This window comes from Callithrix jacchus, chromosome 1, assembly GCF_049354715.1.
Source record: "Callithrix jacchus isolate 240 chromosome 1, calJac240_pri, whole genome shotgun sequence".
Classification (NCBI taxonomy): Eukaryota; Metazoa; Chordata; class Mammalia; order Primates; family Cebidae; genus Callithrix; species Callithrix jacchus.
In genome coordinates this window covers 188731554-188802455 of record NC_133502.1, presented here as the reverse complement: position 1 = coordinate 188802455, position 70902 = coordinate 188731554, and the positions used below count along the sequence as shown (strand labels likewise).

The 70902-nt window shown below is 49.9% G+C and overlaps 1 protein-coding gene and 1 pseudogene across 29 annotated transcripts; one reads left to right on the top strand and one right to left on the bottom strand.

The window, feature by feature from the left end:
- Window positions 1-16085: 16085 nt before the first annotated feature.
- Window positions 16086-58316, bottom strand: TTLL1 (TTL family tubulin polyglutamylase complex subunit L1). 29 transcript variants are annotated; one of them, XM_078333659.1, is made up of 16 exons: window positions 58180-58316; window positions 56223-56304; window positions 50856-50937; window positions 50591-50739; window positions 48154-48348; window positions 47613-47660; window positions 47375-47491; window positions 42965-43173; window positions 41644-41824; window positions 37476-37610; window positions 37099-37207; window positions 31304-31447; window positions 28836-29099; window positions 28184-28270; window positions 23253-23416; window positions 16086-16346 (listed from the first exon to the last, which is right to left on the bottom strand). In XM_078333659.1, exons 7-16 carry the CDS (start codon window positions 47485-47487, stop codon window positions 16217-16219), a joined length of 1536 nt encoding a protein of 511 aa, XP_078189785.1. In that variant the 5' UTR covers window positions 47488-47491; window positions 47613-47660; window positions 48154-48348; window positions 50591-50739; window positions 50856-50937; window positions 56223-56304; window positions 58180-58316; the 3' UTR covers window positions 16086-16216. The 29 variants fall into 29 exon arrangements, with proteins under 29 accessions (XP_078189785.1, XP_078189780.1, XP_054094876.1 ...); XM_078333654.1 differs by lacking the exon at window positions 48154-48348; XM_054238901.2 differs by lacking the exons at window positions 28836-29099; window positions 48154-48348.
- Window positions 58317-58402: 86 nt separating this feature from the next.
- Window positions 58403-69738, top strand: LOC144577304 (small ribosomal subunit protein eS25 pseudogene; annotated as a pseudogene).
- The last annotated feature ends 1164 nt before the right edge of the window (window positions 69739-70902 follow it).

The window sequence follows — 70902 nt, the reverse complement described above, 5'->3', positions numbered from 1 at the left end:
GCGCAGTCACATGTGGAAAGCACGCCGTGTGCATGGGCATCACGGCACCCAGTAAGTGCCGGCTCCACCAATGCTGGTTCCTGGCCCGGGCTGCCACAGCCCTAACCCAGAGCCGCCTCCAGGTCTGTGAAAGAGGAGAGCAAGCCACTTAGGTGCATGGCAGGCCCCAGCTCCCTCTCTCACCCACACTCCCTGCACCAAGGGGAGCAGAGCCAAGGGGTTCTGCCTCCCAGGAGTGGACGTGTTTCTGGGGAGCTGGTCTTTCTGCTCCAGCTAGCTCCCATCCCACCGGCATTATCACCTGCAGAAGAATGAGGCCCCATCTCCCCAAGCTGCAGGGCGGCACCTGCCGCCTGCATTCCGCTCCCACAGCCCTCTGCCTCTCCCAGGCTCCATTCCCACCCCCACCTGTCTCCCTGTCCCACTTCTTCCTCTGCTGAGCCTCCAACCAGGTCTGAGACCCATGGGAAACCACACTCCAATCCAGGCAGCCCCTTTGGAGGCAGGGGGTGGGTGAGGCCAACTCTGTGTCAAGTTCTCTTCTCTCTGGATCTCAGCCACAGATGGCAGGCCCAAGCTGGCGTGGCTGACTGGTGGTTCTGAGTTGTCTGGCACAGCACATGGCAGATGCTTGAAGTGGGAAGGAAGAAATTTTCCCTTTCCCCTGCAGGTGCATGAAGGATGGAGAGCAGACCATAGTGGGCAGTCAGAAGGTGACCAGGCCTGGGGGATGGCTTCACCTCACAGCTCAGTATGGGGCAAGGAGTGGGCAGGAGGGAGACAGGGCAGGGGGCAGCTGTGTTGAGCATTTGGGGCCACAGAACATCCAAGCCAGAAGACCCCCAAAAGTGAGTCCTAACCTCTTCTAGGTCAAGGAAGCTGAGGCCCAGGGAAGTCAGGCAAGTGGCCCAAGGTCGCCCAGCCATTGGGAATCAGAGACCCCTCTCAAATCAAACTCAGGCCTTCTGGCTCCTGCTCCAGGATTTTTTTTTTTTTTTCCTTTTTGAGACAGAATCTCTCTCTGTTGCCCAGGCTGGAGTTCAGTGGTGTGATCTCGGCTCGCTGCAACCTCCACCTCCTGGGTTCAAGCAATTCTCTTGCCTCAGCCTCCCGAGTAGCTAGAATTACAGGTGCCTGCCACCACACCTGGCTAATTTTTTATATTTTTGGTAGAGGCAGGATTCACCATGCTGGCCAGGCTGGTCTCAAACTCCTGACCTTAGGTCATCTGCCTGCCTTGGCCTCCCAAAGTGCTGGGATTACAGGTGTGAGCCACCGCACCTTGTTCTGCTCCAGTATTCTTTACCAGCCCCATCTCTCCCTCTATTTAATTCAGTAGGTACAAGATTCAAGCTATTATGCTGGGCATGAATGAAAAATACACAATCCCCATTTTCAAGCAACTTGTGCTAGATGGGGGGCCAGAGGAAAGGTTGTGAGCAGTGTTCCAGAGGGACTGGAGCCTCACAGGACAGGCCCTGGGTGGCTTCTGGGAGGGGGAGTCTGAGCAGATCCTGAAGATAAGCAGGACTTAAAAGGGCACAGTGGAAGGAAAGGTGCTGGGGACAGCGGGAGCCAAGGGCTGGAGCACACACATATTCCTCAAGGCCATGAGAAAACAACCTCTTAAACAAGTTTAAGACCAAGGTCAGGAGGCCAAAAGGGCTTGAATCAAGTGCCCTGGGCACTGTCCTGGCAGCCATCCTCTAGGCATTGGGGTCCTGGCAGCCTCTGGGTGGCACGGGGTATGGAAGCAGGTCCAGGCCCCCTCCTGACGCTCCTCTGGCAGGCTTTGAATGCACCCTTCCTGTTGTGACAATTCTATTCTCTGTGCAACTGGTTCCAGCCCGTGGCTTAGGTTTCAGATTGCAGCACGTGCACTCATTAAGGCTGATGGCAGTATCATGTGGGCACCAGGAAGAGCCTGCCTGCTTGCCAAGCCCAGCCTGGGTTAATTACAGGTCACAGCATTCTTGCTGTGTGCTCAGACAATGGGCACCCAGGCTAGAACCAGGCCTGAGACACAGCCACCTGCCACTCATTTGCATGGCTGGTGGGTCAGTCGATTGCCCATGGGGGCAGACCCTGTGCTGGACACCCAAGGAGGGTCCCACTGACTGCCACCCAACTAATTCCCTCCACGGTGGCCGGCCACATGCTCAGTGCTTTACACATGGCACCTCGGGTGATTTCCTCACAATCGCCCCACTTTGCAGTTAGGGAAACTGAGACTTAAAAAGGTAAAAGTCATGTAGCCTTCGTGTGGCTGCCAAGCCACACTCTTCTCACACCCCTGAGCACTGGCTGGATGTTGGCAGCGTGTTTCCAGGATTTGCTCTGTGATGCCCCCTCTGTCTCTGCAGGAGCTTCGGCTCCTGCAGCTCCCACCACCTGCCAGCATGCCCACTCTGGCAGACGGTGTGCCTTCCTGGAGATCCCTAAACCCAGCACCCCTTCCTGAGGAGCAAGGGCATCCATGACCTGCTCTCTTTGTCAAACTGCAGTTAGATGCTTTGCACTTTTTTTTTTCCTTGAGATGGAGTCTCCCTCTATTGCCCAGGCTGCAGTACAGTGGCACAATCTCAGCTCCCTGCAACCTCCACCTTCCTGGTTCAAGTGATTCTCCTGCCTCAGCCTCCCAAAGAGTTGGGATTACAGGCGTACACCATGGCACCCGGCTAATTTTTGTATTTTTAGTGGAGGGAGGGGTTTCACCATGTTGGCCAAGCTGGTCTCGAACTCCTGACCTCAGATGATCCGCCCACCTCGGCCTCCCAAAGTACTGGGATTACAGGCATGAGCCACCTCGGCTGGCAAACTTGATCTTTTTTTTTTTTTTGAGATGGAGTCTTGCCCTGTCATCCAGGCTGGAGTGCAGTGGCATCATCTTGACTCACTGCAACCTCCGCCTCCTGGGTTCAAGCCATTCTCCTGCCTCAGTCTCCCGAGTAGCTGGGATTATAGGCACATGCCACCATGCCCAGCTAACTTGTATTTTTAGTAGAGATGGGGTTTCACCATGTTGGCCAGGCTGGTCTTGATCTCCTGACCTCGTGATCCGCCTACCTCAGCCTCCCAAAGTGCTGGGATTACAGGTGTGAGCTGTCGCGCCCGGCTGAGATCATCCCATTTTTACCCCTTCCTACTGCCCTGATGCCTCAACATCCCCACACATAGTCTGAGGGCACCCCACCCTGGCAGCCAGGCAGCACGTTGGATTAAGCCTGGTGCCTGCCTCAGGTTCCCTTGCAGCCTTCCCTGAGGGTCACCCAGTCACTTTGAAACACACCAGTGAGATCTGCTCATGTCTCTGGCTAGTGCCCTCTGCCCTGACCCCTAGGAAAGGAACTTGACTGAGGATCCTCAGGTCCTCGAACTCTCAGCCCCGCACCTGCTAGGTGGGTCCGCTTCCTGTGAGCTCCTCCTATCCAGCCCCTACATGGGGGCCGGCGTCCCTCTCTGGGGCGGGAGAGTGTAACTGAGCCCTTCACTTACACCTTTCTGAGTGTGATTTCCGCAGCTATGCTGGAAAGATCCCTAAAAGCCGAAGGGGTTTCCCACCTCCAGCACTCCTTCCATCCATGGAACCAGCACCTCCTGCCCCATTCCTTCTGCGCTCTGCTCCTCACTCAGCCCCCAGGAACACATGCACATCATAAATTCCCCTGGTCACCTCACAGCCCCTGAAATCCTTTGTATTTCCCCTAAATCGTCCCTTCTGGAGACTAAATGTCTTTGATTTCCCAATCATCCCTCGCCCGCCTGCCACTCTCCCTCCATTTCTGCTGCTCTGACATTGTCCAGAAATGCTTCAACAAATGACCAGTGTTGCCTGGGCATGGAGGACAGAACTTGGCCCCTGCCCTCCAGTTCCTCCTTATCTCAGCCTGGGGGTGGATAGCAAAGACCCAGGCAATAGGAGCGACACCGCGGGAGGGCAAGGACCCTCCCAAATGAGTAGGCGGCTGGGTTCCCACAGTCCTTCAGCCATCAGGTATCAGTGCCACAGAGTGTCAGGCTCTGGCCGGGGGCATGTGGAGCTGGCGGCTGTGCCAGGGAGAAAGTACAAAGGCAGGCCGGGCGCGGTGGCTCAAGCCTGTAATCCCAGCACTTTGGGAGGCCGAGGCGGGTGGATCACGAGGTCAAGAGATCGAGACCATCCTGGTCAACATGGTGAAACCCCGTCTCTACTAAAAATACAAAAAAAATTAGCTGGGCATGGTGACATGTGCCTGTAGTCCCAGCTACTCGGGAGGCTGAGGCAGGAGAATTGCCTGAGCCCAGGAGGCGGAGGTTGCGGTGAGCCAAGATTGTGCCATTGCACTCCAGCCTGGGTAACAAGAGCGAAACTCCGTCTCAAAAAAAAAAAAAAAAGAAAGTACAAAGGCACATGCCTGACTGGGATCGTCTCAGGGAGACAAGTGCTTTGGAGAAAACAGAAGAGGGTGGTACTAAAGTGGGTACACAGACCCTCAGGAGAGCCTCTCTGGGGATGGGCATAGTAGCTCATGCCTATAATCCCAGCACTTTGGGAGGCTGAGGGCAGGTGGATCACCTGAGTCAGGAGTTTGAGACCAGCCTGACCAACATGGTGAAACCCTGTCTCTACTAAAAATACAAATATTAGCTGGGCGTGGTGGCGCACCCATGTAATTCCAGCTACTCAGGAGGCTGAGGCAGAAGAATTGCTTGAACCCTGGAGGCAGAGGTTGCAGTGAGCCAAGATCATGCCACTGCACTTCAGCCTGGGCGACAGATAGACTCAGTCTTAAAAAATAAAAAATAAGGAGAGCCCTCTGGGAAGTTGGCAGATAGGACAGGCTGCTCCAAGTAATTAAATAAGCGAGGCCTGCAGAGATGGGGGAAGAGAATTCCAGTAGAGGGGCCTGCTGTGCAAAGGCCCTGAGGCAGGGAGGTGCATGGCACTTGAAGATTGCTGTGTCTCCAGCAAAACCAGCAAGGGCAGAAGGGAGGAGGTGGAGGGGGAGGCCAGCCAGGTGAGGAGCCTGAGTTTATTCTGTGTTTCAGGGGAGGCCCTTGGAGGGCATCAAGGCTCTGATAGGATCTGATTTACCCTTTAAAATGCAAGAGAGGCTGGGTGTGGTGACATGCCTGTAATACCAGCACTTTGGGAGGCTGAGATGGGAAGATCATGGAGCCCAGGAGTTCCAGACCAGCCTGGCCAACAACACAGGACCCCCATCTCTAATATTTTTTTTTAAATAATAAAAATAAAATAAAATGTAAGGCTGGGCGCGGTGGCTCATGCCTGTAATCCCAGCACTTTGGGAGGCCAAGGCGGGTGGATCACAAGGTCAAGAGATCGAGACCATCCTGGTCAACATGGTGAAACCCCGTCTCTACTAAAAATACAAAAAATTAGCTGGGCATGGTGGCACATGCCTGTAATCCCAGCTACTTGGGAGGCTGAGGCAGAATTGCCTGAACCCAGGAGGCGAAGGTTGCGGTGAGCCGAGATCACGCCATTGCACTCCAGCCTGGGTAACAAGAGTGAAACTCCGTCTCAAAAATAAAATAAAATAAAATAAAATAAAATAAAATAAAATAAAATAAAATGTAAGAGAAAAGAGAGACCAGTGGAGACTAGAGTCACCAGGAAAGGCTTTTATGGAAGAAGCAATGATGTCTTCTACCACACAATTAGAGCGGAGTCATGATTTCCTATGAGCAGAACAAAAATCACCCCTTTAAAAATTCGGCTGAGCTTGGTGGCTCCTGCCTGTAATCCTATGTGAGGCTGAGATGGGCAGATCATGTGAGCCCCAGAGTTTGAGACCAGCCAGGGCAACACGGCCAAACCCTCTCTCTACAAAAAATACAAAACAATTAGCCGGGCATCGTGGCACATGCCTGTAGTTCTAGCTACTCAGGAGGCTGAGGTGGGAGGATCCCCTGAGCCTGGGAGTTTGAGGCTGCAGTGAGCTGTGATTTTGCCACTGCACTCCAGCCTAGGCGACAGTGAGACCCTGTCTCAAGAAAAATAAAAAAAATATCGCTGGGCGCGGTGGCTCACGGCTGTAATCCCAGCACTTTGGGAGGCCGAGGCGGGTGGATCACGAGATCAACAGATTGAGACCATCCTGGTCAACATGGTGAAACCCCGTCTCTACTAAAAATACAAAAAATTAGCTGGGCATGGTGGCGCGTGCCTGTAATCCCAGCTACTCAGGAAGCAGAGGCAGGAGAATTGCCTGAACCCAGGAGGCGGAGGTTGCGGTGAGCGGAGATCGCGCCATTGCACTCCAGCCTGGGTAACGAGAGGGAAACTCTGTCTCAAAAAAAAGAGATTGAGACCATCCTGGTCAACATGGTGAAACCCCGTCTCTACTAAAAATCAAAAAAAAAAAAAAATCAAAATGGTTTCTCCCGGGAAGGTATACAAATGGTCAATAAGCACATGAAAAGGCACTCAACATCATTAGCTGTCAGAAAAAATGCAAATCAAAACCATGATGAGATACTACTTCAGGGGAGCAGTGGCTCACACTTGTAATTCCAGCACTTTGGGAGGCCAAGGCAGGCTAATTGCTTCAGGCCAGGAGTTCAAGACCAGCCTGGGCAACATAGTGAAACCTCCATCTCTACAAAAAAATAAATAATTAGCAGCTGGGTGTGTTGGCTCATGCCTGTAATCCCAGCACTTTGAGAGGCAGAGACGGGTGGATCATGAGGTCAGGAGTTCAAGACCAGCCTGGCCAACATAGTGACAGGTGTGGTGGCGCGTGCCTGTAGTCCCAGCTACTGGGGAGGCTGAAGCTGGACAATCGCTTGAACCCAGGAGGCAGAGGTTGCAGTGAGCCAAGACCATATCATTGCACTCCAACCTGGATAACAGAGTGAGACCCTGTCTCAAAAAAAAGAGCTATCACTGGGCATGGTGACCCACAGCTGCAATTCCAGCTACTTGGGAGGCTGAGGCAGGAGAATTACTTGAACCCGGGAGGCGGAGGTTGCAGTGAGCCGAGATTGCGGCATTGCACTTCAGCCTGGGCAACAAGAGCAAAATGTCATCTCAAAAAAAAAAAAGAGTTATCACTTCAAGCTCATGAGGATGGTGACCATCAGAAAGAATGATGGTGGTCAGGCATGGTGGCTAATGCTTGTAATCTCAGCACTTTGGGAGGCCGAGGCAAGTGAATCACCTGAGGTCAGGAGTTTGAGACCGGCCTGACCAATATGGTGAAATCCTATCTCTACTAAAATTATAAAAATTAGCTGGGTGTGGTGACAGGTGCCTGTAATCCCAGCAACTTGGGAGGCTGAGGGAGGAGAATCACTTGAACCAGGAGGCAGAGGTTGCAGTGAGCCGAGATCATGCCACTGCACTCCAGCCTGGGCAACAGAATGAGACTCCATCTCAAAAAAAAAAAAAAAAGTTAAACATAAATTTACCTGTGGCCATCGCTTGAATGACCATTCTTCCACTGGTTCGCCACACTGTAACCTGAGGGCACTTTTTCTAGGTTCAGACTGTTTTGGTTCTAGGCATCAGAAGCCAACTTTAGCTGGCTCAGGTTGACACCGTGGCAACAGGGGTGCTGACAAAGGAAACACTCGGCATTTCATTTGACTGAAGACTGGAGGGTCAGGACTAGGAAAAGGAAAGAGCTGGGCAGCCCGAGGACCTCATCCTCAGAAGCTCATGGTCCTTCCTTGCGGAACTCACGTCAAAGAGATACCACCTCAACAACACAGCCGCTACGTCCTGGTGAAGTAGTTCTCATGGGGCCAGCTTGAGTGAGAGGCCGGTCCCGCCCAGGTCGGCACAGACGCATCCACAGGCCCACTCTGATCATCAGGGCCCCCCCTTTTTTTAAGATGGAGTCTCACCCTGTCAACCAGGCTGGAGTGCAGTGGCGCCATCTTGGCTCACTGCACTCTCCCCAGGTCCAAGTGATTCCCCTGCTTCCACCTCCTGAGTAGCTGGGATTACAGGCGTGCCCCACCACACCCAGCTAATTTTTGTGTTTTTAGTCGAGACGGGGTTTCACCATGTTGGCCAGGATGGCCTTGATCTTCTGACCTTGTGATCCGTCCGCCTTGGCCTCCCAAAGTGTTGGGATTACAGGCGTGAGCCACCATGCCCGGCCCATCAAAGGGCTGTTTTGGAAGAATCACCTGTACCCAGCACCAGCCTTCTAGAGCCTTGACGATCTTGCAGCTCCCTTGATCCTTTCAGACACGACCCTGAGAGCCTGGCCTCCTCTGACCTGCTGCCCCGCACACCTCAACTATGCTCAGCAATGCCCAGGACCTTCGCTGGTCCCTCCTGGGGGTCCCATGGCACCTGCCCTCCCTGGTCACAGCTGTTCCCACCCTCCTTTGGGCCTATTCCCTTCTTACCTCTCTCTGTGGGAGCCTGAACTCTGTGAAGCAGGGACCTGGCTGGCTGGCTGGCTGGCTGGCCCCAGCGTCCAGAGCTGGTAAGATAGCAGATGTTTTCCGCACCAGAAATTTAAAAAGAAAAAAGTCCGGCCGGGCAAGGTAGCTCATGCCTGTAATCCTAGCACTTTGAGAGGCTGAGGAAGGCAGATCACTTGAGGTTAGGAGTTTGACCAGCCTGGCCAACAGGGCAAAACCCCGTCTCTACTAAAAATACAAAATTTATCCAGACATTGTGGCACATGCCTGTAATCCCAGCTACTCAGGAGGCCGAGGCAGGAGAATCGCTGGAACCCAGGAGGTGGAGGTTGCATTGAGCCGAGATTGGGCCATTGCACTCCAGCCTGGGTGACAGAGCAAGAGTCTGTCTCAAAAAAAAGAAAAAAAAAAAAAAAAGAAAAGAAAAGAAAAAGAAAGTTCTGATTTCATTTTAATTAGTACAAGATGCAGGAAGGGAAGCTGCCCATGACTTTCTCGATATTCAGCCATTACCTCGAGGCAATATTGTTTCATAACCATGAGTAGCATGGCCTCTCTGAACACCTCCTTGAAAGCACGTTTGTTACTGCAGCCTGGCAGTTTATCCTTTTATTTGTTTGTTTTTAAAGACAGTCTTCCTCTGTTGCCCAGGCTGGAGTGCAGGGGTGAAATCTCAGCTCACTGCAGCCTCTGCCTCCCAGGTTCCAGCGATTCTCCTGCCTCAACCTCCCAAGTAGCTGGGATTACAGCCATGATCTTGGTTCACGGCAACCTCTGCCTCCAGGGTTCAAGCAATTCTCCTGCCTCACCCTCTGGAGTAGCTGGAACTACATAGGTGCACCACCATGCCCGGCTAATTTTTGTATTTTTGGTAGAGACCAGTTTTCATCATGTTGGTTGGACTGGTCTCGAACTCCTGACCTCAGGCAATCCGCCCGCCTTGGCCTCCCAAAGTGTTGGGATTACAGGTGTGAGCCACAATGCCTGGCCTGCAGTTTACTGCCTTCTACGTTCAGGGCTCAAGCCCTGTTTAACACACGCTCCCTACTGGGCCACTAAGAACTGCTCTTGTCTCTGCCGGTGGGCAGGTTCCCCGTGAACAGCTCCCCTCCTCACGTCTGCAGGGCCCTGCCTGAGTTCACATTCTCAACTCCTCAGTCACCTGCACAGCGGGGCTCCCTCCAGCCTCTCCCCAGCTCCTTCTTCCTCCAATCTGCCCCAGAGGCACATCTCTAAGACCAATGTCATCACTCAAAAACTTTTTGCTGGAGGCCGAACTCGATGGCTCATGCCTGTAATCCCAGCACTTTGGGAGGCGGAGCTGGGCAGATCACTTGAGGTCTAGAGTTCAAGACCAGTCTGGCCAACATGGTGAAACCCCATCTCTACTAAAAATACAAAACTAGCCAGACATGGTGGCTCATGTCTGTAATCCCAGCTACTTGGGAGGCTGAGGCAGGGGAATCGCTTGATCCCAGGAGGCAGAGGTTGCAGTGAGCCAATATTGCGCCATTGGACTCCAGCCTGGGCAGCAAGAGCAAAACTCCATCCAAAAAAAAAAGAGAGAAAGAAAGAAGGAAAAGAAGAGAAAAGGAAAGAAAGGCCAGGTGAGTAAAACTTGGGGGTAAGAAAAAAGTAGGCCAAGTGGCAGGCAGGGTGGGCTCCCAGACTTATTCCTGGTGACAGCACCATCGGCTGGGCAGGAGCATTGATTGCATTTGTCGCTAGAGGAGCACTCCGAATGCTCCTCAGGACAAAAGCAGGAGGATGCTATTGTTCACAGGGTATGAGATCTAATACGGCTCAGGCGGGGACAAATCATCTTCCACAATGTGAGACTTCCACCAGTCAAAGGTGCGTGTGCTCCTGCTGGCTCACAAAGGGTCCCGACGTGGCTTAGGGCCCCATGATGGGATTCCAGGCGTGAGCCACCATGTCTGGCTGGTTTTCTTTCTTTTCTTTCTTTTTTTTTTTTGAGACAGAGTTTCGCTGTTGTTACCCAGACTGGAGTGCAATGGCATGATCTCGGCTCACCGCAACCTCCACCTTCTGGGTTCAAGCAATTCTCCTGCCTCAGCCTCCCGAGTAGCTGGGACTACAGGTGCGCGCCACCATGCCCAGCTAATTTTTGTATTTTTTTAATAGAGATGGGGTTTCACCTTGTTGACCAGGATGGTCTCGATCTCTTGACCTCGTGATCCACCTGCCTCGGCCTCCCAAAGTGCTGGGATTATAGGCGTGAGCCACCGTGCCCGGCCTATTTTTTTTTTTTTTCTTAATCAATGAGAGCTTGTTATGTTGCTCAGGTTGGCCTTGAACTCATAGCCTTGCCTCCTCAAGCGCCAGGACAACTGGCCAGAGCCACTGTGGCTCCTGGTTTTCTATTTTTAGTAGAGATGGGCTTTCACCATGTTGGCCAGGCTGCTCTTGAACTCCAGATCTCCAAGTTCACATTAGGCAACACATGAACAGCCTGCGGGTGCCTGGTCACTGAGCAGCCCCAGGCGCTGTGCCGATCCCCGTGGGCAGGCCCTGCAGCCGACCTTGGCCTCCCCCCACCATAGGGGCCTCGGGGCTGCAGTGCTGCTGGGAATGGCTACTGGAGGGTGGAGAGTGCTGGCCCCTGGGGGGACTCAGGAGTTGTGTGACTTTGGCGCTGGTGGATGCGGTGTGTGGCAGTGTGAGTGGAGCCAATAGGCCAGTGGGCAGGCAGGCTTGGTAGCACCCCTGGACCCTCCTAAGAACAGGAGACTTCATGGAACACCCTGAGGAACCGCTGTGTGGAGGGGAAATGGCCCCCTGTGAGGAAATTTTCAGCAGCAGGTGAAGCCCAACCAAATGCAGTCCAGGCGGATTCGGACTCCACAGGAGCCCCGATGGGAGGTGGAGAAGGAGAATCGGGACAGTGAGGAAGCTGTCCTCCTCTGGCCCTCTGGCCTTAATAATACCTGGGGAGCAGCCCTCATGTGCCAAGGAGGTGGAGGATGGCGGTTTGTCAGTTTTTGAGATGGAGTCTTGCTCCATCTTGGACAAGATGGAGTCTTGTCCAGGCTGGAGTGCAGTGGCGCAATCTCGGCTCACAGCAACCTCCATCTCTCGGGTTCAAGTGATTCTCCTGCCTCAGCCTCCCAAGTAGGTGGGATTACAGGCACGCACCACCACTCACAGCTAATTTTTGTATATATATATATTTTTGAGACAGAGTCTCACTCTGGCACCCAGGCTAGAGTGCGGTGGTACAATCTTGGCTCACTGCAACCTCTGCCTCCCAGGTTCAAGTGATTCTTCTGCCTCAGCCTCCCGAGTAGCTGGGACAACGGATGCATGGCACCATGCCCAGCTAATTTTTGTATTTTTAGTGGAGACGGGATTTCACCATGCTAGCCAGGATAATCTTGATCTCCTGACATCAGGATCTGCCTGTCTGGGCCTCTCAAAGTGCTGGGATTACAGGCGTGAGCTACTGCGTGAGCTACTGCACCTGGCCAATTTTTGTATTTTTAGTAAAAACAAGGTTTCACCATGTTGGCCAGGTTGGTCTCAAACTCCTGATCTCAGGTGATCCACTCACCTGGGCCTCCCAAAGTGCGGGGCTGCAGGTGTGAGCCACCACACCCAGCCGAGCATGGTTTCATATTGGGAAAAACCAAGCATTTCAAACTTTGTGAAAATGACCACAGTGTACAACCCTCTGGCCTGGGACCCACCCCATCAAGTGGGTGGGGCTGACGAGAAAACAGAAACAGATCCTGGACAGCTCCCAGCAGGGCTCCCGGCTGGGGTCCAGCCCAGGGCTGAGCAGAGCTGATCTCGGCCTGACAGCCTCCCTACGGCTGCCAGCACCGCACCCTTCCCAGCCATGTCCTGGAAGTGCTCAGAGGAAACATCTGCTCAGAACATGATATCACTAATGAGACAGTCACTAGATGACATAAATCCACTTAGCAGAGCCTCACCCTCACCTAGCAACTGGGTCACCAGCAAACTAACCACTTGGTGTGACTCCATTAGGACTATGTGGCCCCGGACCTCAGAGGCCAATGTACCCAACGAGGGACTTCACCCTTCTCCTAGGGAGAGGCAAAAACAAAACAGTGTAACTGAGAACCGGGTTGTAAAAACCCATGTGAGAGCCAAGAACGGTGAACAGAGTATCTTTTACGTTAGGGTGCAGGAGCTGAGGTGGGGCCACCAGCCGTGCAGAGGACACCGTCTCCTTGGGTAGGAGGGCTCACCATAGCCAGAGCCAGAGCCAGAGCCAGTGAGGCGGGTGGGCAGGGTCCATATGCAGTGGCACCGGTTGTTACTGAAGCAAATAGAACCACCTTTTTTTTCTTTTTTTTTTTTTTGAGACGAAGTCTCGCTCTACAGCCCAGGCTGGAGTGCAGTGATACAGTCTTGGCTCACTGCAACCTCTGCCTCCCAGGTTTAAGCGATTCTCCTGCCTCAGCCTCCCAAGTAGCTGGGATTTTAGGTACGGGCCACCATGCACAGCTCATTTTTTAATTTTTAGTAGAGAAGGGGTTTACCATCTTGGCCAGGCTGGACTTGAACTCCTGACCTTGTGATCAGCCTGCCTTCTCCTCCCAAAGTGCTGGGATTATAGGCATGAGCCACTGTGCCTGGCCTTTTTTCTTTTTTTGAGACTGAGTTTAACTTTTTTTTTTTTTTTTTTTTGAGACAGAGTCTTGCTCTGTTGCCAGGTACCAGGCTGGAGTGCAGTGGCGCAGTCTCAGCTCACTGCCACCTCCGCCTCCTGCGTTCAAGCAATTCTCCTGCCTCAGCCTCCCGAGTAGCTGGGACTACAGGTGTGCGTCACCATGCCCAGCGAATTTTTTTGTATTTTTAGTAGAGACAGGGTTTCACTATGTTGGCCAGGATAGTCTCGATCTCTTGACCTCGTGATCCGCCCATCTCGGCTTCCCAAAGTGCTGGGATTACAGGCATGAGCCACCGCACCCAGCCGAGACTGAGTTTCACTTTTATTGCCCAGGCTGGAGTGCAATGGTGTGATCTTGGCTCACTGCAACCTCCATCCCCTGGGTTCAAGCGATTCTCCTGCGTCAGCCTCCTGAGTAGCTGAGATTACAGGCACCCACTGCCATACCCGGCTAATTTTTTGTATTTTTAGAGAGATGGGGTTTCACTGTGTTGGCCAGGCTGGTTTTGAACTCCTTACCTCAGGTGATCCAACGCCTTGGCCTCCCAGAGTGCTAGGACTACAGGTGTGAGCCAACACACTCGGCTACATAACTCCCTTTTTTTTCTTTTTTTCATACATCCTCAGAAAAACTCCCCATTTTATACAGTGGGAAACAAAGGTGCAACGAGCCTGGGGACAAGCTTGGGGAACAGCGAATAAATAGCAGAGCCAGACTGAAAGGCCAGGTCTGACTCAGAGGCTCCATCCCACACCCGCCAACAACAGCAAACACATTAAAACTAAACACCATGTTTGGGCACGGTGGCTCACGCCTGTAATCCAGCAGTTTGGGAGGCCAAGGCAGGCGGATCACCTAAGGTTGGGAGTTGGAGACCAGCCTGGCCAACATGGTGAAACCCTGTCACTGCTGAAAATACAAAAATTAGCCAGGCATGATGACGCACATCTGTAATTCCACCTACTTGGGAGGCTGAGGCAGGAGAATTGCTTGAACCTGGGAGGCAGAGGTTGCAGTGAACTGAGATCACGCCACTGCACTCCAGCCTGGGTGACAGAGCAAGACTCCCAACTAAAAAAAAAAAAAAACACACAAAAAACCCCACCTAAACAGCAGGGAACACACACAACACACATACCAATCAGATCATGCAGAAGGAACAGCTGAGAAGTCCCCCAGTTGCAGCCTATTTGAAGTCTTGCCAAGTACCATTTGGACTATGTTTTTGTCACTTTCTATTCTACCCATGTGTTGAAAAGCCCTCTTCTTCCCTGATTGGCAGTGAAACATCATTAACTATACGTGCACATATACACAAACACGACACAGCACGTACACTTGACTCGTGTCCACCTGTGGGTACTGAGAGACCTTGGGCAAGGGTCAGGGTCAGACCTTTATCTGCAGGACATACCCTTGGTGCCACTTGGGAGGACAAACTGCTGTCATTAACATCACACACAAAAAAAGGTAGCAAGCTTTAAAGGTAAACTCAAGACAGCCAGTGAAGCTTCAGCAAATACGGGTTAATACGAACTTTTACCATTAATAAAAGGCCCTTTCTGGCTGTGTGCGGTGGCCCACACCTGTAATTCTAGCACTTTGGGAGGCCAAGGCAGGAGGATCACCTGAAGTCAGGAGCTCAAGACCAGCCTGGCCAACATGGTAAAACCCTGTCTCTACTAAAAATACAAAAATTAGCCAGGCATGGTAGCATGAGTCTGTAATCCCAGCAACTCTGGAAGCTGAGGTAGGAGAATCGCCTGAACCTGGGAGGTGGAGGTTGCAGTGAGGCGAGATCGTGCCACTGCACTCCAGCCTGGGTGACGAGAGTGAAACTCCATCTCAAAAAAAAAAAAAAGACCCGTCCTAAGAACAGCACTGTAACTTGTGAGCTATTACTCAGATGCATCTGTCCATCGTGTTCTCTCCATAACTCCTGTAAGCCACTCGGCCATGGGGAGACTGGATGGGAACACCGCTCTCACACAGCCTGTACTGCAGCCACGGCCCCTCCCACACTTCCTGGCTGCCTGCAGTGCTTCCCTTCAGCAAACCCAGCTGCTGACATCATAAAAGGCAGGATCGGTCTGTGCTCGTGTGTTTCAATTTACAACAGACTCATCCACAAAACTGAAGTGACAAAAACAGGTCTTTCTGAGGCCGAACATGGTGGCTCACGCCTGTAATCCCAAAACTTTGGGAGGCTTAGGCAGGAGGATTTAGTCTCTACTGAAAATACAACAATTAGCCAGGTGTGGGGGCACACTCCTGTAATCACAGCTACTTGGGTGCCTGAGGCCGGAGAATTGCTGGAACCCGGGAGGCGGAGGTTGCAGTGAGCCGAGGTTGTGCCACTGCACACAGCACTCCAACCAGGGCAATGGAGTGAGATTCTGTCTAAAAAAAAAAAAAAAAAAAAAATCACAGTCAAGTAAAAAGAAATGGAACTAAGAGATCTGTCAGTTAAACATATTCCTTTCTTATGGCAGGGCTAGTCTATAAGATTTTTTTTTAATTTTTTTTTTTTTTAATTTAGTGTAAAGTTTTTTTGAAATTTTCTTTTTTTTTAGATGGAATCTCCCGCTGTCACCTGGGCTGGAGTGCAGTGCTGCGATCTCAACTCACTGCAACCTCTGCCTCCCAGGTTCAAGCGATTCTCCTGCCTAAACCTCCCAGGTAGCTGGGATTATAGGCGCCCACCACCATGCCTGGCTAAGTTTTTGTATTTTTAGTAGAGACGTGGTTTCACTATGTTGACTAGGCTGGTCTCAAACGCCTGACCTTGTGATCCACCCGCCTCAGCCTCCCAAAGTGCTGGGATTAAAGGTGTGAGCCAACTGTGCCTGGCCCCTAGTTTTTTAAATGTTTAAACCTTGTGACACATTAAATTACACGCTGAAGCTGTTACTTTCTGCCAAAAAAAAAAAGGGTGAGTTTTTTATATGGTAATTCTGCTTAGGTTAAAAATTTAAAAAAAAGGCAAGTTTTATACATCTGCATGAATTGGTTCCTTCAGCACTAGTGAAAACAGACTCCATAACCTTCCAAAGTGCTTTCATTTATTTACAAGGCTTAGGAAAAGAAAAAACTTCTAGAAAAGGAAAATTTCAAAACAGGGCTTCCGCAGGGACCCAGTTGAGTGAGTTGTTTTGATAAGGTCTGGGTTGGAGTCACTTCCAGGTGGTGAGGACGGTTCTACCTGAGTCTCTCGATCGGCCTGCTCTGGGCCCCTGAGACTGGCCCTGACGACTTCTCAGCTCCCGGTCGGCCCCGTCACCCTGGGCCAGTTCTTCATCGTACCTGGAGAGAGAAACAGCCAGGATCACAGCAGGCTCTCTTTTGAAGGCAACAGGCAGGGCCACCAGGTTGCTGTGTGGCAAATATGACACCACCCAGAGAAGCAGCCTGAGGGGGCCCCCAGCTCCTGCCAGCTCCCCGCCCACCTCTCATCTGGCTCCCGCCCACCTCACCTGGCTCCCGCCCACCCGCCTGCCAGGTGACTTTCTCGGCAGGCAAATACTCCCCCAGGGCCTCCATACCTATGTGTACAGCCTTGTTAAGTTGTTATTGTGGACCCTGCTCTCTTTCCTGGAAACTGACATCTTAAATGGGTCCCATGTCAAATTTGGCAAGGGCCCCAAAGGCAACATGAATGAGGTGACATGGAGCCAGCCTAGAGTAGTGAGGTGAGAGCCCAGGCTTCACACAAGCAAGGCACCTCAGGCTGGGGGAACTAACTCCACTCCAAATGGGAGCGGGTGTGAGTGCCTGCCAGTGGAGGCCAGGGCAGAGAGGCCCCACAGTGCGCACTCAGCTAGAGACTCTTGCCAGTGTGACCCACGCCACCTTTCCACATTTTTTTTTTTTGAGACCAAGTTTACTCTAGCACCCAGACTGCAGTATAATGGCGTAATCCTGGCTCACCACAACCTCCACCTCCCGGGTTCAAGCGAGTATCCTGCCTCACCCTCCTGAGTAGCTGGGATTACAGGCACACGCTACCACACCCAGCAGATTTTTATATTTTTAGTAGAGATGGGGTTTTACCATGTTGGCCAGGCTGGCCTCGAACTCCTAACCTCAAGTGATCAGCCCGCCTCGGCCTCCCAAAGTGCTGGGATTACAGGTGTGAGCCACTGCCCCTGGTCCCTATTTTCTTTAACTGCCTGTTTCCCAATTAAAGTTCATGCATCCTTAGGGCACACACACTAAGGAGACAACAGTGCAGTAAACAGCCTGAACTTTCACGTCTGGAAGAGCTGGATGGCAGCTGCAGCTCCCCAGATGGGGTGGTCACAGCATCTGGGGGAGTCCTGGGTCCTTCCCACAGTGGCGGGGCCCTTCTCTCACGGGGTCCTGGAGCAGGGTAACTGCTGCCTGCACCTATTGCAGGCTGTGGCAGGGAGCAGGCTTCCAGGAATGGGGCCGCCCACTGCACAGTGACGCACATTAACCTCCCAACTCAGGCGGCAGCATCGGGACTTGCTTCCCATGGGAGAAGCTGGGGGTTCCAGAGGTTTGCTCAGAGCCTAAGGTCCCATGGCTGGTCCGTGGCAGAGGTAAGATTAAGCCCTAGGACTTGTGATTCCTAATTCGGAGCTTTTTGTCCCGCAGAGCCGAGGAGTGCGGAAAGCATCTCTGTCCCAGTTACAGCGTCATCAGTGTGCTGCGCTGGCCATCCTGACTAGGATCCTCAGCTGTATGCAGGTATTTGTGTCAAATACAAAAGGTACCCAGATGCTGAGTGCTAATCTTGCAGACTTCTGGAAAAGGGTGGATTTCTGTGATAAGCTTATTACCAAAAACTAGAGTCTGCAGGTTGAATGCAGTGCAGGTTAAAAACTGCTGAGGTTAAAGAATGTATTTTCAGGCCAGGGCGAGGTGGTTCACGCCTATAATCCCAGCACTTTGGGAGGCTGAGGTGGGTGGATCACGAGGTCAAGAGATCGAGACCATCCTGGTCAACAAGGTGAAACCCTGTCTCTACTAAAAACACAAAAATTGGCTGGGCATGGTGGCACATGCCTGTAATCCCAGCTACTCGGGAGGCTGAGGCAGGAGAATTGCTTGAACCCAGGAGGTGGAGGTTGCGGTGAGCCGAGATCGTGCCATTGCACTCCAGTCTGGGTAACAACAGAGAAACTCCGTCTCAAAAAAAAAAAAAAAAAGTATTTTTTGCATTGCGCTTCTGGTGGCAAGGAGGGAAGAAAGCATTTTATGACCCTTCTTTTTCTTTCCTTTTTTTTGAGATGGAGTCTCTGTTGCCCAGGCTGCAGTGCAGTGGCTTGATCTCGGCTCACTGGAACCTCTAACTCCCAGGTTGAAGAGATTCTCCTGCCTCAGCCTCCGGAGTAGCTGGGATTACAGGCGTCCACCACCATGCCCAGCTAATTTTTGTATTTCTAGTAGAGACGGGGTTTTGCCATGTTGGCCAGGCTGGTCTCAAACTCCTGGCCTCTGATTATCCACCCACCTTGGCCTCCCAAAGTGCTGGGATTACAGGTGTGAGCCACTGCACCTGGCCCCTTTTTTTTTTTGAGATGAAATCTTGCTCTGTCTTGCTCTGTCACCCAGACTAACGTGCAGTGGCATGATCCTGGCTCACTGCAACCTTCACCTCCCAGATTCAAGCAATTCTCCTGCCTCAGCCTCCAGAGCGGCTGCAATTACAGATACCCACCACTGCACCTGGCTAATTTTTGTATTTTTAGTCGAGACAGGGTTTCACCATTTTGGCCAGGCTGGTCTCAAACTCTTGACCTCGTGATCTACCCACCTTGGCCACTTGCTGGGATTACAGGCATGAGCCACTGCGCCCTGCCCCTGACTCCTTTTCTTTGAAATGGTCACCCAGACAACTGTAGTAGCATAATCTCAGCTCATTGCAACCTCTGCCTCCCGGGTTCAAGAGATTCTCATGCCTCAGCCTTCCAAGTAGCTGGGATTACAAATGCATGTCACCACGCCCGGCTAAGTTTTTGTATTTTTGGTAGAGATGGAGTTTCACCGTGTTGCCCAGGCTGGTCTCAAACTCTTGAGCCCAGGTGATCTGCCTGCCTCTGTCTCCCAAAGTGCTGGGATTACAGGCGTGAGCCACAGCGCCTGGCCGCGTTTTCTGACTTTTGTCTATGAAGCAGACACTACGGGGATCCAGGCTGTGCACCAGGGTGGGGCTGTCAGGATGATGACACAGGGGCCTGCTCTCCTCCCTGGCTCTCGAGGGAGACACAGACACGTTCCTTATGACACAAGGAAGCCAGACAAGACACTCCAGGCACTCTGGAATCTCCCTGGGTTGGGGGGTCTTCCAGGAAGCCTCCCTGGCCCCTCTCCCCGGATCAGATGTCTCTACCCACTGGGGACTCCAGATTCATAAATGTAGTCACTCCACTGCCCGCCTGCCTGGTTCAAGGCTGCCCCAGCAGCTTGTTCAAGGTCTGGTGAATAGGAATCACTGAACAAGGGGAGAAAAACACCACATATGGTGACCAGTCTCACAGAGCACTTGTGCTGATCTGTACAGCTCAAAAAACAAAACAAACAGAACCGCGCATTTGGCAAGCAGCTGGCACCAGCATGCGCCGTTCTCAGGGGCGGTCTGGCCACCTACTGAGCCAACACAGAGGAGAATCAGAGCCAAGATGCTTCTTTTAAGTTCCTGTCCTAGCAGGCTTTTCTTCTGGGTTTTGATAGAAAGAATCTAGTCACTGTTAGGGTTCAGAGCGGTACTTTTTTAAAAGGCTATAAAAGTCCAGCCAGCAACTTCAGAATAGTGCCCTGGAGGTAGCAGATGCAAAGTGCCAAGCCTTGTGGGTCCATGGCCAGTGGCATGGCCTGGGGCACCTCATGCGGCCAGCGTCCTTGTTAGCTGCTGCTGGGCTCTGAGGGGTTGCTGTGGCCATCAAGTGAAGTGCAGAGCACGGACAGGTGGTGCCACTTGAATGCCGGGGCCCGCCCAGTCAGCGCCACCTGCTGCTGCTGCAGGTGGCTGCACCTGAACACAGACCTAGGTTCTCTGATCATCTGAATGACTAGGGTAAGTGAGCCCTGACGGAAGCATTTAGAGACCATCAGCTACACACAGGAGCCCTCCGTTACCCCTCAGGAGCCGGGAGAGGATGGCTAGATCAGGAGGGGTCACCTTGTTGTCTCTTCAACTAAAAGCAATGAGGCTCTGGGCTCTGCTTTATTTCCTTCTTTCTTTATTTTTGAGGCGGAGTTTCACTCTGTTGCACAGGCTGCAGTGCAGTGGCGTAGCCTCAGCTCACTGCAACCTCCACCTCCTGGGTTCAAGCCATTATCCCGCCCTCAGCCTCACAAGTAGCTGGGATTACAGGCACGCACCACCATGCCCAGCTAACTTTTTGTATTTTTAGTAGAGACGGGGTTTCACCATGGTGGCCAGGCTGGACTTGAACTCCTGACCTCAGGTGATCCACCCGCCTCAGCCTCCCAAAGTGCTGGGATTACAGGTGTGAGCCACTGGGCTCAGCTTGGCCTCTACTTAGCCTGGAGATGGCAAGTCTGGCCCACTCCCTCAAGGAGGCCAGGGCTGGACAGGGCAGAGACCCCACACGCTCCCAACAAGTCAGCCTCCCCCAGCTGGACTGAAGAGAACCCCCCAAGGTCCTCATGCTACTGACAAGTCTCCCCCAAATGGTCCCCACCCCTGTGCACCCTCACAGACCCCCTCGGTCCTATAGCACATGGGCCATCAGGACCCAGCCCCCAAGGCCGCCATCACAGCTGCCATTCCCAGCCCTGAGATCACCCTTCACCTCCCAGGCTGCCAACCCCAGTCTGATCCCATCCCCAGAGTCACCCTCTGCAGATTCCGGAACCCTCTGCCTGTTTTTGCACCCACCACGCCCTCCACTTGTCCTTCATTTTCCTTCCTGCTCTAACAGGCTACTGGGTCTCCTGGAAGACACTGCTTCCCCTGCAGCCCCTGGGGTGGGGGCTGCTTTCTCTCCCACCCACCATACTCCCCGCTGGAGGGGGGCCTCCTCCCTAAAACCCCCAGTTCTCCCCAGGCCTGGTCATCACAGTTACCTCCCCACCTCGTGCAGTCACCTCCAGTCCTCCTGGTCACCACCCCCATCCCTTAGAGACCCAGGTTCCTAGTCCATAGTTGCAGGTGATGGCAATGATCAAACAGATGAAAACCCCACCTCCATGACCGCTGATGACCCTGTCCTCTACTCCATCTCAGTCCATCCCCAGGAGTCCCCAAGCCTTGTCACCACTCGCATTATCTCCATGGCAAGTGCTTACTCCCTGACCACTGCCCCTGCTCCTCCCAGCTCTCTTCTCTAGTGCCTGACTCCAACCTGCCCCATGGGACTGCCACCCACCCCCACCTCCTCCTGTCCCTGCTGCCCTCTCTCTTGCCATTGCACGCTCCCAACTCTGGTCCCTCCCAACCCTCTGCCTTCTCTATACCTAGCCCAGGCAGCTGACCGTGGATGGAAAGACCCACCAACCACACACTGACTGGTCGCCCCTGAGGTTCACAGCCACCACCCTGCAGAGGTCCTGAGGTTGCAGGCAAGCCCAGCATACTTCCACCTAAACTCCCCTTCCACCTGCTCCTCCTGTCCCAGGCGACGAGCTGTGACACGCCCATCCACACCACACATCACCCGCGGCAGGGGCAGGAGGCAGCTAAGCATGGGCTCTCGAGTCCTGGGCCTGTGTTCAAACCCTCCCACCAGCAGTGCCTACCAGCTGCAAGCCTGACGTTGCTGTGTGTAAATGTCACTAAATATTTCTGCCTTTGTTTTTAAAAAATTTAGATTAAATGCACATTTTTGCTTTGACAGAAGAGTATAACTGTGATCCCAACACACCTACTCCTCCGCCTTTTATTGCCATCTGTTTCCCTCTATTCTCTGGCTCCCTCGACACCCACTCGACTGCGGAATCGATGCTGACATGATGTGTGTCCTTTCACATTTCCCTGCTCACACATTCGCATGTAAGATACTGCACACGTCACCGTACGCACACACAGAGGGCTCTGAGGTCCATGTTTTACGAGGATTACATTATATACCCTTTTCTGCAATAGTTTTTCCCAGGCCACCTCCCAGGCACCATAGGGTAGCTCTGGGTCAGTCCCTTTTTTTTTTCAGCAGGTTGAGTTGTTACACACTCCTTAGCGGATTCCAACTTCCATGGCCACCGTCCTGCTTCTGGGTCAGCCTTTTTAAAGGCCACCTAATAGACCATGGAATGAATGAACCATACTGTATTCAGCCACCACACTCCTGACAGGCTCCCACTTTGTTCCCACTTTTGCCACTACAGGCATGCCATGGAACTGCTCTAAGCCTTTGTTTCCACATCTGTGAAATGGAACTAATACTCTTACCCACTTCAAAACGTTACTAGGGAAAGGAATTGATACTGTGTGTAAAGCACTCTGCATAGTTTCTGATGCATGGTAAGTCCTCGAAGGTTAGCTATTTCCTTCCCACTCCGTAAGATACATCTTATTAGACCCATTTAAAGGTGGACAAACTGAGGCTCCAACAGTAGCACTGAATTCCTCACTGTCACCACCCAGCTTTACATGGCAACACTAGGGAATGAGCCCAGGTGACCTGTGAGAAACAAGCGCTCCATCCACCCTGCTGCAGCTATCCTGGCAGCTAACGGGGGCCTGGCATGTGATCAGTACCTCGCACGTACGTCATGAGCAGAATACACAATGATCAAGTTTAGCACCCGAACTGCTTTTCTGGGCCAGGCACAGTAGATCCCAGCACTTTAGGAGGTTGAGGCAGGAGGATCACTTGAGGTCAGGAGTTCAAAACCAGCATGGCCAACAAGGTGAAACCCCATCTCTACTAAAAATACAAAAATTAGCCAGGCGTGGTGGCACGTGCCTGTAATCCCAGCTACTTGAGAGGCTGAGGCAGGAGAATCGCTTGAACCTGGGAGGTGGAGATTGCAGTGAGCCAAGATCACGCCATTACACTCCAGCCTTGGTGACAGAGCAAGACTCCCTCTCAAAAAAAAAAGTAGTAATAAAATAAATAAACTGACTTTCTGCTATAACACAATCTATCCCATAATGTCGTTAATAAATGAAACACTGCTCAAATAAGGGGAATCCACACATGCCCAGAAATCCAAGCTGAGTTGTGGTACACGCTGTTCAGAGACACAGAAGGACAAGCACACAGTCACTCACAAACTTACAGAATCTCGTAATTGCCAAGGACTTCCTTTGGGGGTGACTTGTTCCATTTGCAGTCTGGAATTTCGCCGTTGGGGACCACAATGTTGAGGGTGTCATTAATCAGGTTATACTTGAGGATTCGATCGTTGGCAGTGCTGGAGGTGAGAGACGGGGATGCATTCACCTGTGAGAGGAAAAGACCCACATTCCTCATCTGCTTCTCTCTCTCTTTCGGAATGAGAACGTGCACTGCAGAGGAGATGCTGGCTGCTGCACACTTCAGTAAGGTTGTTGCGCCGGGTGCAGCGGCTCACGCCTGTAATCCCAGAACTTTGGGAGGCCAAGGTGGGCAGATCATGAGGTCAGGAGTTCAAGACCAGCCTAACCAATATGGTGAAGCCCTGTCTCTACTAAAAATATATATATATAAATTAACCAGGTGTGGTGGCATGCTCCTGTAGTCCCAGCTACTCGGGAGGCTGAAGTAGAAGAATTGCTTGAACCCAGGAGGCAGAGGTTGCAGTGAGCTGAGATCGAGCCACTGCAACTCCAGCCTGGGCAACAAAGAGAGAGACTCCGTCTCAAAACAAAAAAAAAAGGTTGTTATTTAACATTGCGATTATCTAATACCGTCAGAGCACCTTGGATAAGAAGCACTTTGTGATTCACTTTTATTAGCTGTTCAATGAAATATAGGTAATACTCAAAGGTAGGATTAGAATTAGGATCTACAAATCAGCAATCACACAAACAAACATTTTGGGGCCAGAATAGAAAACAAACATAATTTCAGTGTCTACCTGTGTGACTGGTTCTGTCCTAAGTACCCAGAACCCCCAGGGGTTTGTTAGACTCAGCGAACCAAAGACCCTGCCCAGGCAGCAGTGTGGGTTTAAGTAAAAGGCAATGGGCTCCCTTTTTTGCTAAGAGAGTAATATCAACAAAGCAGTGTTCTTAGGCCAGGTGCAGTGACTCACGCCTGTAATCCCAGCACTTTGGGAGGCCGAGGCGGGCGGATCACGAGGTCAGGAGTTCGAGACCAGCCTGGCTAACACGGTGAAACCCCGTCTCTACTAAAGATACAAAAAGTGAGTGAGGCATGGTGGCGAACACTTGTAGTCACAGCTCCTCAAGGGTCTGAGGCAGAAGAATCACTTGAACCCGGGAGGCAGAGGTTGCAATGAGCTGAGATCACGCCACTGCACTCCAGCCTGGGCGATAGGGTGAGACTCTATCTCACAAAAAAAGAAAAAAAAGCAGATTCAAACTCAAATGATGAATCCTTCCAACACATGGAAAGGTAGTCCCATAAGGCCTCTGAGAAGCCGAGCAATGTCACGAAATCCATACATTCAAATGTAGACATTCACTTTGCTCTGTGGAGAGTCCCATAGGCCCTCAGTAGCTGGTTTTTTGTTTGTTTTTTTTGAGATGGAGTCTCGCTCTGTCACCCAGGCTGGAGTGCAGTGGCACGATCTCGGCTCCCTGCAAGCTCTGCATCCTGGGTTCAAGCAATTCTCCTGTCTCAGCCTCCTGAGTAGCTGGGACTACAGGTGCCAGCCACCATGCCCGGCTAATTTTTGTATTTTTAGTAGAGACGGGGTTTTGCCACGTTGGTCAGGCTGGTCTCGAACTCCTGATCTGCCTGCCTTGGTGTCATGGGATGACAGCCATGAGCCACCATGCCCAGTCAGTCCCTACTTATTTACCCATATTTTGTGCACAGTTCTAATGATTTTGGTTAACTGTTTCAGGCCATGGGAGATTAAAGGGAGCAAATCTGCAAGCTGTTCAGGTTTCTCCCAGTCAGACTGCCTCTCTGTGATGCTAGCAGGGTATCGAATGTGTACTGTGCCAAAGAATTGCACAGACATCACTGTCCTCAAAATGACCACTGTAGTATAGCATAATACTATAATTCTTATTATGAATATATGGAAGTTAAAAATTGTTATTAGGCTGTGTGCAGTGGCTTGCACCTATAATCCCAGCACTTTGGGAGGCCGAGGTGGAAGGACCGCTTGAAGGTAGGCGTTTGAGACTAGTTTACAACACAGCAAGACCCGTGTCTACAAAAAAAAAAAAAAAAAAATTATCTGGGAGGAGTGGCACATACCTCTGGTCCCAGGTGCACAGGAGGCTGAGGTAAGAAGAGCTCTTGAGCCAGGAGTTCAAGGCTGCAGTGAGCTATGATGGTGACATTACAATCCAGCCTGGACCACAGAGTGAGACTTGGTCTTTTTTTTTTTTTTTTTTGAGATGGAGTCTTGCTCTGTTGCCCAGGCTGGGGTGCAGTGGTGTGATCTTAGCTCACTGCAACCTCTGCCTCCCAGGTTCAAGCAATTTCTCCTGCCTCAGCCTCCTGAGTAGCTGGGATTACAGGCATGTATAACCATGTGCAGCTAATTTTTTGTATTTTTGGTAGAGACAGGGTTTTACCATGCTGGCCAGGCTTGTCTTGAACTCCTGACCTCGTGATTTACCCGCTTCAGCCTCCCAAAGTGCTAGGATTACAGGCATGAGCCACTGTGCCTGGCCTGGTTTTTTTTTTTTTTTGTTTTGTTTTTTTAAGAGACCAAGTCTCAGGCTGGGTGTGGCGGCTCATGGCTGTAATCCCAGCACTTTGGGAGGCTGCGGCAGGTGAATTATGACGTCATGAGTTCAAGACCAGCCTGACCAACATGGTAAAAACTTGTCTCCACTAAAAATACAAAAATTAGCCACGTATTTATAATCCCACCTACTCGGGAGGCTAAGGCATGAGAATCGCTTGAACTCGGGAGGTAGAGGTTAGCAGTGAGCCGAGATCGTTCTACTGCATTCCAGCCTGGGTGACAGAACAAGATTCCGTCTCGAAAATTAAAATATACCCAAAACACGAGGGTTTCCAAAGGGGGGAGGGAAGAAGAAGGCAAGGGTTTAAAAGCTCCCTATTGTAAAATAGCCAGTTAACATCAAATGGCAGTAACCCTAAATTTAAATCGACTAAATCCCCCAATCAAAAGATACAGCCAAAACCTAATGGTATATCCAAAGATACACAAAGACTCAAAACAAAGGGTTGGAGAAAAATTTACCAACCAAATGGAGAGCAAAACTAAATAAATAAACAAAAAGCAGGAGTTGTAATTCTCACATTTGATAAAATAGATTTCAAAGCAACAAAGATACAGTGGTAAAAGGATCAATGCAACAATAAGAGATCTTAATACCCAGATACATAAGACCCATAACGAGATTTAGACTCAACGAGACAGAAAATTAATAAGGATATCCAGGACTTCAACTCAGATCCGGAACAAGTAAACTCAATAAATATTTATAGAGTTCTCCATTTTAAATACACAAAATATTGATCGGCCATTATTAATACCCATTTTTACAATGAAGCAATATTCCTGTTCTCTCTCCCTCTTTTTCTTCCTCTTTTTCCCTCTCCTTCTCTCCTTTTTTTACTTTTCAACATCCTAGTTCCTCACCTCTACTCAATACATTCCTCTGAACACCTGATTCCTTGTGATTCTCCCTTCCCACTGAAACCTCTAATCCATTAAAAAAAAAGAAAGAAAATGGTTATTGCTGAAGGGATGTCAAACAGGCAGTAACAACAGCCTCAGCCTCAAACAAAGCAATTGAGCACAGCTTCTCTAGAGCAAAGGTCCTCGAACTCCTGACATTAACCTCTTACAGCGGCCTTGCATGCTAAATAACTCTCTGATCCTAGTCTCCATGAGGTCTCACTATGCTTTCACAATGGATTTATCAACCAGGATTCTTATCTACAGACAACAAAACCCACTCTGAAAAAAAAAAAAACAACTCCCTATTGAATACCATGTTCACTATTTGGGTGACAGGTTCCAGAGAAGCCCAAAGCCCAACATTTTGCAATACATTCATGTAACAAACCTACACATGTGCCCCGGAAACTAAAATTAAAAAAAAAAAAAAAAAAGGGCTGGGAGCAGTGGCTCACACTTGTAATTCCAGCATCTTGGGAGGTCAAGGCAGGAGGATCACTTGAGTTTAAAACCAGCTTGGGCAACATAGTGAAACCCTATCTCTACAAAAAAACAAAAACATTAGCCAGGCATGGTAGTATGTGCCTGTAGTCCTATCTACTTGGGAGGCTGAGGCAGGAGGATCACTTGAGCCCAGAAGCTGGAGGCTGCAGTGAGCTATGACTGCGCCATTGCCTCTAGCCTAGGTCAGAGTGGGACCCTGTCTCAAGACAGAAAAAAAAAAAGAAAGAATCGTTAGCCAGGTGTGGTGGTTCACTCCTGTAATCCTAGCAATTTGGGAGGCCAAAGTGGGTGGATTGCCTGAGCTCAGGAGTTCAAGATGAGCCTGGGCAACACAGTGAAACTCTGTCTTTACTAAATACAAAAAAATTATCCGGGTGTAGTAACATGCGCCTGTAGTCCCAGCTACTTGGGAGTCTGAGGCAGGAGAATTGAATTGCTTGAATACAGGAGGCAAAGGCTATGCCACTGCACTCCGGCCTGGGCAACAGAGAGAAACTCTGTCTCAAAAACAAAAAAAAAAAGAATAGTAGCGATGTTCCTTCTTTAGGAGTGTGCTCCTGCTGGCCAAGGGCTTCCAGAGCTGTGAGCTGCTTTCCTAGACGGGAACACTGCCACCCAGGTGACAGGTAGCATACAGGACTGAGGGAGGACGGACTAGCCCAGAGTCACCCTGGAGGTGTTGCAGCCACCAAGTTCACATGAGACGGGCCACAGCTCCCTGTGGTGGGCTGGGCACTGGGAGGGGAGCAATGCAGGAATGTGCTTATACCTCACCCAACAGCAAACCATCCAACCTGAACATCAGTCCCCTTCCTGCCTGGCCTGAGAAATATCTGGGGACTGGGGGACTGCCAGGCCCAAGTTGGGACAGAAGTGTGTTGGGGGCTGTGTGTGGTGCGGCCAGGTGCGGGCACTGCCGTGGTTACCTCGATCAGCCAGGGCTTCAGCTTGTCGTCAATGATGATGTCGTAGCCATAGCATTCGAAGCAGTGCTTGTCATTGTTCATCACCGGCTGAGGAGAGAGTGACCAGTGGGTTACAGGGCCAGTACCGAAGGGCGCAGCGGAGACCAACGCTTCAGAGACAAACAGGATCGTCCCCATGGTCCTGACCTCCCACAGCAAGGGTTCCCATCCTCCACCCCAAAGGCTTCCTTCCCTGCTTCCCCTCTTCCTCCCACAGAGCTCAGAGACTGGGCACTTTCCTTGGCCTGATAGAGAGAACTGATGAAGCCATAACGGGCGTCTCTGCATCTTACTCATCAGAGGCTTGACTAGTACCCAAGCCCTCTGCCGGTGTGAGCCTGTCATGAGAGTGGACAGACATCCTGCTCCAAGCCCAGAACCCACAGTGACAGACTGCTTAGCCTTATCACAGAGAAACACGAACTGTCCACCAGGCTGTCCGTCGCCCGTCCCAGGCCCTTAGGTAGCTGGTGCCAGACCATTAACCTCTGTTCCCAGTGATAAATGTAAATCCATTTACAAACAATTTTTTAGTTTCCTTTGTAACTTTCAATTCCATGTCACTGAGATACACCCTGGATTAACTGACCTCCAGATACATAAATAATATCACCTGTGGCTGTGTGCAGTGGCTCATGTCTGTCATCCCAGCACTTTGGGAGGCCAAGGTGGGAGGATCACTTGAACCCAGGACTTTGAGACCAGTCTGGGCAACACAGCGAGACCCTGCCTCTACAAAAAATAAAAAATTTAGCTGGGTGTGGTGGCATGCACCTGTAGTCCCAACTACTCGAGACAGCTTGAGGCTGGGAGGAAGAGGAGTACGGAGAGGAGTCCTGGAGTGCAAGGAGCCATGATCGTGCCACTGCATTCCAGCCTAGGTGACAGAGAGAGAACCTGTCACTTAAAAACAAACAAAAAAAGAAACATGACTGGATACAATGCTGACGCCTGTAATCCCAATACTTTCAGAGGCCGAGGCGGGGGGAGCACCTGAGGTGGGGAGTTTGAGACCAGCCTGCCCAACATGGCGAAACCTTGTGTCTACTACAAATACAAAAAAATCTGGACAAGGTGGCTCATGTCTGTAATCCCAGCACTTGGGAGGTCAAGGAGGGCAGATCACCTGAGGTCGGGAGTTCAAGACCAGCCCAACCAACATGGAGAAACCCTGTCTCTACTAAAAATACAAAATTAGCCAGGTGTGGTGGCGCATGCCTGTAATCCCAGCTACTTGAGAGGCTGAGGCAGGAGAATTGCTTGAACCAGGGAGGTGGAGGTAGCAGTGAGCCGAGATTAGGCCATTGCACTCCAGCATGGGCTACCAGAGCGAAACTCCATCTCAAAAAAAAAAAAACAGGTGATGAACTATTTGCTAAGTGAATAAAAACTGAAAATATAAATCCCTGCTCCAAAGACCCACAGAGCCTTAGAAATCTATGATAACAGCTTTTCAGTTCACGAAACTGAAGCCCAGAAAGAGCCAATCAGAGGCACTTGCCAGAGGGCTAGACTGAGGGAATACAGGTTTCCCTGAAAACAGCTAACTTTTTCTCAAAGGTCTGCCAATGCAAGGAAGACTAAAATAGGCTGGGAAGGGAGAGCAAAGGGCTGGGTAACCAGGTATTAGAATTCACACAATCACGTTTTAACAGATTAATGGCATTTAACTCTTCCCAATCACGAAGTGCAGAGCACTGCTCACATACCCCCCATGACACTGGTGTCACAGTCCCAATTTCACAGATAAGACATCTGAGGCTCAGTAAGAGGAGGCTCTTGAGCTAAGTCCCCTGTTGGCTCATGATGGGGCCTGGCATGAAATCAGATCTGAACTCCACACTCGTTACCCATCACCCAAGGTGCAACCCAAACCACCAAGGCATAAGGAGCTTCAGGGGGACAAGAGATGGGGCGCTCAGCCCCTAAGACGAATCTCCAGCAAGGAACTAGGTCCTGGGGGTTTTATCTATCTGGATCCTCACTGTAAGTCAAAGTCACAGGATGGGGCCGGGCACAGTGGCTCACTTCTGCAATCCCAGTACTTAGGGAGACCAAGGCTGGCGGATCATGAGGTCAGAAGGTCAAGTCCAGCCTGACCATGGTGAAACCCTGTCTCTACTAAAAACACAAAATTAGCTGGGCGTGGTGGTGTATGCCTGTAATCCCAGCTACTCAGGAGGCTGAGGCAGGAGCATCGCTTAAATTTGGAGGTGGAGGTTACAGTGAGTTGAGATTGCACCACTGCACTCCAGCCTGGGCAACAGAGCAACACTCCATCTCAAAAAAAAAAAAAAGCAGGAGGAACCCACATACTGTGCTCACACACCACTTTGAAAGCTGGAAAAGCTTCACTCAAAGTGCAGAAAGTGAAGGCGCCCACCAGACATCATCTTTCTTTCTTTTTTTTGAGACAGAGTTTCACTCCTTTTGCCCAGAATGGAGTGCAATGGTGTGATCTTGGCTCACTGCAAATTCTGCCTCCTAGGTTCAAGCAATTCTCCTGCCTCAGCCTCAAGTAGCTGGGATCACAGGCATGCACCACCACACCCGACTAATTTTGTATTTTTAGTACAGATGGGATTTTACCATGTTGGCCAGGCTGGTCTTGAACTCCTGACCTCAGGTGATCCGTTGCCTCGGCCTCCCAAAGTGCTGGGATTACAGGTGTGAGCCACCATGCATGGCTGAAAAGAGTGGTTTTGTTTTTGTTTTTTGAGACAGAGCTCTGTTGCCTAGGCTAGAGTGCAGTGGTGCAATCTTGGCTGACTGCAACCTCTGCCTCCAGGGTTCTAGCGATTCTCCTGCCTTAGCCTCCTGAGTAGCTGGGATTACAGGTGTGTGCCACCACACCCAGCTAATTATTTTATTTTGAGTACAGATGGGTTTCACCATGTTGGCCAGTCCGCTCTTGAACTCCTGACCTCAGGTGATCCGTCGCCTCGGCCTCCCAAAGTGCTGGGATTACAGGTGTGAGCCACTGCACCCGGCCCAAAACAGGTATTTTTAACAAAAGAACAGCAAGTTCCACCATTCCCAAACGTGCCCTTAGAGCCAGCTCCCCCGCCCACACCAACTCACTGCCACGGCCTTCAGGGACTGTACGATGATCCAGTGGATCTCGTCGAACAGCTTGCTGGTCACCTCCTTGCCACGGGTGCTCTCCAGGTAGAGCCGCAAGTTGCTGACCATCCACTTGCCCCCGTGGATGTGGTTGTAGTCATCCTGGCAACAGCAAAGCAGGTAGGCGTCCCTCAGGCTGTGCACCCCAGAGGAGCCCCGTGGAACCCTTCCATCCCCCAAGCATTTCAGGAGTGTCCCCTAAGTGCAGGCGTCCAGCAACAAGGCAGATGGGACCTCTGCCCCAGGGAGATCTGGGCGCATATTTTCCTTTTTTTTTTGAAATGAAGTCTTGCTGTGTCACCCAGGCTAGAGTGCAGTGGCTCGATCTCAGCTCACTCAACCTCCGCCTGCTGGGTTCAAGAGATTCTCCTGCCTCAGCCTCCTCAGTAGGTGGGATTATACAGGCACCTGCCACTGCGCCCAGCTAATTTTTTTTTTTTTTTTTTTTTTTAGTATAGACAGGGTTTCTCCATGTTGGTCAGGCTAGTCTCAGACTCCCAACCTCAGGTGATAGACCTGCCTCGGCCTCCCAAAGTGCTGGGATTACAGGCAGGAGCCTGTATCCTGGCCATCTGGGCCTCTTATTATGTGGGTGGTTTCTTTTTTTTGAGATGGGGTCTTGATTTGTCACCCAGGCTGGAGGGCAAGGGCGTGATCTTGGCTCACTGTAACCTCCACCTCCCAGGTTCAAGCGATTCACCTGCCTCAGCCTCCCAAGTAGCTGGGATTACAGGGACCTGCCATCAAGCTCGGCTAAGTTTTGTGTTTTTAGTAGAGAGCAGGTTTCACCATGTTGGCCAGGCTGGTCCTGAACTCCTGACCTCAGGTGCTCTGCCTGCCTCGTCCTCCCAAAGTGCTAGGATTATAGGCATGAGCCACCGGGACCGGCCTTATATGGGTATTTGTAAATACTCATCTCCCTAATACTCTCAACATTAATCATTTATGCCTCACAGCAAGACTGTGGAGTGCTGCCAGGATACCCTTCAAGACCAAGGCACTCATTCTTCCAGCTGAGACCCGAACTGGGAGTGCCCTTGGCTTGAGGGAGTGCCCTAACCCAGGGCTGAAGCCCTCCCTAAGGGCAGCGGCATCCAATGTCTGGCTGAGGCCAGCTGTCAGCCTCTGCTCCCTCCAGGACAGCTCTGCAGGGCCATCCCTGCTCCACAGTGTCCCGGCGTGGGCTGAGGCCTCCACTGCAGCAAGATCACAGCTCGATTCTCCCTCTGCTGGGTCCGTTCACCTCCCTCACAGGTGTTGCCCCTGACACTGGGCCCCAGGAAACCCCCTGAACACTGACTTCTCTCAGAGTCTTTCCTGGGGAAGCCAACCTAAGACACACCTGGGCTGTGCACTACAGTTTAAAAGCACCACCCATAATTCTCTAACAACCTTGAGAAGTCACCATCATCATCCCATTTCACAGGGAAGCCCAGGCTCAGAGAAGCTGTTACTTGCCCAAGCTTTCCTCCTGGGCTGGGATGGAGCTGGGCGCCCAGCCCAAACGTTCTGATGCCAGTTCTGCGCCCTTTCTGTTTTGCCACCCCTGAAAATTAATTATCCATACAATGCTTGCCTTTGAAGGCAAAGAGCTAGAAAATACCGGAGTATTTTACATTGTTGGGGGACTGTGATTTCATTTTCTAAGTATAAAGTGAGAACCATGAACTGAAACAAAACCAGCCTACTAACTGCTCAAGCAAACAGCACTGACTCAAAGCAGATAAAAGGAGAATTAGCCATATTTTAAAATAAAGTCCACATGTGGTGGCTTATGCCTGTAATCCCAGCACTTTGGGAAGTTGAGGTGGGAGGATCACCTGAAGTCAGTAGTTCGAGACCAGCCTGGTCAAGATGGTGAAACCCCTTTATTTATTTTTTTAACTTTTTTTTTTTAATAGAGACAGGGTTTCATCATATTGGTTAGACTGGTCTTGAACTCCTGACCTCAGGTGATTCACCTGCCTCGGCCTCCCAAAGTGCTGGGATTACAGGCGTGAGCCACTGCGCCCGGCTGGTGAAACCACTTTTTTACTAAAAAACCCCAGCCAGGTGTGGTGGCATGCACCTGTAATCCCAGCTACTTAGGAGGCTGAGGCAGGAGAATCACTTGAACCCGGGAGGCGGAGGTAGCAGGGGAGCCAAGATCATGCTACTGCACTCCAGCCTGGAGACACAGCAAGATTCTGTCTAGAAAACTACTTAATAATAAATACATAAATAAAAAGCAAAATTTGTAAAACTGACACTTGCTTGGTTTGATCTCAGGAAGACCTGAAGGGCAAGTGAGTCAGGCCAGCCACATGTGGAAGCCACTTGGTTCCAGTAAATGGTGGCCATCATCATCCCAAGGCCAGCAAGGTGAATTGCTGGCTCCTGCTGGCAGCTGTGAGGCCTGGAGGGCTGGGGAACTGCCCAAGTCACACAGAGTAAGTGATGGCCTGAGGACTGAGCCCAGCCTCCTCTGACCAAACTCTTCAGCAGGTTCTTCAGAAATACGTATTTCTTACCACTACTCACTTTCTTTCTCCTCAAATTATAAAAAAGACAGAGCATTCAAGACTTCTATTCAAAGAAGATTCAAATCAAAGAAAGACTTTCATAAAGAAATGAGACCTGGCTGGGTGTGGTGGCTCATGCTTGTAATCCCAGCACTTTGGGAGGCTGAGGTAGGCAGATCACTTGAGGTCAGGAGTTCGAGACCAGCCTGGCCAACATGGTGAAACCCAGTCTACAAAAATACAAATGTTTAGCTGGGAATAGTGGTGCACACCTGTAATCTCAGCTACTCGGGAGGCTGAGGCAGGAGAATCACTTGAACCCAGGAGGTGGAGGTTGCAATAAGCTGAGATCCTGTCACTGCACTGTAGCCTAGGTAACAAGAGCGAAACTCCATCTCAGAAAAAAAAAAAAAAAAAGAAATGAGACCTTTGGGCTGGGCAAGGCGGCTCACACCTGTAATCCCAACACTTTGGGAGGCCAAGGCAAGCAGGTGGATCACCTGAGATAAGGAGTTTGAGATTAGCCTGACTAACATGGAGAAACCTCATCTCTACTAAAAATACAAAATTAGCTGGGCGTGGTGGCACACACCTGTAATCCCAGCTACTTGGGAGGCTGAGGCAGGAGAATTGCTTGAACCAGGGAGGTGGAGGTTGTGGTGAGCTGAGATTGTGCCATTGCACTCCAGCCTGGGCAAGAAGAGCAAAATTCCATCTCAAGAAAGTAATAGTAGAAAGAAAATAAAAGAAATGAGAACTTTGGTTTGTGTTGGGGTGAAATTAGAGCCCCAAACCTGAACTGAGCCCATAAGCCCTGTGTGACTGGCCTCACTGGCCTCTCCAGCCCCTCCCAGTCTATTACCCTCACACCGGGGCTCCCGCCACACTGGCTTCCTCTCGGCCCCTGTAATGCTTCTTCTTGCAACAGGGCCTTGGCATACACTGTACTCACTGCTATGGAACCTCCCTACCTCCTCCGGATTATCCCTGCTCATGCTTCAGATCTTGGCTCCAGCACCACTTCTGCAGGGAAGCCTTCTCCGACCACTTGACCAGGGGCTTCTTTTGTTCCATGCTCTTCTAGATGTGTGTTCCTCACTTTCAGTGCAAGCAGCTGGGTTTGTAGTTTTAGGTTCATAAGGGTGATTATTTGATGAATGTCTCCCCTGGAAGCTCTGGGAACCATGAGAGTAGGTACTAAGGTAGGCTTTGCCTATCACTGTATCCTGAGCACTCGGAATGGGATCAACTCACATAGGTGCTCAAAGCGTACAGATGCCCCTCAATAGGGTTATGTCCAGATAAAGCCATAGCAAGTTACAAATATTGTAAGTTGAAAGTGCACTTAAGGCCAGGCACAGTGGCTCATGCCTGTAATCCCAGCACTTTGGGAGGCTGAGGTAGGCAGATCACTTGAGGTCAGGAGTTCGAGACCAGCCTGGCCAACATGGTGAAACCCTGTCTCTACTAAAAATACAAAAATTAAGGGCCGGGCGCGGTGGCTCATGCTTGTAATCCCAGCACTTTGGGAGGCCGAGGCGGGTGGATCACGAGGTCAAGGGATCGAGACCATCCTGGTCAACATGGTGAAACCCCATCTCTACTAAAAATACAAAAAATTCGCTGGCATGGTGGCGTGTGCCTGTAGTCCCAGCTACTCAGGAGGCTGAGGGAGGAGAATTGCCTGAACCCAGGAGGTGGAGGTTGCGGTGAGCTGAGATCGCGCCATTGCACTCCAGCCTGGGTAATAAGAGCAAAACTCTGTCTCAAAAAAATAAATAAATAAAATACAAAAATTAGCCTGGGTGTGGTGGCAGGTGCCTGTTAGTCTCAGCTTCTCAGGAGGCTAAGTCAGCAGAATCGCTTGAACCCAGGTTAGGCAGAGGTTGCGGTGAGCCATGATCGTGCTACTGCGCTCCAGCTGGGGCAACAGAGCAAGACTCCATCTCAAAAAAAAAAAAAGGAAATGCATTGAATACACCTAACCTACTGAATATCACAGCTAGCCTTGCCTATCTAAAATATGCTGAGAACACTTATAGTAGCCTGAAGTTGAACAAAAATCATCAAACACAAAGCCTATTATATAATAAAGTGTGAAACAGCTCACATAATTTATTGACTACTGTACTCAAACCAAAAAAACAAATGGTTGCATGGGTACGGTTCCTACCGAATGCATGTCGATTTCACACCACTGAAAACGTGAACGACTGTAAGCTAAGCCAGGTAAATCAGGGACTGTCATCTCATGACATTCTCCCAACAGTCCTGCAAGGTAATACTATGATCTCCATTTATTTATTTATTTATTATTGTTTCTTTGAGATAGAGTTTTACTCTTGTTGCCCAGGCTGGAGGGCAGTGGCACGATCTTGGCTCACTGAAACCTCTGCCTCCTGGGTTCATGTGATTCTCCTGCCTTAGCCTCCCAAGTAGCTGGGACTAGAGGTGTGCGTCACCATGCCCGGCTAATTTTTGTATTTTATTTTTTAGTAAAGACGGGGTTTCTCCATGTTGACCAGGATGGTCTTGATCTCTTGACCTCGTGATCCGCCTGCCTCGGCCTCCCAAAGTGCTGGGATTATAGGCGTGAGCCACTGCTCCTGGCCTCTATGATCTCCTTTTATAAATGGAGAAACTGAGGCTCTGAGAGTTAGACTGACTTGCCCAAGGCCGCAGCACTAGAAAGGCAGGACTTGAGCCTACAGTCTTCTTTCTCCAGGCGCCCCCACCTGTCCCTGGCATTCAGCTGATGTGCCCCAGGCCAGTCCACCTATGCCCAGAGCCTCACAGTCCCATCAGTGTCCAGCCTTAAGCCAGGACATACCTTGAGTATCACTCCTTTCCCACACTGTTCTTGAAAAAATAGAAGGAAAATACCCCACAAAGTAGGTCCTTTTTTCTTTTCTTTTTTTTTTTTTTTTTTGAGACAAAGTCTCCCTCTGTTGCCCAGGCTGGAGTGCAATGGCTTGATCTTGGCTCACTGCAGCCTCTGCCTCCCAGGTCCAAGCAATTCTCCTGCCTCAGCCTCCCAAGTAGCTAGGATTACAGGTGAGTGCCACCACAGTAATTTCTGTATTTTTTTAGTAGAGATGGGATGTCACCGTGTTGGTCAGGCTGGCCTTGAACTCCTGACCTCAGGTGATCCACCTCAGCCTCCCGAAGTGCTGGGATAATAGGTGTGAGCCACCACGCCCAGCCTGAAAAATCAGTCCATTTCTATAAGCACAAATGGAAGGACACACTCACCCCATGTTTCTGGATGGCAACGTTGGTGAGATGAACGAACATGTTGTCCAGCTCACTGGTACTTGGGGTGTATTTCACTGTGCAAAACCGGCAAAACCCAAGCTTATACCTAGGTGGGAATGTAGATTAATGTGAACTCCGAGGAGAAACACAAAGAACAGACACCACATCATTCTCTAAAAAGAGCTGCTTTTGTGTGGGTGATTTACACAACTCACATCAGCATCAGGGCTGACCGTTCTTATGTCCCTCGATCCCTGCCCTGTGCCAGGCACTGCACATGCACTGTTTTATCAAACCTCACAACGGTGCTAAGGAGGAGGAAGTTTAAGGTGAAAACACAATCAAGAGGAAACCAAAACCTTAGGGATGCTTACATGTAACAGCGCAGCGGACGGTACGTAGACACCAGAACGTACAAGCGCAGGTCGAACTTCCTCCCGCCAATTAGTAAAGGGTTGTTAATATAGAGAGAGATCACGTAGGCTTCTTTATTAGATTGAGACACAAACCTAAACATGTCAGAGAAAGCAAGAATTAGACGGTAAAAGTGCAATACTGAAGACACAATCCATGAATAAAATAACTGATAAACTGGGCTCCATTCAAACTAAAAAATTAAACATTTTTGACTGGGCATGGTGGTTCATGCCTGCAATCCCAGCACTTTGGGAGGCTGAGGCAGGAGGACCACTTGAGGTCAGGAGTTTAAGACAAGCCTGGCCAACATGGTGAAACCCTGTCTCTACTAAACATACAAAAACTTAGCTGGGTATCTGGTGTGTGCCTGTAGTCCCAGCTACTCGGGAGGCTGAGGCAGAAGAATCACTTGAACCCAGGAGGCGGAGGTTGCAGTGAACTGAGATTGCGTTACGGCACTCTAGCCTGGGTGACGACAGAGCGAGACTCCATCTCAAAAAAAAAAATAAATAAATAATGGTGGATCCATGTCACTATACATTTGTCTAAGTTCCCAGAATGAACAACACTAAGAGTAAACCCTATGGCTTTTGGATGATGATGGGTCGGTGTCTGCCAATTTTTATATATATATATATTTTTTTTTTTTTTGAGAGAGAATCTCGCTCTGTTGCCCAGGCTGCAGTGCACTGGCATGTGTCTCGGCTCACTACAACCCCTACTTCCTGGGTTCAGGCAATTCTCCTGCCTCAGCCTCCTGAGTAGCTGGGATTACAGGCACCCGCCACCACTCCCGGCTAATTTTTGTATTTTTAGTAGAGAAAGAGTTTCACCATGTTGACGAGGGTGGTCTCGATCTCTTGACCTCGTGATCCACCTGCCTCGGCCTCCCAAAGTGCTAGGATTACAGGTGTGAGCCACTGCGCCTGGCCCCAGTTTGCCAATTTTAACAAATGTTCCATTCTCCTGGGGGATGCTCATAAGTGGGGAGGCTGTGCACATGTAGGGGAAGGGGTATCGGAAAAAAAAATCTCTGTATCTTACTCAATTGTGCGGTAAACCTAAAACTGCTCTAAAAAATCAAGCTGCTGGGCACGGTGGCTTACGCCTGTAATCCCAGTATTTTTGGAGGCCAAGGCAGGCAGATCACGAGGTCAGAAGATCAAGACCATCCTGGCCAACATGGTGAAACCCCGTCTCTACTAAAAATACAAAAAAATTAGCTGGGCGTGGTGGTGCACACCTGTAGCCCCAGCTACTCGGGAGGCTGAGGAAGGAGAATTGCTTGAACCCAGGAGGCAGAGATTGCACTGGGCTGAGATCACGCCACTGCACTATAGCCTGGGCGACAGTGCTAGACTCCGTCTGAAAAAACAAAAATCAAGCTACTGAAAAAAAAGTTGATGGCAAAGACCAAAGGTGCATTTATTCAGCTGGCAATAAGCTCCTGGCCTCTCACTATGAGGGGCTGGATCGTCAGGAAGGAAATGGGGGTGAGGTGTATCCATGGAGGACACCCTCTGCCCCAGAGGACAGTGCCAGCAGCTGCAGGAGAGTCCCCAGGAGTCCACTCAGGGAATTCCTCCTTAGGCCTGACCACTGGGGGTTGGCAAAGTGTAATTAGATTTAAGCACAGCCGGGTGTGGTGGCTGACACCTGTAGTCCCAGCACTTTGGGAGGCTGAGGCAGGCAGATCACTTGAGCCTGGAAATTTGACACCAACTTGGGCAACATGGCGAAACCCTGCCTCTACAAAAAAAATAAAAATTAGGTGTAGTGGTGTAAACCTATAGTCCCTTTTCTCAGGAGGCTTGGGCCCAGGAGGCTGAGGTTGCAGTGAGCCATGATCCTGTCTTAAAAAAACAAAATTTGTTTTAGGCCAGGCGCAGTGGCTTACCCCCTGTAATCCCAGCATGGGAGGCCGAGGCAGGTGGATTACTTGAGGTCAGAAGTTCAAGACCAGCCTGGCCAACATGGTGAAAGCCCATCTCTACTAAAAAATCCAATAATTACCCAGGCATGGTGGTGGGCACCTTTGATCTCAGCTACTCAGGAGGCTGAGGTAAGAGGATCGCTTGAACCTGGGAGGTGTGAGGTTGCTGTCAGCCGAGATCATGCTACTACACTCCAGCCTGGGTGACAGTGAGACTCCATGTCAAAAAACAAAAAAAGAAACCTATTTAAATGTACTATAAAGTGAGGTGTCTCCTGCTACCCTGGGAACTACTGACAAGTGAGTCCTCTCCCCACTGGAAAAGGATCAGACAGAAGCTTTGCCCCAGTGGCCCCCAGATACTTCTGAGCAGCTGAGAAAAACAAAGACAAAGAAGAGCCAGCAGACCCAGGCCCTGGGCTTGCCCTGTGGGCCAGAGGCCACTGCCTGGCCCCTTCTAAATGCTTCAGGCTTCACATGTGTTAACTCGTTCCATCCCCACCACAACCCCCTGGTGATGGAGCTGCTGGTGTCCCCATTTTACTCGGATGGAGAATGTAAGACTGGGAGACTCTGCGGAAGAAAATACACTCAGCCAGTGCGTGTCAGACTGGGCCTCAAACCAGGACCTCAGGGCCCCCAGTCCCAGGATTTAGGTTGGTGTCTCACTGCCTCAAGAACCACCACGAATGAGCGGTTCTCACACCAACCTGTAATCAAAGAGCGGCTGCAGGCCTTGGCCCATGACCTACATCGTCTTCCTCATGATCTACCTCAGGCAGTCTGGGACTAATCACCCGAAGACAGCCACAGAGCCCCACCGTGATGCCACGTGTCAGATGACACACCTGCAAAACCTAGCATGGGCTGCCTGGCTCGTGACCAAACACCGAAGAACAGGCCGGGCACCATGACTCACACCTGTAATCCCAGCACTTTGGGAGGCCGAGGCAGGCGGATCACCTGACTCAGGAGTTTGAGACCAGCCTGGCCAACAGGGCGAAATCCTTTTTTTTTTTTTTTTGAGACGGAGTTTCGCTCTTGTTACCCAGGCTAGAGTGCAATGGCACGATCTCGGCTCACCGCAACCTCCACCTCCTGGGTTCAGACAATTCTCCTGCCTCAGCCTCCTGAGTAGCTGGGATTACAGGCACACGCCACCATGCCCAGCTAATTTTTTGTATTTTAGTAGAGACGGGGTTTCACCATGTTGACCAGGTTGGTCTCGATCTCTCGACCTCATGATCCACCCGCCTCGACCTCCCAAAGTGCTGGGATTACAGGCTTGAGCCACCGTGCCCGGCCCCCGAAATCCTTTTTTTTGAGACAGAGTCTCACTCTGTCAGCCAGGCTGCACTGCAGTGGTGTGATCTCAGCTCACTGCAACCTCTGCCCCAACAGAGTTCAAGGGATTCTCCTGCCTCAGCCTCCCATGCAGCTGGGATTACAGGCACCTGCCATCACACCCAGCTAAATTTCTCATGTATTTTTAGTAGAGATGGGGTTTCATCATCTTTGCCAGGCTAGTCTTGAACCCCTGAATGCATGATCCACCCACCTCGGCCTCCCAAAGTGCTGGGATTACTGGCGTGAGCCACTGCGCCTGGCTGCAAAACTCCATCTCTATTAAAACAAACAAAAAAAAAATTAGCCGGGCATGGTGGCACATGCCTGCAATCCCAGCTACTCAGGAGGCCGAAGCAGGAGAATCACTTGAACCCAGGAAGCAGAGGTTGCAGTGAGCTGAGATTGCACCACTACACTCCAGCCTGGTGACAGAGCAAAAGTTTGTCAAACAAACAAAAAAAACCCACAGTCAGGTGCAGTGGCTCACACCTGTAATCCCAGCACTTTGGGAGGCCACGGTGGGCGGAACAGGCGGTCAAGAGATTGAAAGCATCCTGGCCAACATGGTGAAACCCTGTCTCTACTAAAAATACAAAATTAGCCGGGCATGGTGGCACATGCCTGTAGTCCCAGCTGCTCAGGAGGTTGAGACAGGAGAATCACTTGAACCCGGGAGGCGGAGGTTACCGTGAGTCGAGATTGCACCACTGCATTCTAGCCTGGCGACCAGGCAAGACTCTGCCTCAAAAAAACAAAAAACCACAATCATCCCACAAAGACTACAGGACAGCGGAAAACGGTGAACTGGGACCTGGCACGCAGAGCGGGTGGCTGCCCACACTTACGAAGACGTCTTGCTGTCCCGGGACCACTTTTTGATCTGCGAGAGCTTGTTAATTAGGAAGATGCCCTTTCCCTGGGCCTTGCCACAAGGCTTCATGATCCAGGTGCTGGACGGGCTCTTCCGGAACTCCTCTACGAACAGGTTATAGTCAGCGGGCAGCATGTAGGTGACTGGAACAAAGTCTGCAAGGCAAAGGCACCCGGCGCTGGTGAGGGGCCAGCCCCACAGCGGCCAGCAACAGAAAGATCCTGCCCTGCCTTTCCAGGGCCTTCGGACTTAGTGCTCCCCACCCCACCTCAGCAGCTAACAGAACCAGGGCCTTTGCTGTGCAATACTGGGTGACACAAGCTACATTCACAGAGCCTATCTAAGCACCTTACAAACCTGTAATTTTTTTTTTTTTGAGATGGAGTTTTGCTCTGTTGCCCAGGCTGGAGTGCAGTAGCATGATCTCAGCTCACCACAACCTCCACCTGCTGGGTTCAAGTGATTCTCTTACCTCAGCCTCCCAAGCGACTGGGATTACACGTGTGCACCAGCACAGCCAGCTAATTTTTGTATTTTTAGTAGAGAGGGGTTTTACCATGTTGGCCAGGATGGTCTTGATCTCTTTTTTTTTTATTTTTATAAAGATGAGGTTTCACCATGTTGGTCAGGCTGGTCTTGAACTCCTGACCTGAGGTGATCCACCCACCTTGGCCTCCAAAGTGTTTGGATTACAGGCATGAGCCACCACGCCCAGCCCATGGTCTCGATTTCTTGACCTCGTGATCCACCTGCTTTGGACCCCCAAAGTGCTGGGATTACAGGCGTGAGTCACCACACCTGGCTGAAACCTGTATTTTTCAATCCCCACGGCCACCTGCGAGCTACTGTAAACCCTGTAATAATTCCCATTTAGCAGATGAGGAAACTGAGGCCCAGGGAAGTCAGTTATCAAATTCTGCCCAGGTTTGTGAAAGAATCTGAAGCTGTTCAGTCCAGCTTTTATCCCCGGACTGGAGAGGGACACAGTGTCTTCCCTGGGTAGAGCCAGACAGACAGTCATGAGCCCTTGTGGCAGCCTGTGGCTCAAGAAACGTTTCACTGAGGGCATTCTCTGGCTTGCACAAAGCCCATGCCAGGCAATTCCCAAGGCACTCGCAGAAACTCAAATGCCAAATGCAAACTCCTCCTGCTCCTTCATTCTGGAGACACCTGAGATGACACCCACATGGACATGCTCATGTGCCAAAGCCAGCAGTCACCACCTCGGCACCTCAAGCCCCAAGGAAAACATTCAGCTGTTAATTGAAAACAGGAGCTGGGGAAAAGGCACAAACCCAGATAGAGGTATTTTCCATTTTCATCTTTTTCTGCCAGAGGACTCCCTTCTTTCTCCAGCTCCTTCCTGTATCTTTTGATGTTCTTCACCATCAGATCCTTCCGGGTCAGTTCATAGTGGTTTGGAAAATGGTTGACTATCTGATCGTCTGAGAGCCGATACCCAGTTTCGACACTGAACACATTTCGGATGGTTTGCACGCTCATCCTGTAAGAGATGAGCAGGATGGACGCTCAGTAGTGATGTCTGTGTGGCAGAAGTCCTTGTTCCCATCCCCGCAAACATCCAGAACCCTCAGCACCCTTCCCTACTACTCCATATCTCCTGGCACCTCAGCCAGGGGCTGCCCGGCCCACCGCAGCACAGAACGCGTGCCCAAGGGCAGGCTGGGACCCAAGCTGTGTGAGGGCCAGGAGCAGGAGCTCAATAAATGTTTACTGATTAGCAATAACATTGATTAATAATAACACTGTCAACAAATAAAATATATACCCTTTTCAGACTCTGAAGTCAGGAAACTCATTTAAACAATATCTGCACCCAAATTCAGAAAAGTCAAAGACCCTTTTTTAAAATTTTTAATGTTATTTATTTATTTAGTTAGAGACAGAGTTATGCTCTTGTTGCCCAGTCTGGAGTACAATGGCATGATCTTGGCTCATGGCAACCTCCGCCTCCTAGGTTCAAGCAATTCTCCTGCCTTAGCCTCCCAAGTAGCTGCGATTACAGGCACATGCCACCACACCCAGCTAATTTTTTATACTTTTCGTACAGATGGGGTTTCTCCATGTTGGTCAGGCTGGTCTCAAACTCCCAACCTCAGATGATCTGCTCGCCTTGGCCTCCCAAAGTGCTGGGATTTCAGGCATGAGCCACCATGCCCGGCCCAAGGACCCTTTAAAAACAAAATCACAGGGTAATATGTAAGAGCCCTGAGTCAATACTTGAAATTCTTGCAGTTTGCTGAGAGGGCAATTGGGGGACGACAGAGCTAAAAGGGAAATGGATTCCTTCCAAGCCTCTGAGAAAGCCACAGTCTCCCTGCCACACGCCTGTCCTCACCAACCCCCTACAAAGCAGAGAAGGGCTACAGAGGAAGGGCTGGCCCCGGCCCAGAGCCTGAGTCATAAAACATGGCAGGTGGCCCCGGCCTCTTGCACTGCAGTCCCTGTGCCCCCAGTCTACTCCCACCCCACAGCACCACCCTAGAGAGGGTGCCCAGAACCCCCAAAGAGCTGCTGTGGATTCCAGGACGGTGAGAATAAAGGGAATAAGAGAATAAAGGAGAGAGAAAGTGTTAAGGGACCCCTATTACCCCACTCTGCCAGTTAATGGCACATGGCCAGTCACATTTAGTCTGAACCTCCATCCCCCCTCAGCACTGGCATGTTCTGAACCAAGTCCTAGACATCATATTATTTCATCCAAAACATTTCTGTAAGATTCTCTAACAGTTCAAGACTCCATGTTCTATTATGTGACATCCTATTTTATACAACTATCAGAACTAAAAAAGCAATATTTATGTATGTATGTATTTATTTATTTTTTGAGACGGAGTTTCGCTGTTGTTAGCCAGGCTGGAGTGCAATGGCATGATCTCAGCTCACCACAACCTTAGCCTTCTGGGTTCAAGCAATTCTCCTGCCTCAGCCTCCCGAGTAGCTGGGACTACAGGCGCGCACCACCATGCCCAGCTAATTTTTGTATTTTTAGTAGAGACGAGGTTTCACCTTGTTGACCAGCATGGTCTCGATCCCTTGACCTCATGATCCACCTGCCTCAGCCTCCCAAAGTACTGGGATTATAGGCGTGAGCTACCGCACCGGGCCATATTTATTGATTTTTGAGACAGGGTTTTGCTCTGTCACCCAGGCCAGAGTGTCATGGCTTGATCTTGGCTCTCTGCAACCTCTGTGTCCCAGGCTCAAGTGATCCTCCTACCTCAGCCTCCCAAGTAACTGGGACTACAGGAAGGCGCCATTGTGTCTAGGGAAATTTTTATAACTTTTTTTGTAGAGATGGGGTTTTGCCATGTTGCCCAGGCTGGTCTCAAACTCCTCAACTCTACTCATCCTCCACCTAGGCATCCCGAAGTGCTGGGATTACGAGTGTGAGCTACCAGGCTTGCAACAGCAGGAACACTTCTAGAGACAAGCCCCCTTCATCAACAATACAGAAGCCCTGAGAACAGTTCATACACAAAACAGAATCATTGCTTGATTCTTGCATCAGTTTTCAAAATAAAGAGCTGGCCAGGCATGGAGGCTCATGTCTGTAATCCAGCATTCTGGTGTTTTTTTTTTGGGAAACGGAGTCTCGTTCTGTGCCCAAACTGGAATGCAATGGCGCAATCTTGGCTCACTGCAACCTCCACCTCCCGGGTTCAAGCAATTCTCCTGCGTCAGCCTCCTGAGTAGCTGGGACTACAGGTGTGTGCAACCACACCCAGCTAATCTGTGTATTTTTAGTAGTGACAGGGTTTCCCCACATTCGCCTGGCTGGGCTTGAACTCCTGACCTTGTGATCCGCCTCCCTCAGCCTCACAAAGTGCTGGCATTACAAGTGTGAGTGACCACACCCAGCTAATTTTTTTGTATTTTTAGTGGAGATGGGGTTTCACTATGTTGGCCAGGCTGATCTCTCCTGACCTCGTGATCTGCCTGCCTCAGCCTCCCAAAGTGTTGGGATCACAGGCGTGAGCCACCGCGCCTGGCCAAAACACTGCTTTTCTTGCCCTCGTCTAACTCACTTTCCCGTTTTTTTTTTTTTTTTGAGGCAGAGTCTCGCTCTGTCACCCAGGCTGGAGTGCAGTGGCTCACTGCAACTTCTGCCTCCTGGGTTCAAGCAATTCTCCTGCCTCAGCCTCCCAAGTAGCTGGGATTACAGGGGCAGGTCACCATGCCCAGATACTTTTTCTATTTTTAGTAGAGATGGGGTTTCACCATGTTGGCCAGGCTGGTCTCAAACTCCTGACCTCAGGTGATCCACCTGCCTGGCCTCCCAAAGTGCTGGGATTACAGGCTTGAGCCACTGTGCCCAGCCAGTCTAACTCACTTTTCTTTTTTTCTTTTTTGAGCTAGAGCCTTATGCTGTTGTCCAGGCTGGAGTGCAGTGGCATGATCTCAGCTCACTGCAAGCTCCACCTCCCGGGTTCAAGCAATTCTCCTGCCTCAACCTCCCAAGTAGCTGGGATTACAGGCATGCAGCACCACGCCCAGCTAATTTTTGGATTTTTAGTAGAGATGGGGTCTCACCATCTTGGCCAGGCTGGTCTCAAACTCCTGACATCAGGTGATTCACCCGCCTCAGCCTCCCAAAGTGCTGGGATTACAGGCATGAGCCATTGTGCCTGGCCTGACTCACTTTTCTATTGCTGTCTGTCAGCCAGTCTGACTAGCACCCTCTTGGTAAAGGACAGGGAAGCAAAAGAAGGCACCTGGACAGGTGCGGTGGCTCACACCTGTGATCCCAACATTCTGAGAGACTGAAGCAGGAGGATTGCTTGAAGCCAGCAGTTGGAGACCAACCTGGACAACATGGTGAAACAATGACTCTACAAATAATTTAAAAAGTTAGCTGGGTATGGTGGCACATGCCTATGGTCCTAGAAACTCAGGAGGCTGAGGTGGGAAGACGGCTTGGGCCCAGAAGGGCAAGGCTGCAGGAGGTAGGATCACGCCACAGCACTCTAGCCTGGGCAAGAGAGTGAGACCCAGTCTCTAGAAAACATACATGTGTTAAAAAAAATAAATAAGTAGCTGGGTACAGTGGCTCATGCCTGTAATCCCAGCACTTTGGGAGGCCAAGGTGGGTGGATCACAAGGTCAGAAGTTTGAGACCAGCCTCACCAACATGGTGACACCCCGTCTCTACTAAAAATACAAAAGATTAGCCAGGCATGTTGGTGTGCGCCTGTAATCCCAGGTACTTGGGAGGCTGAGGCAGGAGAATTACTTGAACCCAGGAGGCGGAGGTTGAAGTGAGCTGAGATCTCACCATTGCATTCCAGACTGGGTGACAGAGCAAGACTTTGTCTTGGAAAAAAAGGTGCACCAAGCCTTCTTCCATAGCCTTCTTCCCTGTCCTCTGGGCCACCTCTAACACACGCTCACTGCAAGGGGAGGGCTGAGGCTCTTGTTTCTCACCCAAGTTCCCCACGGGGTTACTCATACTTAGCTGCGCTGAAACACCCTGGGCTTCACACCACAGGCTGCACACAGCAAGGTGGGAACATGCCATGACACATATTCTCACAGAGAGTCCTAAGGAAAAACGTGTGCTGGTAGACGGCACGATGACAGGAGACACTAGCTCTGAGGCCAGTCCCAAGGTGCACTCTCTGCGAGGCACTGGAACCGATACGCAAGCCTCAGAGAAACCACCCAGCCCTGCTTTGTGTGCTTACCAGTAAAAGTTCCAATCTTCGTTTTCTGTCACTTGGACCCATCCTCTCTTCTCAAAGTTATTGATCAGCACTGACTTCTCGATATCGGTGACCCATTTTACTTTTCCTGCCATAATCCTGGAAGAGATCAACATATTAGAGCTACAAACGTCAACGACCCCCTTCCCTTTAACCCAAGGAATCCCTTAAACAGCACACAAAGTTGACCTATGTTCCCCCACCCCAAACTCGATCTTACCCCAGCAGTGGTTCTCAGCCAGGGGCGATTCCATCTCCCAGGAGACACCTGGCATGGGTAGAGACAGTCTGGTTGTCTCGACTGGGGGATGCTTCTGGCATCAGGCTTGTTCAGGCCAGGGATGCCGTTCAACATTCGACTTGCACAGGTGACCCCTCTCAACCAATTATCCAGCCCCAAATGTCAACTGTGCCAAGGCTGAGAAACCCTGGTCTGGTGGGAGAGACAGGCAGCCATTAAGTCATCACCAGGGAGTGTTCAATTGCAATTATGCCAGGAGCCACAAAAGAGGGGCACATGGGGCTCGGAGAGCCAGAGGCAGGGCAGCTGGGGAAGGCCGCCTTGAGAAGGGGACCCTCGAGCCAACTTCTGATAGGTGAATGGAGGTCGGCATAACTGACTCATGTCCCTCCAGGCAGTGCCTGTCTCCCTACTTCAAGTCACCCTCTGGAACTACAGAGTGACTGTGTTTATCCGGGCTGGGCGTGGTAGCTCACACATATAATCCCAGCACTATGGGAGACCAAAGCAGGTGGATTACCTGAGGTCAGGAGTTCAAGACCACTGTGGACAACATGGTGACTTAAAATACAAACACTAGCCAGCTGTGGTGGTGGGCACCTGTAATCCTAGCTACTCAGAGGCTGAGGCAGGAGAATCAGTAGAACCCAGGAGGTGAAAGTTGCAGTGAGCCAAGATCATGTATTCGAACCTGGGTGACAGAGTGAGACTCCATCTCAAAAAAAAAAAAAAGACAATCTTACAGTCACACCAGTCACCAGCTCCCACCCAGGATGATGGCAAAAGAAAGAGTGTTATTTATTTATTTTTTTTTGAGACGGAGTTTCGCTCTTGTTACCCAGGCTGGAGTGCAATGGAGCGATCTCGGCTCACTGCAACCTCTGCCTCCTGGGTCCAGGCAATTCTCCTGCCTCAGCCTCCTGAATAGCTGGGATTACAGGCACGCGCCACCATGCCCAGCTAATTTTTTGTATTTTTAGTAGAGATGGGGTTTCACCATGTTGACCAGGATGGTCTCAATCTCCTGACCTTGTGATGCACTCGCCTCGGCCTCCCAAAGTGCTGGGATTACAGGCTTGAGCCACCGCGCCCGGCCCAAGAGTGTTATTTTTTAAACAACAATAAAGGCAGCATGCCTCGTTACACTTCCACATACAGTTTCATCTGAAGAAGGGGTTCCAGGCAAAACCCAGCTTCAAAGCCAAGGGGCCTATGAGCCTTGAAGGCCTCTTCTGAACAGAGGCGCCTTCTCCATGGACCGGCAAGGGCTCCACTTTGGGGGCAACTTGATGGTGCAGAAAGGCATGGGATATGGAGACAGGGACCTGGACCTAACTGGCCTCGGGAAAGGGAGGAAGAAGGCATTCATTCCCAGGATAGCACCACACAGTGCCAGCCTGTGCCTTCCACACCCTGCTGGTAAGGCCAGGAGCGTCACAGAGGTAGGACAGGGGGACAGTAACAGAGTACGGGCTCTGCGGCTCAGGTTTGGGGCTTAGCTCCACCACTCACTGGCTGTGTGACTTTAGGCAACGTACTTAACCTCTCTGAATCTCCATTTCCTTGCGTAAAACAGTGATAAGAATCGTATGTAGTGTGGTGGCTCACACCTGTAATCCCAGCACTTTGGGAGACCGAGGCAGGTGGATCACGAGGTCAGGAGTTCGAGACCAGCCTGGCCAACATGATGGAACCCCTGCTTCTACTAAAAATACAAAAAATTAGCTGGGTGTGGTGGTGCGAGCCTATAATCCCTGCTCGCGGGAGGCTGAGGCAGGAAAATCGCTGGAACCCAGAAGGCAGGGGTTGCAGTGAGCCAAAATCACACCATTGCACTCCAGCCTAGGCAACAAAGCAAGACTACATCTCTTGAAAAAAAAAAGAGTAGTAGTATCCAGCTTACAGGCTACAGTCAGGGTTAAATGAGCGAACACATATAAAGGACTAAACAGCCCCTGGAGCACAGAAAGCACTCAAGAGGGGCCAGGCGCAGTGGCTCACACCTGTAATCCCACTACTTGGAGAGGCTGAGGCAGGCAGATCACTTGAACCTGGGAGGTTAAACTGCTGTGAGCCATGATGGCACCACTACACTCCAACCTGGCGGACAGAGTGAGACCTGTCTCAAAAAAAAATACCACTCAAGAGACATTCACTATTATCATCATCATCATCCCCGCTTCACCAATGAGGAAACTGAGGCTCAGTGGTTAAGAACCAGACTCAGCTGGGTACGGTGGCTCACGCCTGTAATCCCAGCACTTTGGTAGGCCAAGGCAGGCGAATCACCTGAGGTCAGAAGTTTGAGACCAGCTTGACCAACATGGCAAAACCTCATCTCTACTAAAAATACAAAAATTAGCCAGGTATGGTGGCAGACGCCTGCAGTCCCAGCTACTCGTAAGGCTGAGCCACGAGAGCAAAACTCTGTCTCAAACCAACAAACAAACAGACTCAAGGGAGATTTAGTGCCCTGGTTTAAAGCCAGGGTGATGCTAAAGGGCCACCCTCTCTCCACATAGCCCATCACTTCCCTCTGTGAACCTGGCCTTCAGCAGGATGATGACAATATCCAAGTCACAGGGTCAATGAGCAATAAATGGAATTGCTCTCTGGAAGCTACAAGGTGCCATATGAATGACGGCTGTTGGGTGATCAATCACAGTGCACGTGAAACCTCAGCAGTCACAGCAAGATGACGGTAACAGCACAGGAGCCGCACCCAAGTGTGAACCGATCCCACATCCCTCACACCTGCAGAAACAGGGCCCACGCCAATGGCTCAGGCAACTTTTTGTTTCCACTACGTGATTTCAGCCTCCACAGCTCTGAATCCCCAACGAATCCTGCTAGCGGCCTGGGGACCCCAAACACCGCCATCCAGGCTGCATGGTTCACACGTTGTACTTAAAGCAAGCATATTAGTGGGTGACTTCACACCAACCACTGACTCCTACCTGGAGGTGACAGAAGGAAGAGTAGTGACGGGACACCAGGAGGGCTGTGCGTGATTCTCACACGGTGCTTCCCCAGGCCTCAATGCTTCCAGATGTGAGACCTCAAACCCACAGAGGCATACAGGCCAAGCATCCGCATCCACATTTCACTAAGCAAGTGAGGCAAGTGCTTTAGTCAGAGCATCAGGGGCCCTCCCAGGCCCTGCGCCTTCTCTCCCACCGTATAGACAATGGTCACTAAGGGGCCGTCTCTGGCTGTACCTACCATAGGCACTGACGGAGCACCACTGGCAATGCCCACATTCACCTCAGTGTCACTGACGTCACTCACACTGGCCCCTCCTTTCCTAAGACAAAGTTAACAGATGAAATGTACATCACACACATTCAGGAGACACTCTTTTTATTTTTTTATTTTTTTGAGATGGAGTCTCACTCTTTCACCCAGGCTGGAGTACAGTGGCGCGATCTCGGCTCACTGCACCCTCTGCCTCCTGGGTTCCAGCAATTCTCCTGCCTCAGCCTCCTGAGTAGCTGGGATTACAGGCTGGGATTACAGCCACCACACCCGGCTAATTTTTGTACTTTTAGCAGAGATAGGGTTTCACCATGTTGGCAGGTTGGTCTTGAACTCCTGACCTCGTGATCCACCTGCCTTGGCCTCCCAAAGTGCTGGGATTACAGGCGTGTGAGCCACTGTGCCTGTCCAGGAGATACTCTTTTTGAGTCTTCCCTGTTACAGTAAGAATTTCTGAACTGAATTACTTACTGGCTCCAGCTGGCCTTGTCAAGCTGCCATGCCACTCTTCATGGCATGCACCCCTCGCTCCAGCTGAGCTCAGCCCCTTCCCACATCTGCCCAAAGCTTTCCTCCTGTCTACAAGCCTGTGTGCACTCTCTGCCCCACCTGGAACTGCCTCTTCTCCAACTCCTACCAGTCATGCAAGGCACAGTTCAAAGGCCACTCCCTCCCCAGAGAGCCATTCTCAGCCCTAGCTGGAGCTAAGCTGTCCTCCTCCCCAGATCCTCTATTTCCTCCTGCCACCCTTGTTGGCACTCAGAATTCCCTACCTTGCATTTCAGCCCTTTAAGTAGACTCCTCCTTTTTTTTTTTTTTTTTTTTTTAGGACGGGGTTTCATCATGTTGGTCAGGCTGGTCTTGAACTCCTGACCTCAGATGATCTGCCCACCTTGGCCTCCAAGTAGATTCCTTCTATAAACATAAGAGGGCAGGACTCTGAGTCACCTGTTCCCAATCTTGCATGACTTTTTTTTTCCTTTTATTGAAACAGTCTCACTCTGTTGCCCAGGCTGGAGTGCAGTGACACATCTTGGCTCACTACAACCTCTGCCTCCTGGGTTCAAGCAATTCTTTTTTTTTTTTTTTTTTTGACATGGAGTCTCACTCTGTCGCCCAGGCTGGAGTGCAGCAGCATGATAGCTCCCTGCAACCTCCGCCTCCCAGATTCAAGCAATTCTCCTGCCTCAACCTCCTGAATAGCTGGGACTACAAGCACGTGCCACCACGCCTTGCTAACTTTTGTATTTTTAGTAGAGATGGAGTTTCACCATGTTGGCCAGGCTGGTCTCAAACTCCCGACCTCAGGTAATTCATCTGCCCTGGCCTCCCAAAGTGCTGGGATTACAGGCGTGAGCCACCGCACCTGACTGCACAGATTCCTTCTGGCCTGCATCAAAGCCCACAGTCCATCATGCCTGACCCGAACATCCCTAGCACAAGCCCAGGCACAGGCAAGGCCCACAGTAAATATTCAGTGCATAAGGGAGGGAGTGGGCAAACCCTCCAGACAAGCCCCTTGAACCTGACTCTTTGCTTTGGACAGTCGCTCCCAAAGAGATGTGTTACAGGTTGAGCTCTGTCCCCCACAAAGTTACAAGGAAGTCCTAACTTGTCTGAAACAAGTACACGAGCAGAAAGACCTTTGTCTTGTAGCTCCCCCACACCCTTCCTTCCTTTTTTTTTTTGGAGATGGAGTCTTGCTTTGTCAGTCACCCAGGCTGAAGTGCAATGGCGCTGTCTCAGCTCACTGCAACCTCTGCCTCCTGGGTTCAAGCGATTCTCCTACCTCAGCCTCCCAAGTAGCTGGTGCCTGCTACCACTCCCAGCTAGTTTTTGTATTTTTAGTAGAGATGAGGTTTCACTATGTTGACCAGGCTGGTCTCAAATTCCTGACCTCGAGTGATCTGTCTGCCTCAGCCTCTCAAAGTACTGGGGTTACAGCTGTGAGCCACTGCACCCGGCCCCCTTCCATTTTTTTTTTTAATAATACAGAATATATACTATGTCACATTAATAGTATCTACCAAGGCTCCAGAGCTGGTAATTTCTGGGCTTGATACCATCATCAATAACTCAAGTTCTTCCCATTTTCCATTTTGCCATCCTCAGAAAATTGGCTCTGTCCTCAGTTAAGCCCAGTCAAGATACCTACATTTCCAGGAGAGGAAAAGCCTGTTTCTTTTTTTCCTTGTTTTGGTCCAGGTAAACAAGGTTTCTTTTTATGTGAGAAAATCTTTTGAAAAAACAATAAAGCACTTTGGGAGGCCGAGGTGGGTGGATCACGAGGTCAAGAGATTGAGACCATCTTGGTCAACATGGTGAAACCCCGTCTCTACTAAAAATACAAAAAATTAGCTGGGCATGGTGGCGCGTGCCTGTAATCCCAGCTACTCAGGAGGCTGAGGCAGGAGAATTGCCTGAACCCAGGAGGCGGAGGTTGCAGTGAGCCGAGATTGCGCCATTGCACTCCAGCCTGGGCAACAAGAGTGAAACTTCGTCTCAAAAAAAAAAAAAAAAAAAAAGACACGGGCAAGGGCAATGAGCGTATCAAACTGGCTTAGGCTAATTAGGATTTATTCCTGAGTTGGGGATATGATCACCTTCCCTGAGCAAAACTCTTGATTTTATTAACTAAGAAAAAAATAATGAAAGAAAGATATGTGTCAGCTACAAGAGTCTTGACAGATCAATTGAGCCAATTGAGATTTAACAAGTTGAGACTCTCAAAGCACTTCCGATAATTTCCTTGACATTAGTTATTTACTAATGGTTACCAAATGGCTACTTTGTCTGATACTCTCTAATCATTTTACCTAACAATATCATGGCATTAAAATAAACTAAATCCTTATTCTTGGATTCAGCTGCCTCCAATTATACCATAAATTCCTTATGATCACATGCAGAAATTGGAGGAAATGTTACACTCTTGATACCTTCCTTTCTTATACCAGGCAGCTAGCCTCATATGCAGAAATCACAATAAAGTTTCTTGTCAAAAGGGATGCCAAGGAAAATAGAAACAGAGCTCTTATCTTCTGAAAAAACTCAACACATTTGTTTTTTGAGACAGAGTCTCCCTCTGTTACCCAGTTGGAATGCAATGGCACGATCTTGGTTCACTGAAACCTCCGCCTCCTGGGTTCAAGTGATTCTCCTGCCTCAGCCTCCCGAATAGCTGGGATTACAGGCGCCTGCCATGACGCCCAGCTAATTTTGTATTTTTAATAGCAGTGTGGTTTTCTTTTTTTTTTTTTTGAGACGGAGTTTCCAGTCTATTGTTACCCAGACTGGAGTGTAATGGCATGATCTCGGCTCACCCCAACCTCTGCCTTCTGGGTTCAAGCAATTCTCCTGCCTCAGCCTCCCAAGTAGCTGGGACTACAGGCGCGCACCATCATGCCCAGCTAATTTTTGTATTTTTAGTGGAGACGGGGTTTTACCTTGTTGACTAGGATGGTCTCGATCTCTTGACCTCGTGATCCACCCTCCTCGGCCTCCCAAAGTGCTGGGATTATAGGCGTGAGCCACTGTGCCCGGCAAGGTATGGTTTTCTCAAAGTTGGCCAGGCTGGTCTTGAACTCCTAACCTCAGGTGATCCACCGGCCTCAACCTCCCAAAGTGCTGAGATTACAGGTGTGAGCCACCATGCCCGGCCAACATCTTTTTTTCTTTGCAGGCTCCCCACCTGTTTTTTCCAGGTTTCAACCACAAGCTTCCACTCTCATCATCATGTGGATAGGTGTTACTAATTCTAGCCAGGGCCCTGGCTGGGCACTGAAGCTCAGCCATGCCTGCACAGAGTAAGGAATGACATGTTTATATCATTACCAAGAACAAAAGCTACCAGTTATTAAGTACTAGCATGCATAGGCACTGGGTGGGGTAGTTTAGGAGTATTCTCCTCCACTACTCCACTGTGTCTGTTATCACTTCAGGTGATGCCAAAAGGCAGATGATACAATTTTTTTTTTTAGACAGAGTTTCGCTCTTGCTGCCCAGGTTGAAGTGCAATGGCGTGATCTTGGCTCACTGCAACCTCCACCTTTCAGGTTCAAGTGACCCCCTTGCCTCAGCCTCCCGAGTAGCTGGGATTACAGGCATGCACCACCATGCTCAGCTAATTTTGCATTTTAAGTAGAGATGGGGTTTTTCCACGTTAGGGCGGTCTCGAACTCCTGACCTCAGGTGATCCGCTTGCCTTGGCCTCGCAGAGTGCTGGGATTACAGGCATGAACCACCACACCTGGCCAGATGATACGGTTTGACTGTATCCCAATCTCACCTTAAATTATAATAATCCCCACGTGTCAAGGGCAGGGCAGGGTGGAGATAAACGAATTATGGGAGTGGTTTATGGGTAGTGAATAAGTCTCATGAGACCTGATGGTTTTATAAATGGGCGCTCCCCTGCACAAGCTTTCTTGACTGCTGCCATGTACAATGTGCCTCTGCTCTTCTGACATGATTGTGACACCCAAGTGCCATGGCTAATTTTTGTATTTTTAGTAGCAATGTGGTTTCGCCATGTTGGCCAGGCTGGTCTCGAGGTCCTGGCCTCAGGTGATCTAGCTGTCTTTGGCCTCCCAAAGTTCTGGGATTACAGGCGTGAGCCACTGCATCCGGCCTATCTGCTGATTCTTACCCATGCTCAAGTTTGCAAATAATTGGTCTAGTTCATGTATTTGTTTCCTTGGTGATTATCTGTCTCTACACAGACATGTCTGAGAGCATAAATGTGGTTTTCCTTTAACTTGTGCTGAGCCCCCAGCATCTAGAACAGTGTCTAGTAATAGCAAGTGCTCAATCAATATTTGATGAATGGCCAGGTGCAGTGGCATGTGGTGCAGTGTCTCGTGCCTGTAGTCCCAGCTACTCGGGAGGCTGAGGTGGGAGGATCTCTTGAGCCCAGGAGTTCTGGGCTGTAGTGCACTATGCTGACCGGGTGTCTGCACTAAGTTCGGCATCAATATGGTGACCTCCCAGGAGCAGGGGACCACCAGGTTGCCTATGGAGAGGTGAACTGGCCCACGTCAGATACGGAGCAGGTCAAAACTCCCATGCTGATCAGTAGTGGGATCACACCTGTGAATAGCCACTGCACTCCAGCCTGGGCATCATAGCGAGACCCTGTCTCTTAAAAAAAAAATTTTTGATGAATGAACAAAAATAAACAGACTGGTGCAGTGGCTCACACCTGTAATCCTAGCACTTTGGGAGGCCAAGATGGGCAGATCACCTGAGGTCAGCAGTTTGAGACCAGCCTGACCAAAAGGGAGAAACCCAGTCTCTACTAAAAGTACAAAATTAGCTGGGCGTGGTGACGCATACCTGTAATCCCAGCTACTCAGGAGACTGAGGCAGGAGAATCACTTGAATCCGGGAGGCTGAGATCTCACCGTTGCACTCCAGCCTGGGCAACAAGAGCAAAACTCCGTCTCAAACAATAACAATAACAACAAAAAATTTCCACAGCTTTAGCAGGGGTGTGAAGTGTCAGGCTGGGAGCTGAGCTGATTTCCACAGTTTGGGAATATCTGCCTGCTGGGGCAGATTTACAACCCCAGACAGACACTTTGCCACAAGGCCTTTCACTTCCCAGTTACTTTAGCTCCCAACTCCCAGACAAAAGCCAAACCTAATTCGCTTGCCTGGCACAAGCAAGAGAGAACGTATTCATGAGAATCATTTCACCTTTCTGTGTCCAGTCATCAGAAAATGGTCATCTTTTCCGCCCTCATCCCCACTATCTTAGACATTCTACCATTTTTAATGAAGTCCCAACTGGGCTAGGATTCTGGGGTATCTGGATTCTTTTCTAGCAAGTTTTCTTTAAAAAGGAATAAAAATTAATCATCTTTAAAGAAAGTAGGCCAGGTGTGGTGGCTCACACCTATAATCCTAGCACTTTGGGAGGCTGAGGTGGGTAGATCACTTGAGGTCAGGAGTTCAAGACCAGCCTGGCCAAGAGAGTGAAACCCTGTCTCTACTAAAAATACAAAAACAAAGAAAAAAATTAGCCAAGCATGGTGGTACACACCTATAATCCTAGCTATCTGGGAGGCGGAGGTGGAAGGATTGCTTGAACCAGGGAGGCAGAGGCAGAGGTTGCAAGATTGCAGTGAGCCAAGATCGTGCCACTGCACACTCCAGCCTGGGTGACAGAGCCAGACTCCATCTCAAACACACACACACACACACACACACACACACACACACACACACGAGAGACAGAGAAGAATATGGCCAGGCAGCGTGGCTCACGCTTGTAATCCCAGCACTTTGGGAAGCTGATGCGGGCAGATCAAGGGCCAGGAGATCAAGACCAGCCTGGCCAAACCCTATCTCTACTAAAAACACAAATATTATCCAGGTGTGGTGGTGGGCACCTGTAATCCTAGCTACTGGGGAGGCTGAGGCAGAAGAATAGCTTGAATCCGGAAGGGGGAGTTTGCAGTGAGCAGGGATCATGTCATTGCACTCCAGCCTGGGCGACACAGTGAGACTATGTTTAAAAATAAATAAAGTAATAACTATGCAAATGATGACCACGTTGAGCAGTGCATTCTTTTACAGTATTGTCACTGTCCATCTCCACGCCCGCACTGGGTGACCATGCTCCACAGTGACTGCTTACCATTGTCTGTAATTTGAGGGCAGAGCAGGGCCCATCTTTTTGTACTGCCACAAGCTGGCACCATAATGTGCTCATCAAATCTTTCCTGAACAAAGAACCCACCCTGCAAATCCCAAAAGGGCTAACAATAAGATACTTTGACTTCCAAAATTAATCCCCTATAACGCCTCAGCTTCTCCACGGACGGGATGACTACCCTGCCCTGCCCTCTTAGCTGATGGGGAATCAGCGAAGGTAAATATCTTGGTCCAGTCACCTAGAGGGAAGACACAAGGCTCTTGTCTTCAGCCCTGAGTTCTCTCTACAGGTACACTGCGCCCTGCAGAAGATGCCAACAGAAACAACACAAATTGCAAATGAACGGGAAACGTGCAGGATCAATGAAAGTCTGGGACAACAAATAATACACATAATGATGCAATTACAACAATCGGACGGCACAAGGTAGGTCGACAGGACTCAGCCCAGCGAGAAAGGCACGGTGGTCAGCGCGGGATTCCTGGGCGACGCGGATCCAGCCAGCAGCATCTGAACCGCACTATCGCCGCCGCGTAGACACAGGCGCCAACGCTCGCTCACACACGCGCACTCTCCCGCCCGCGCGCGACCACACCCTCGGTGCCCCGGGCGGCCTGGGCGACTGGACCTCACCTGTGGGCTTGGAGCGCTGAGGCTCGAAGGAGCGCCTTGCAGGGTTGCCTCCAGCCGCAGCCCCCCACCCCGCTTCCAGCCTCTCTCCGGCGCTCGCGGCAGGACACAGCCGGCAGTCTGCTGGACCCACCCGCTTCGCCCCTCCCCGCCCCGCGCCGCAGTCTACTTCCGGGGCGGTGCCCTGGCAACCCAAGACGCGACCGCTGGCACTACAACTACTTCCGGAATCGGGCTTGCCTGGGGCTTCTCTGGGCTGCTATCCCGGGAGCCCGCTATGCCCAGGACTTAGATCCCTGGAAATGCCTGAGTTCTCTCCACAGGTACACTCGCCACCTTCGGGACTCAGAAAGAACCTGGTCAGGGCGCACCGGTGGTCTATAATCCCAGCACTTTGGGAAGCCAAGGTGTGCGGATCACGAGGTCAAGCGATCGAGACGGCCTGGCCAACATGGTGAAACCCCATCTCTACTAAAAATACAAAAATTAGCTGGGCGTGGTGGCGCAGGCCTGTAGTCCCAGATATTCGGTAGGCTGAAGCTAAGGCAGGAGAATCGCTTGAACCCGGGAGGCGGAGGTCGCTGTGAGCCAGGGTCGCGCCATTGCACTCCAGCCTGGCGACAGAGCGAGACTCCATCTCAAAAACAAAAACAAAAATTAGCCAGGCATGGTGGCAGGTGCCTGTAATTCCAGCTACTCCGGAGGCTGAGGCAGAGAGTTACTTGAACCCGGGAGACGGAGGTTGCAGTGAGCCGAGATTGCGCCACTGCACTCCAGCCTGGTGACAGTGAGACTCCGTCTCAAAAACAAAAACAAAAAACAACTTTATTACTCTCTTTTGTTGTTAAGATACTCAAGCTACAGAAATAGTCTTTTTCTTTTCTATTTTTTTGAGATGGAGTCTCACTCTGTCATGCAAGCTGGAGTGCAGTGGCACAGCCTCGGTTCATTACAACCTCCACCTCCTGGATTCAAGTGATTCTGCTGCCTCAGCCTCCCAAGTAGCTGGGATTACCGGTGCCAGCCACCACACCCAGCCTATTTATTTATTTATTTATTTATGGTAGAGACGGGGATTCACCATGTTGGTCAGGCTGGTCTTGAACTCCTGACCTTCAGTGATCCACCAGCCTCAGTCTTCCAAAGTGCTGAAATTGTAGGCATCAACCACCACAGCTGGCCAAAATGCTTAAACTACAGAAATAGTCATAATCCAGAACAGATACGTTTCCAGATCTGGTTTTCTGCCTAAGTGACCATCTGCAATAAACTGGTGGCTTAGCTGGAAAGCTAGAAGAGGCATTCTTAACAGACAAAACGGTGACCAATTCCTAGACCTTTCGATGAGAACAGATAAATAGGGAAATCGCAACATAAAGGAGAACAGATACTCTCTACCAAGCAAAAGAGACAACATCCAAAAGAAGTGAGATTTTTGAGGCGGGGCAAGGTGGCTCATGCCTGTAATCCCAGAACTTTGAGAGGCCAAGAAGGGTGGATCATCTGAGGTCAGGAGTTCAAGACCAGCCTGGCCAACATGGTGAAACCCTGTCTCTCTCTCTTTTTTTTTTTTAAAGATAGGGTTTCACCATGATGGCCAGGCTGTTCTTGAACTCTTGACCTCACGTGATCCACCCACCTCGGCCTCCCAAAGTGCTAGGATTACAGGCTTGAGCCATTGCACCTGGCCTGAAACCCTGTCTCTACTAAAAATACACAAATTAGCCGGGTGCGGTGGCTCAAGCCTGTAATCCCAGCACTTTAGGAGGCCGAGGCGGGTGGATGACAAGGTCAAGAGATCAAGACCATCCTGGTAAACATGGTAAAACCCCGTCTCTACTAAAAATACAAAAATTAGCTGGGCATGGTGGCACTCGCCTGTAGTCCCAGCTACTCAGGAGGCTGAGGCAGGAGAATTGCCTGAACCCAAGAGGCAGAGGTTGCTGTGAGCCGAGATCGCGCCATTGCACTCCAGCCTGGGTAACAAGAGCGAAACTCCGTCTCAAAAAAAAAAATATACACAAATTAGCTGGGCCTGGTGGTGCATGCCTATAATCCCAGCTACTCGGAAGGTTGAGGCAGGAGAATTGCTTGAACCCAGGGGCAGAGGTGTCAGTGAACTGAGATTGCACACCATTGTACTGCAGCCCTAGGTCACAAGAGCAAAACTTCATATCAAAAAAAAAAAAAGGCCGGACGAGGTGGCTCACGCCTATAATCCCAGCACGTTGGGAGGCTGAGGCGGGTGGATCATGAGGTCAAGAGATCGAGACCATCCTGGTCAACAAACTGAAATGCAAAAATACTAAAAATGCAAAAATTAGCTGGGTATGGTGGCACGTGCCTGTAGTCCCAGCTACTCGGGAGGCTGAGGCAGGAGAATTGCTTGAACCCAGGAGGCGGAGGTTGCGGTGAGCCGAGGTAGTACCATTGCACTCCAGCCTGGGTAACAAGAACGAAACTCCGTCTCGGAAAAAAAAAAAAAAAAAAGGCCAGGCGTGGTGGCTCACGCCTGTAATCAAAGCACTTTGGAGGCCAAGACGGGCAGATCACCTGATGTTGGGAGTTCAAGACCAGCCTGACCAACATGGTGAAACTCTGTCTTTATTTAAAAAATAAATAAATAAAAAAGAGAGAGAGAAAAAAAGAAGAAGTGAGTTTTCAGCCCAGGAGGCAGAGGTTGCAGTGAGCCAAGATCTTGCCACTGTACTGTAGCCTGGGCAACAAAGCAAGACTCCCATCTCAAAAAAAAAAAAAAGAAATGAATTTTCAGGACAAAACCCTGGAATTACCCTAGGATGTAAGAAGGAATCCCACCTGCTGAATGGGTTTCCCTAGAGAGCAGTCGAGTTCTCTGGTATTTAGTCTGAAGCTATTAGAATGACTCATCACAGAGTGAGTTCAGACCAAAAACGTTAAGGAAAACAAACCACATTCAAGGGTGTAAAAATTACCTGGGCATGGTGGCACACACCTGCAGCACCAGCCACTTGGGAGACTGAGGTGGGAGAATTGCTTGAGCCTGGAAGGTTGAATCTGCAGTGAGCTGTGATCATGCCACTGCACCCCAGTCTGGGTGACAGAGTGAGACCCTGTCGCAAAAAGCAAAAATGTCCTCAGATTACTGGCCAATTCCAGCCTGCACCGTTACTGTGCAGCTCAAAAGTTAAGAATGGCTTTTACGTATGACCATTTGCAATCCATTTGTGAATAAGGAACGTACTAATTTTGAGTCCCAATTAAGTGAAATGTATTACTTCCTCTTTCTCCAAATGAATTTTATTATTTTTGACCAGACGCGGTGGCTCACACCTGTAACCCCAGCACTTTGGGAGGCCAAGATGGGTGGATCACCTGAGGTCAAGAGTTCAAGTTCAGCCTGGCCAATATGTTGAAACTTTGTCTCTACTAAAAATACAAAAATTAGCTGGGTATGGTGGTGCGCGCTTGCAGTCCCAGCTACTCGGGAAGGCTGAGGCAGGAGAATCACTTGAACCCAGGAGGCGGAGGTTGCAGTAAGCTAAGATCACGCCACTGCACTCCAGCCTGGGCAACAAGGAGACTCCAACTCAAAATAAAATTTATTATTTTCATTATAGACCTGTGTTACCCCCCATTGCTTTTTTTTTGTTTGTTTGAGATGGTGTCTTGCTCTGTCTCCAGGCTACAGTGCAGTGGTGCAATCTCGGCTCACTGCAACCTCCGCCCCCTGGGTTCAAGCGATTCTTCTGCCTCAGCCTCCCGAGTAGCTGGGACCACAGGTGTCTGCCACCACGCCTGGCTAATTTTTTTTGTATTTTTAGTAGAGACAGGGTTTCACCATGTTGGCCGGGATGGTCTCGATCTTTTGACCTCGTGATCCACCTGCCTCAGCCTCCCAAAGTGCTGGGATTACAGGCGTGAGCCACTGCGCCTGGCCGCTATCTCAAATTTTCTATACAATTATTATACATTTTTAATTTCACCAGTTTAAAGAGTCATGCCAACTTGTGCAACTTGTAAGTGACAGAGCCTGGCTTTGAACCCAGGACACCTGAATACTCGTGGTGCTGCCTCTCAGGAGGGGTGGTGGTTTGCTTTCTTTGTGATGACTGGAGCTTTGCTAACGTCATTTCCTACAATCAATCTCCCACACAACCACCTCCCAGGCCTGGAGTGCTTTCGGCCCATCATCATCTACTTTTGGCACCATCTAGTGGAGCCAACACTAATCTGGAGTCCAGATTGCCAGTTCATACCCCTCCCCTGCTGTCTGGTCTGTTTGTGAGACCTTGAGAAGTCCCAAGGCTTCTGGCTACAGTATTCTCACCCTAAACGCAGGAGATGAATGAAGGCTTGCACAGGATCCAGGGAAGCTTAGGGCCTGACATAGTAAAATGTCCAATAAACATCTCTCCAGCATGTTACCTCATGCCTGCAATCCCAGTACTTTGGGAGGCAAGACAGGAGGATCACTTGAGGTCAGTTAGTGGTGTGAAGTATATTCACATTGTGCAACCAATCTCCAGGACTTTGTCATCCTGCAAAACTGAAACTCTACCCATTGGACACAACTCCCATCCTTCTTTCCCCAACCCATGAATTCAACCCCAACCTTTTGAATTTCTGTCTTATTTTTTTGAGACAGTCTCACTCTGTCACCTAGGCTAGAGTGCAGAGGTGCCGTCTCAGCTCACTGCAACCTCTGCTGCCTGGGTTCAAGTCATTCTCAGGCCTCAGCCTCCTGAGTAGCTGGGGGCTGCCACCACACCTGGCTAATTTTTGTAGTTTTATAGCAGAGACAGGGGTTTCACTATCTTGCCCAGGCTGGTCTTGAACTCCTGATCCTGTGATCCACCCTCGTCGGCCTCCCAAAGTGCTGGAATTACAGGCATGAGCCACCATTCCTAGCCTCTACTTTCTGTCTTAATGAATTAGACTTCCTAAGTATCTCATCTAATCTGGGCTGGAATCTGGGCTGGGGGCTGTGGCTCACACCTGTAATCCCAGCACTTTGGGAGCCTGAGGCAGGATGATCGCCTGAGCCCAAGAGTTTGAGGCTAGCCTGGGCAACACAGGGAGACCTTATCTCTACAAAAAAAATAAAGAGAGAAAATTAAAAAAAGGCCAGGTGCGGTCATTCATGCCAGTAATCCCAGCACTTTGGGAGGCAGAGGCAGGAGGATCGCTTGAGCCCAGGAGTTTGAGACCAGCCTGGGCAGCATAGGGAGACCTCTACTCTACAAAAAGAAAAAAGGAAGAAAGAAAAAAGAAAGGCATCCAAAAAAAAGAAGAGAGTAATAACAAAAAAAAAAAGAAGAGAGGGAAAAAGAAGGCCAGGCACGGTGGCTCACAAACGTAATCCCAGCACTTTGGGAGGCTCAGTTGGGTGGATCACCTGAGGTTGAGAGTTCAAGTTCAGCCTGGCCAACTTGGAGAAACCCTGTCTCTACTAAAAATACATAATTAGCTGGGCGTGGTGGCAGATGCCTGTAATTCCAGCAACTCAGGAGGCTGAGGCAGGAGAATCCCTTAAACCAGGGAGGCAGAGGTTTCAGTGAGCCAAGATCATGCCATTGCACTCTAGCCTGGGCAACAGGAACAAAACTCTGTCTCAAAAAAAAAAAAAGGAAGAAAAAAAGAAAGAGTTCGTCGCTGCTCTCTCAGCTTCGCAATGCCATCCAAGGACAATAAGAAGAGGAAAGACACCGGAAAGTCACAAAGAAAGACAAAGACCCCATGAACAAATCCAGGGGCAGGGCCAAAAGGAAGAAGTGGTCCAAAGGCAAAGTCCAGGACAAGCTCAATAACGGAGAGGTGTTTGACAAAGCTATCTATGGCACACTCTGTAAGGAAGTTCCCAAGCATAAACTTACAGCCCTGTGGTCTCTGAGAGACTGAAGATTCGAGGCTCCCTGGCCAGGGCAGCCCTTCAGAAGCTCCTTAGGAAAGAACTTCACAAATTTGTTCCAAAGCACAGAGCTCAGGTAATTTCTACCACAAATACCAAGGGTGGAGATGCCCCAGATGCTGGTGACGACCCACAGACAGGTCCAACCAACTGTACATTTGCAAATCATACAGTATTTTCATCTATTTATTATCTATTTTTAGAGAAGAGGTCTTGCTCTGTGGCCCATGCTGGAGTGCAGTGGCAGGATCACAGCTCACTGTAAACCTGAGAGCTCTGGGCCTCCAGTGATCCTCCTTCCTCAGCCTCTGGAGCAATTAGGACTACAGGCATGTGCCACCACACCCAGCTAATTTTTGTTTTTTTGTGACTGGCTTAGATCACTTAGCATGATGTCCTCAGATTCATCCCTGTTATAACATGGATTTCCTTTTACTTTTCTTTTTCTTCTTTTTTGTTTTTAAAAACATTCCATTGTATGTTTTTAGGGCATTTTAAAAAATCAAGGGTCAGCCAGGCACAGTGGGAGTAATCCCAGCACTTTGGGAGGCCGAGGCTGCTGAATCACCTGAGGTCAGGAGTTCAAGACTAGCCTGGCCAACATGGTGAATCCCTGTCTCTACCAGAATTGCAAAACTTAGCCAGGCATGGTGGGGTGTGCCTGTAATCCCAGCTACTCAGAAGGCTGAGGCAGGAGAATCACTTGAATCCAGGAGGCAGAGGTTGCAGTGAGCAGAGGTCCCGCCATTGTACTCCAGCCTGGGTGAGAAGAGCAAAACTCTGTCTCAAAAAAAAAGAAGATCATTTGCCCAAGGTCACATAGCCAATCCTGAATGGCAGGACTGGAACCCAGCTGGACTTCCCAGCCATCTGCCCACTGCATGCTAGGAGAGTGGGGGCTGAAAGCAGACCCCAGGAGGCCCCAGAGTTATTTTCACTGAGCCCAGACCACCCCTACCCCAGAAACCCAGGAACACTCACCTACACCCACTGGCCAGGAAGGTGTCGAACTCAGCAGCCATCTTGCAGGACAGAGCTGGGTGACTGTGTTCTGCAGAGCAGTTGGTGACCACACTGTGGGACCCTGGAGAAGTGAGGAGGAGTCAGGGGACCCTGCCCGGCTCCCGCTTCACAACCCAGAACACGGAATACAGAGCAAGGCCGGGCTGCAGGGACTCTGGATTGGCCCACCCACTCCCATTTTACACATGGTGACACTGAGGCCTGGGGAGGGCAGCCCTGTCTGGGACCACAGAGCTACTGGACAGCAGGTTGGGCTGGGACTCAGGCATTCAGGGCCTTATCTAGCACCGCGCCTCCCCACACCCACGCCCACACTCACCTCCTTTCCAGAACGGCACCACAGGGACCCAACCATAACCACACACCTGGGCAGCATCTCACCCTCTTCTATCATGCACACAGGCACACACACACACACACACACATACACTTACACATATACATACACATGCACGCTTACACACATACACATACACACACATACATATACACACCCACAGTCACAGCCACACTCAGCCCCTCCACGATTACATAACACAACCCTAAACTCATTATCAGGACACAAACTCTATGTGAACAGACCCACACCCACACCCAGGGACACCGTGCCACTAGGGACATCACACTTTCATAGCCACAAAAACCTCCTGTGCCAGCCACCTCAGAGATGTTCCCACAACCCAGTCCAGATCCCCCAGATTGGACAGCGCCCTGCCAAGAGTTTCCAAATGCTGTCCCTATCGACCCTCAAACCTCACAAGGCAGGTGTCACCTGTTCCCTTCCCAGATGACAAAAAGGAGGCTGAGTGACAGACCAGGGTTGGCAAGTGCTAGGCTGAGATTCAAACCCACAGGCCTCGGACCTCTCCCTGCCACCTCCCAAGCAGCTAAAGCTGCTCAGCGCCCTATATAAACCAAACCCAGACTCTGAATGACAGGCAGAGGCAGCACGTGGACACCACAAAGACGAGCCAGGCACGGCCCAGCATGGGGAGAGCTTCTCAGCTGCCCAAGTGGGTCCTCTCACACCCAGTGAGCACCAAGGGCCTTTGAGGGCGTCCCTGGCCCTGGGACTGCCCTGACCAGGACTCGGGACAATTTTGGACCCCTTCCAAGTGTCCCACCTAATGTTTAAAGCCTCCAGACTCCCTCCAAGCTGTCTATCTGCCTCCAAGAGGTAGACAGTAGAGTTAATGTGGTTCCTCCGAGTAGGTGCATTAGTCAGTGGCCTGCTGTGATGTTAGCTGTTAATCGTACAGCTAGTGCTACTGGTTGAATAAAAAGGCAGATTGTTTCGATGATGATTAGCATAGGAATAAGTGGGATAGGTGTTCCTTCGGGTAAGAAATGGGCTAGAGATGCTTTTGTTTTAAATCGAAATTCTGTGAGTACAGTGGCTGCCCACAGGAGAATTGCTATGCCTAAATGTATTGATAGTTGAGTAGTTGGTGTAAATGCGTCGGGTGTAAGTCCGAGGAGGTTATTTAGGGCGATAAAGGTAATTAGGGCTAAGAGTATAAGGGCTGAGTTCGTCCTTTAATATCATGAACTGCTGTTATTTGTTTTAGTGGAAGTTGGATTAATCATTGTTGGAGCGAGGAAAGTCGGTTGTTGATTAGGTTATTAGAAGGCACAATCAATGTAGGAAATAAAATAATATTGCTGGGGATTCCTAAGATTGTTGGGATATTGAAAGAGGTGAATAGATTTTTGTTCATTTTAGTTCTCAAGTTTTATGTTTTTGGGTTTTAATTAACTTTGATGACAGGGTGGTGTGCAAGGTAAAATTCAGTATTTTTAATTGAATCATATAGAAGAGGGCTACAACAGTGGATAAGATCGCCACTGGTCATGTTGAAATATCTAGTTGGGGCATTCACTGTAGAGAGAGGTTCTCTCAATCTTTGACTTAAGAGGTTAATGCTAAGTAGCTTTACAGTGATGCAATGTATGGATATGAGGCTCAGACTTCAAAGTGTTTGAAATACAGGAGTTCTAGAATGATGGGTATAAAGCTATGATTTGATACGCAAATTTCTGAGCATTGCCCATAAAATAGGCCCGGTCTTACAGAGGCTAAGACAGCTTAATTTAAACGTCCGGGGATTGCATCTGTTTTAACGCCTAGTGATGGGACAGCTCATGAGTGTAAGACATCTTCTGATGAAATTAGCATACGGATATCTGCTTCTATTGGCGAGGTTGTTTGGTTATCTACTTCAAGAGGTCGAAATTCGCCGGGTTCAAGAAAATACGTTGGCATAATATAAGAATGAAAGCTAGGCCGGACACGGTGGCTCACACCTATAATCCCAGCACTTTGGGAGGCCGAGGCGGGTGGATCATGAGGTCAAGAGATCGAGACCAGATAAGGATCCAAGATGGCCGATCGCTAACATCCCGGGATTGCAGCTCTCAGGGAAGGCGCGGAGAACTAGAGGACGCCTCACGTTCAGACAAATTCTGGTCGCTCATGGAGCAGGAGATCCCCCAGTGGAGGAAACACACGGGTCGCCAGCGTGACTCTCGTGGCCGGTGCAGCGGTTCCGCCGGCACCTTGGCGCGGCAGCTCTCGGAGCAAAGTAAACAGGTTCGGAGGACCGGCCCGGGTCCCCAGCACGACACCAGAGCCCGGCAGCGGCTGTGACGGCACCTCGGCGCGGGAGCGCTCGGCGCAGAGTAAACAGGACTGGTTTCCCTTCTGACTGAGGTTTGGAGCCCCAGGAAGGCAGAGTGCCTACTACGGACACAAGAAGGAAGCCAGACAGGAGAATCCTGGGCAGAAAAGCACCATCAGTTTTAACGCCGCTGCTCTGGCCCTGGGAACTAACAACCTGGACGTCCACTCAAGACACCTAATCTGAAAGTTGGTAATTTCAAAGAGACAGGAGGATAAATTTACAATGACGGGAAGAAACCAGCGTAAAAAAACTGAGAATACTCAAAATCAGAACGCCTCTCCCTCTAAAGATGATCACAGTTCCACATCAACAAGGGAACAAGGCTTGATGGAGAACGAGTGCATCCCAATGACAGAATCACTCTTCAAGGAATGGATAATAAGAAACTTCAGTGAGTTAAAAGACCATGTTGTAGCCCAACGTAAAGAAACTAGGAACTTTGAAAAAAGGTTTGATGAAATCCTATTGAGAATAGACAACTTAGAGCGGAGTATGAGTGAATTAATGGAACTAAAGAATACAATACAGGAACTCCGAGAAGTATGCACAGGTTTAAACACTCGAATTGTTCAAGCAGAAGAAGGGATATCAGAGGTCAAAGTCCAACTTAATGAAATAAAACGTGAAGAAAAGATTAGAGAAAAAAGGATAAAAAGGAAAGACCACAAAGTCTCCCAAGAAATGTGGGACTATGTGAAAAGACCAAATTTACGTTTGATAGGTGTACCTGAATGCGACGGAGAGAATGAATCCAAGATGGAAAATACCCTTCAGGATATTATTCAGGAAAATTTTCCTAAACTAGCAAAGCAGGTCAACATTCAACCCCAGGTAATACAGAGAACACCACAAAGATATTCCTCAAGAAGAGCAACCCCAAGGCACATAATCGTTAGATTCACCAGGGTTGAAACGAAGGAGAAAATACTAAGGGCAGCCAGAGAGAAAGGTCATGTTACCCACAAAGGCAAGCTTATCAGACTTACAGCAGATCTCTCAGCAGAAACTCTACAAGCCAGAAGAGAGTGGGGGCCAATATTCAACATTCTCAAAGAACAGAACCTTCAGCCCAGAATTTCATATCCAGCCAAACTAAGCTTCACAACTGAAGGAAAAATAAAATCTTTTATGAACAAGCAAGAACTCAGAGATTTTATTACCACCAGGCCTGCTTTACTAGAGCTTCTGAAAGAAGCATTACACACAGAAAGAAACAACCAGTATTAGCCTTTCTAAAAATACACCAAAAAGTAAAGAGCACCAACATAAAGAAGAATTTACACCAACGAATGGATAAAACAGCCAGTCAACATCAAATGGCAGTAACCCTAAATTTAAATTGACTGAATTCCCAATCAAAAGACACAGCCAAAACCCAATGGCATTTTACATCCAGACCTGTTTCACATGCAAGGATACACAAAGACTCAAAACAAAGGGATGGAGAAAGATTTACCAACCAAATGGAGAGCAAAAATAAATAATAAATAAATAAAAAGCAGGAGTTGCAATTCTCGTATCGGAGAAAATAGATTTTAAAGCAACAAAGATATAGTGGTAAAAGGATCAATGCAACAACAAGAGCTAACGATCCTAATACCCAGATACGAGACTTAGATTCAATGAGACAGAAAATTAATAAGGATATCAAGGACTTGAACTCATATCCGGAACAAGTAAACTTAATAAATATTCATAGAGCTCTCCACTTCAAATACACAAAGTATACATTCTTGTCAATACCACATCACACCTACCCATAAGTTTAAATGAAACATAGATTGGCCATTATTAATACTCAATTTTTTTCAAAATATAGCAATATTTCCATTTACTCTCCCTCTTTCTTCCTCTCCTTTACTTATTTTTTTTTTCTTTCCTTCTCTCAAAAAAAAAGAAATCAACTTGTAAACCTCTAGATCCAGGTTGGCAATGTCTCTCTCATTGCTTGATTTCCTTCCTTCCCTTCCCTCCCTCCCTCCCTCCCTCCCCGCTTCCTCCCTTCCTTCCTCCCTTCCTTCCTTCCTTCCTTCCTTCCTTCCTTCCTTCCTTCCTTCCTTCCTTCCTTCATCCCTTCCTTCCTCCCTACCATCCTTCTTCCCTCCCTTCCTGCCTTCCTCCCCCCGCCAAAAAAAAAAAAGAGATCGAGACCATCCTGGTCAACAAGGTGAAACCCCGTCTCTACTAAAAATACAAAAATTAGCTGGGCATGGTGGTGCGTGCCTATAGTCCCAGCTTCTCAGGAGACTGAGGCAGGAGAATTGCTTGAACCCAGGAGGCGAGGTTGCCGTGAGCCGTGCCAGTGCACTCCAGTCTGGGTAACAACAGCGAAACTCCGTCTCAAAACAACAAAACAAAAAGAATCAAAAGCTAAGTCTTCATAGTCTGAGTATTCGTAAGTTCAGTATCATTGGTGACCAGTTGATTTAAGGGTTTAGGGTTTATTAAACTCTTCTGTTATGTACAGGATTCGTAGGGATGGGAGGGTAATTTAATAAGAATAATGGCGGGTAGGATAGTTCAGATTATTTCCATTTCTTGAGCGTTTATGGTGCTGGTATGGGTTAGCTTTGTAGTAAGTATTAGGGAAATAACATATAGGACTGGAGAGCTAATTAGGAAAATAATTATGAGGATGTGATCATGGAAATCAATTAGTTCTTTATAATGGGGGACGTAGCGTTTTATAGACCTAGTTGGGCTGGGTGAGCCATTAAGATATATAGAGTTTGGTCTATAATTTAACTTTCAAGAAGTTATGTAATTATTTTACAAATATCTTATTGAAAAGTTATAGGGTCTATGGAATTGGCTTGAAACCAGTTTTTGGGGGTTCAAATCCTTCCTTTTGTTGCATTGAACTTAGCACAGAAAGTCAACACCAGAACAAAAGTATGCCAAATTGCAGGGTTTATTGCCGGCGACCACGGAGGACTCACATCTCTCCAACCCGTGGCAGAAAAAGAAGAATGACAAGACCTTTTTATACCCACAAAACCACCTTGGGAGTGGGGGTGAGGAGCGGAGATGGGAATGAAAGCTGTCAATCACCTCCTAGGCTGAGACAAGGGTGAGGGGGCTCCAGACATTCCAAGGGCCAGGGGACTTTTGTCATTCCGATTGCCACTTAAG

Bases quoted from the DNA above. Each gene is read 5' to 3' on its own strand.
- TTLL1 (XM_078333631.1), bottom strand. From the start codon at position 50,893: ATGTGGGCATTGCCAGTGGTGCTCCGTCAGTGCCTATG. The intron at 23,417-28,183 runs GTAACCACGGCA...TTCCTCTCACAG, and splicing joins TGAAGCCCTGGCTGATCGAG to GTGAATGCATCCCCGTCTCT. The intron at 16,347-23,252 runs GTAAGTTTGTGA...TTCTCTCTCCAG, and splicing joins CTTGGCAATTACGAGATTCT to GTACGATGAAGAACTGGCCC.